At 41.7% G+C, this 70,913-nt stretch overlaps 2 protein-coding genes across 9 annotated transcripts; both read left to right on the forward strand.

The window, feature by feature from the left end:
• The first annotated feature begins 4,235 nt into the window (after nt 1–4,235).
• On the forward strand, nt 4,236–43,081 carry ICE1 (interactor of little elongation complex ELL subunit 1). Of its 6 annotated transcripts, XM_074575668.1 has the most exons (21): nt 4,237–4,709; nt 5,547–5,605; nt 7,164–7,198; nt 7,642–7,660; nt 8,439–8,550; nt 9,562–9,638; nt 13,560–13,597; nt 16,414–16,496; nt 16,765–16,804; nt 16,894–16,950; nt 18,696–18,785; nt 18,870–18,923; nt 24,653–25,005; nt 25,608–30,344; nt 34,452–34,620; nt 37,747–37,907; nt 38,942–39,132; nt 40,289–40,395; nt 41,155–41,253; nt 42,167–42,235; nt 42,670–43,081. In XM_074575668.1, exons 1-21 carry the CDS (start codon nt 4,632–4,634, stop codon nt 42,717–42,719), a joined length of 6,678 nt encoding a protein of 2,225 aa, XP_074431769.1. In that variant the 5' UTR covers nt 4,237–4,631; the 3' UTR covers nt 42,720–43,081. The 6 variants fall into 6 exon arrangements, with proteins under 6 accessions (XP_074431772.1, XP_074431769.1, XP_074431768.1 ...); XM_074575667.1 differs by having other exon boundaries at nt 4,239–4,709; nt 42,167–43,081; XM_074575669.1 differs by lacking the exon at nt 4,237–4,709 and adding an exon at nt 4,875–4,984 and having other exon boundaries at nt 5,566–5,605; nt 42,167–43,081.
• Nucleotides 43,082–55,471: 12,390 nt separating this feature from the next.
• Nucleotides 55,472–64,537, forward strand: HUS1 (HUS1 checkpoint clamp component). 3 transcript variants are annotated; one of them, XM_074575673.1, is made up of 8 exons: nt 55,472–55,696; nt 56,022–56,149; nt 56,645–56,821; nt 57,470–57,577; nt 58,561–58,635; nt 61,260–61,359; nt 61,702–61,833; nt 62,664–64,537. In XM_074575673.1, the coding sequence occupies exons 1-8, from the start codon at nt 55,645–55,647 to the stop codon at nt 62,744–62,746; spliced, it is 855 nt and encodes a 284-aa protein (XP_074431774.1). In that variant the 5' UTR covers nt 55,472–55,644; the 3' UTR covers nt 62,747–64,537. The 3 variants fall into 3 exon arrangements, with proteins under 3 accessions (XP_074431774.1, XP_074431775.1, XP_074431777.1); XM_074575674.1 differs by having other exon boundaries at nt 61,702–61,808; XM_074575676.1 differs by lacking the exon at nt 56,645–56,821 and having other exon boundaries at nt 55,479–55,696.
• The last annotated feature ends 6,376 nt before the right edge of the window (nt 64,538–70,913 follow it).

Here is a 70,913-nt window from a genome sequence, read left to right on the forward strand (position 1 = left end):
GTTCAGCCAGGCCCATCTTTTTCCCCAACATCTCACTTTTAGGCACATGGGGACAGCCTGCTTCTGTGCCTTTACAACTTCCTTCTTGAAAAACATTCAGCCTTCTTGGACTCCTTTGCCCTTCAGGACTGCTTCCCAAGGGACCCTGTCAACCAGGCTCCTGAATAAACCAAAGTCTAACACGCAGATTTTTTGGTTTTGATTTGCTCATAATGTGATGTTCTAACCTCTGACTGCTATTTCTGGCTAGCAGCTGCTTCATTATGCTGCTTCATTATGCTAGTTCACATCATGATTTTATGTAAATGGTAGTAGTACTTCACTGCTTTCTTTCAGCACCTATGCATTTTTTTAATGAAATAGACCTTCATACTCAAAGTTCTTCACCAACGTAAAGAAAAAATAAAGTAGTATTATGCATGAGTAATGACAGTCACTAATAATTTCTCCAATTAATAAACTAATGAAAATCAGCCTTAAGTTTGTCCCAAGTGGGACAAAGCATTAGGATGCTTCAAACACTATGTCCATCCAATGACATCTCAAACATCATCCAGTCACACAGAATCACAGAATCACAAGATGATATGGGTTGGAAGGGACCTCTGGAGATCATCTAGTCCAACCCCCCTGCCAGAGCAGGGTCACCTACAGCAGGTTGCACAGGAACGCGTCCAGGCAGGTTTTGAATGTCTCCAGAGAGGGAGACTCCACCACCTCCCTGGGCAGCCTCTTCCAGTGCTCTGCCATCCTCAAAGTAAAGAAGCTCCTCCTTATGTTTAGGTGGAACTTCCTGTGCTCAAGTTTGTGCCTGTTACCTCTTGTCCTGTCACTGGGCACCACTGAAAAGAGCCTGGCCCCATCCTCCTCCTGACACCCACCCTTTAAGTATTTACAAGCATTGATAAGATCCCCCCCTCAGTTGTCTTTTTTCCAGATGAAAAAGACCCAAATCCCTCAGACATTCTTCATAAGAGAGATGTTCTAGTCCCCTAATCATCTTCATAGCCCTTTGCTGTACCCTCTCCGGCGGTTCCCTGTCCTTCTTCAACCGGGGAGCCCAGAACCGGACATGCTACTCCAGATGCAGCCTCACCAGGGCAGAGTAGAGGGGGAGGATGACCTCCCTCGACCTGCTGGCCACGCTATTCTGGATGCACCCCAGGATGCCATTGGCCTTCTTGGCCACAAGGGCACATTGCTGGCTCATGGTCATCCTGTTGTCCACCAGGACTCCCAGGTCTCTTTCCACTGAGCTGCTCTCCAGCAGCTCAGCCCCTAACCTCTACTGGTACGTGGGCTTATCCCTCTCCAGGTGCAGCACCCTACACTTGCCTTTATTGAATGTATAAGATTTCTCTCTGCCCAACTCTCCAGCCTGTCCAGGTCTCGCTGGATGGCGCCACAGCCTTCTGCTCTGTCACACACCCCTCCCACTTTTGGATCATCAGCAAACTTGCTGAGGCTGCACTCTATCCCCTCATCCAGATCATTGAGGAAGAGATTGAACAGGACTGGGCCCACTACTGACCCCTGGGGAACACCACTTCTCACTGACCTCCAACTAGACTCTGTGCCCTAATCATGACCCTCTGAGCTCTAATCTTTCAACCAGTTTTCAATCCACCCCACTGTCCATTCGTCTAACCCACACTTCCTAAGGTTCCCTATGAGGATGCTGTGGGAGACCATGGCGAAAGCCTTGCTGAACTCAAGGCAGACAACATCCACCTCATCTATGCATCCACTCATGCCATCACAGAAGGCTACCAGATTTCCCCTCAGTGAATCCATGTTGACTACTTCCAATAGCTTTCTTTTCCTCCACATGCTTTAAGTCTTTTAAGTCTCCACAGTCCTTTAAGTCTTTGTTTATGGAAGAGCTCAGTGGGGAGTACGTGGAAGTAAAACTACGGTGCTGGATTAATACGACTTTCTTTCACACTTAACTATAGTTAATAAACTTTTCTGTTATAAAGCTGAGACTGACAGAGACTATGGTGCTGTCACACTGACAAGATGTGAAGATGGTTAGGCATCTTCATTTCCTCTGCAGAGCCTCTCTAATTGCACCTGTGATCAATATTGCCTTCAGTTCCTGGTGATGAGAGGATGACACTTTTGTGCTATGAATGACCACTTGAGTGTTTGTGCAGAACCTCTTTGGGAACATCAGCGTCTGATTCTTTCTGTTCTACATTCACAAGAAACAGGAAGGACAATTTATGTTGTCTCTATGAGCAACAGTAAAGAAGTTATGTTTAGGTGCTGCTGGATATTTCAGTTCTGCTAAACAAACACAGTAACACTGCAGGCATTGTTTCCTTCTTTTCAAATGGCCCCATTCAGCAATGAGGAGATTCACAGCTATCAACAGTGGCCAATTTTCTGTTTCATCATCAACAAAAGAGATCAAAGTCTCTGTGACTCAGACCTCATGGTATACACAGCTTAGCCCTGTATAAACCTACTGTTGAACTCACGGGGCTTTTTAAATGTCAGATCTAGAATCCTCCTCTTTGAGCTCCTGTCTGCCCTTCCTAGTGCCCTCCCATCCCCATGTATTTTCTCTGAATTCTGATGTGCTCATCACTTGTGATATAATGAAGCAGAAGTTCAGAACTCCAAGACCTCCAACTCAAGTTAAGTGCAATTAAAAAAAAAAAAAAAAGCATATAGTTTACCTTACTTTTTCATACTGTTTGTTTTAAATCTCTTAATTTTTTGAAGGAAATGCTTCTAATAACTAGTTTTTGTAGGGTGTGTTAAAACAGAGTTTTAAAATATTTTCTTCTTGTCAAGGAGTGGGAACTTCACATAAAAAATAAAACGGCAATACTGAATTTTCATACGTTTCCTTGCCTAGGTCTGCATGTATTCAGAGTCTGAAGCATTGAAACTTATGCGCTTTTACAGAAGTATAAACAGCTAGACAATTTGGGCATCTTCAATGTTAAAACATAATTTTGAGAGTAAGATTTTCACTTAAGCATGAATGGTTGTAAGAAACACCGAACTCTTCAGAGAACATCTTATCTATTCACTTATTTCTGATAGAGCATAGTTTCTTTCTGCAGAACCCTGGCCTTAACTATCTCATCTAACAAAGTGCCTTGATACCTGACCCAACCTCTCAAATCAAAACCAAGCAGCACTCAGCTCCATTCCCTAGGAAGGGCACTTCACATGGGAAATTCACTCCAGAGGGAGTGATTCATTTCACTGACAGTGTTCCTTAAACTCTACTCCTGCTCTAACAAGTACTTTATTATCTTGTTATAAACTTATGCAGGAGTTACAAGTTTCGTCATCTCAATCAAGGTCCAGTTAACCATGCAGCTGTGTGCACTGTTGTTAGTGAGAAGGAAGATTTAATTTGGCTCTGGAGATCTAGAGATGAATAGTGACTCCTCTGAGGACTATGTACAAACTACCAGGAAGACAAGAGAGAAAAAGCCTTTTGAAGTACCTGGATAAACCATGAGCCAGAGAAAGTTTCAGGTAGACTAAAACAGGAGCAACATCGCAAAGAGCATTCAGTAAATAAAAGTCCAACACCATGAGCTGAACAGAAAAACCCACAAACTAAGTGACACTGTGTGCAACTATCTACCCTGCGTACTGGATACTGAATGACTGCTATGGAAATAATGCGATGGGACAGTACCTCGGGAGTGGAACAACACAGTCAGCAGTTATTATCTTCTTTTTCTCTAAACAAACGATAGCATGGCCTGCAACACATGAAGTTTTCTCCTAGCTTACTCTCTATAAAAGACGTTGTGTAAGCGATAGGTGCAGCCAGCCGTGATGATGACGAGATGCTGAATATGGCCCTTAAAAAATCTGTTTATGAATGCTTGGACGAAATGAAAAGCTTGATCCCTTGCCACGAATACCATGCTTGCACAAGATGCTGTCGGGGAGAGATGAACTGGTATGCTCCCATTTTAAGAACGGGTTCTCTGTGTGTCCCGGGAGTAGCAGCGGCCAAGCACGGCCGCGTCTACACAGCAGCTCCAGCTCGTCACCGGCCAGCGGCGGAGCAGAGGGCGTGCGGCCCAGCGCGCCGCGCTCCACCGGGGCCCGAGCGCCGACGCTCCCGGCTCCAGCGGCCCCGCCCCCGCCCGTGAGGGGAGACGGCTGCGCGGTCGCCGTCGCGCGCGCAGGCCCCGCCCCTGCCCCCGTCCCCTCCGGCCTCTCGAGCCAGGCGAGAAAAACTCCCCCAGCCCGCTCTTGCGGCGGGACTGCGGCAGCGCCCCTCAGAAGTGCCCGTGCTTTTTTTTTTTTTAAAAAAAAAAAAAAAAAAAAAAGTATTCGTAGGAGGCCGTGGCAGATGCGGGAGCAGTCGTTCCTTCTCCTTCAGTGGGACAAGACGGTGTTCACCGGGCGCTTTCAACGCTTGGCGTGTGGGGAGACCGCCGTCTTTTCCGCGGCCACTAGTCAGGCAGCGGTAGCGTCACCCTCGAGGAGGCGCGGGCGAGCTGGGTCCTTCCTGAGGCGGAGGCGCGGCGTGTGACGCAGCTTGGGCCGTGGCCCCGCGCCGCTGTCGGGGCTGGGCGGCGGGGCGCGTGTGGCTGCGCCGCGCGCTGCCGGGGGCAGTGGGGCCGGCCTGGGGCGCGGCGGTCACTATGATGCCCGGAGAGACGCCGCCGCCGCCGGCCGGGACCGCAGCCGCGGCCTGCGCGAACTGCGGTGTTCTCCAGCAGGTAGCAACGGGCCGCCGTCCCTGTGGCGCTAGAGCGCCTGGGGGGGAGTTTTTGCTTAAGGACGCGACCGTAGGGCTACGCCGGGCTGCTGGCGGGTGGGCAGCGCTGGGTGCCGTAGTCACCGTTCCCGGTGCAGCGGGAACTTGGATAGCGAGTGTGTCAAACGGGCTGTGTAAAAGGAGCAGCAATGGCAAGCTTTAGCCAGGCGAAATGCGGAAAAGCGGCTCCGGTCTCTGCAGTGTGCCTAGCGGGATCTGCTTAGTGAATTTCTTTGTGTATCCTTTTGAGTTTGCTTCGATGCGGTGGAAGGAGTGTCATCATTCACCTCCTTTCTTGAGCGCTCGTAGGCGCTTTGAGCAATGTTTATTTCACCTTTAAACGAGGGGAAGGCCCTGCTTGAGAGTTCAAAGGGTGGAGGAGGTCTTGGGACACACTTGGAATGAATATGCATTGGGAATCTGGGATATCTAGGCTCAAATGAGCTAGATGGCGTTTGTTGGTAATGTTCTGCCAGAGCTTAATTCGATTTTGAGACGAAAAAGTTACGGGATTTGTGGTATATAATGCTATGTAGTACTGTAAAGGCAGAGTTTGAAGAGCATTTGTAGTAAAGCCTCATCTAAGTATGCATACTTGTGGAGCCTGCATTCTTTATATGTATTTGTATGAATATATTTTTGGTGAATTGCTAACTTGTCACTAAGAGAACTGAAAAAAAGACGACAGATTACTGGATTGTGTAGAACATGAGCAGTCAGATTAGGAGTTATTTACACTGTATATTACTGTTTTTTTGGGGGTGAAACTTCTTTACCAACTTCAGATTCTTCCTTACAGAATATAAATGAATATGTAGCGGCACTAATTTCACTGAAGCAAAAAATGATTGATGGAGAGTAAGTACAATTGCACAAGTGGTTGTTGGGTTGGTTTTTTTGCTTTGGTTTGGTTTTTGTTGTTCTTAAAGCAATGCATCAGATGCATCTTGTGGAATGTAGGTATTTGTTAATGCACAAAACTAAATCCTCCTCAGAATGAAAGTAACTCTTCACGAACAGGTCCTAAATCTAGACTGTAAGACTTTAATTTATGCCCTAAAACATCTATGTGTAATGGTAGTAGAACAAGTAGGATGGTATAACAGGGCTATTTTGTGTAGCTGTAATAGCTTATATATTATTACAAATACTAGCAGAAGCAGCTCTTTGAAGAGACTTATTCTATTTTATCTGCTGTGAAGAATATAGTGCGAGAATAAAAGTCAAGCACAGGTGCATACGAGCCTTTTCAACAGAATTTAGTCCGAGCATTAAGGTGTGAAATGCTGTTTGGATTAAATATCAGAACATGAAAAGTGAGGCTGAACATTGGTCAGAATGTTCTAAAATGCTTCCCATAGTTTGCTTTCTCTTCTGTGATTGCTTCCCCCTTTCAATATCCATCAACGTATGATTGTATGGAATAATGTACCGAGATATGTTATGTATACCTCCATACTATGGCCTAATATCCTTGCTAAGTCTCCCAGTTGCTAACGGTTTATTTCTCATGTGCCCCTTCCCAGATACATGTCAATCTGGCTTTAGGGAATCTAAATTCCAGTCCTGCATTCTGGTTTCCAAAAAGTGTTTAAGAGAGCCCTTGCTGTCTTAACTGGGACCCTTTTCTTCAAAGCTCCTTTACTCTGCGTCCATAGATACCTTATCCTACCTCCAAACTTTCTGTCCCTCTGCCAGTGCATACATTTCTTGTGGGAATTACCTCTCCTTCAGCTACTTGCACCTCACCCCCTTTCTTTTTTGCCTTACTTGTTTGCTCCTAACTGTTGCAAGAGAAAGTAGTGCAGCCCTCTCTGTATTGGAGTAACTGCCATGGTATTTCTCTTTCATGTCCTTTCTTCTCTTCATTCTTAATAACCATAACGTTTGAGGAAAGGAGAGAATAGCTTTCCTTGGTGGTGTCCTATGGCCCACTGCAGACCTTGTATCAGAGTAAGTGTTACCCTTTATGGCTGCTAGGAGAACAGTGTAAAGATTAAAGCCTTTTAGGATCTTTGAACTGTTTTTCTCACATTTCTGTGTTCTTTCCTAGGAAAACATCCTTTTAAATTTGGGAACTAGGATATGATTTTGTGATTAAATGTATATTGTGTTCTTTACCTAAGTAGTGGGTTTTTTGTGTGTGTTTTTTTTTTTTAAGCTGCAAATAGTTAATCATTACAAATTCATGTAACAGCTAGTTGTTTATTTTCCTCTGTTTTAAAGCAGTCTAATTTGAGGTTTGAATGGCTTAATGAAACAAAAGGGTTATATTGACTACTATTAGAAAACACAAACCAATCATACACTTTCTGCATTTATCTATAAAGCAAAAGGAAAGGGGTATCCTAAGACGTGATTGTTAAAATCGGGTGAGAAAATGAGTAAGTCTTTCTTTGTTTTTTTTTCTTTGCAGTCGTTTGCTGACAGAGTATCAACAGAAATGCACTGATATCCTTTATTTTTCTATTAGTGTTGTTACAGAATTAGCGTATCAACATTTGTTATAAGAGGGCTTGAGGTTTTTTACTTTAAGTTAAGAGCTAAAGCCTCTGGTAACGAACAGACTGGGTAGGCTTTGTAAAGCAAAAAGGGTTTGGAATTAAAACTACTCACTTAAAATCAGGCTGTGTCTAATATATGGCTTAATATGGACTATTTGAAATCTGCGTTGCTGAGAATGAGTCAAGTTTTTTCATGCGACAGAAGAAGCTCTGTTTATTCACAACAAACATGTTGAAATGTTTCAATTAAATACTTAGTTCTGCAAGTCCTGGGGTTTTTTTGGGTGGAAGTCTTTATTGGATGTTTCTTTGCAAGTGGTAATTGGATTGAAAATATACTTGAGGACGTTTGATAAACCGTTTTTAATTTCTACCTTAACAAGAGATTACAGCTTCAGTTTGCTGAGCGGTAAGTTTGATTTAAACTCTTTACTAAAGATGCTACGTTCTTGGTGTCTTGGACAGTTTTAGGAGTCTGACGTTGTAACAGCAACAGCCCTGAGCCTTTAATGTGGTCCTTTCTTTTGCCATGCTTTCTAAGCTATAATTAGCAAAGATACCCTTGATGAAGAGAGAAATCTGTCCTTCTGCAATACCTGTGTGAAATTCTTTCCTGGTCTTGTGTTATATAAAAGTCTAAAGTGACCAAGTGGAGATGCAGAGCTCATCGTTTGGTGTTGGTTGAATGTAATCATATTTAGGGTGACCCTGTTTGTACGAAGCATTTTGTCTTAGAGTTGTGGATGTGTGCCCTTGCTTACTCTACTTGATTATAGAGGAACAGGCAGCATGTAATCTTCACACACTCCATCCTGCCTGCTGAAAAATCCTGCAATTGGACTGTTCTCTTATTTCACAGCACTACCTATGTAGAGACACTTATTCCTGGCACTTCAGTGTAGGCAGCTGGGCAGTACTCTTGTGTGGCACATGCCTTCTGCTTGCATCTAGCTTTAGGCTCACTTTAAAGTTTTTAAATCAGATCTTGGATTTTCTTTGAATGTAAAATGTTGGAAGGAAAAATGAGAACACTTAGACTCTTAAAAGTCTTTCGGTATCTCACAGCAGTTTTCTATGGGGGAGAGCAAAATACTCTGACACTTGCCTGAAGAATCAAAGTATTGAGTTTGAAAGCACCCATATTTTTTGGAAACTTTTTTTTTTTAAAATTACACTTTCTGTTTCAGAGAGATCTTGGCTCTTCGTTGTCAAGTGGAGCAGATGCTACAGAAAATCCTGCCTCTGGAAAAGTGTCAGGAGGAGCTGGGTTCCTTGAAAGCAGAGTTGGAAGAGAAAAAGGTGTGCTTGTAAGGTTTAAATAACTTGCACTTTTTCTGTTGAAGGAAATGCATATATTTAGTGCACATCTTAATGAAGCAGGCTTTAATAAGCCCAGTTGTTATTTCTGGCACATTGGGTCAGGCAGCTCTGGTTTTAGGTGAAATGCATTAAATGGCAGCAAGTTTCAGATGGGCAAAAAGTTCAGGCTCTTTTAGTTACTATGATTTTTGATCACATTCTTTGGATTTTATTTGCTTATTTCAGAAGGAAGGAGATATATTCAAATTCCGTTGGTTTTCTGTTCTGATCTTATTAGATTACTGTACTCTATCTGTACTACTAAAAAGGTGCGAAGAGGCTCTGTGCAGAATGGGATTTGCTCCTGTTACTGTTAATGCTTTTATGTTATTAGCTATTTGAGTTTATTCCTAATTTCTCTCCCATCCCTTAGCTGAGATTCAGCCTACAGAAGAAGAGCTTTCGACTGTTCAAATTACCTAAATATATGTATTTTCTAGACATTAACTATTATTTCTGCAAAAAATACCCCACCCTCTTCCTTGTAGTTTTTTCATACTGGTACAAGGTAGGATATTAACATTTGTCTTGTCACTGTACCTAGTTTTTCTCTATGTTAGGACTGTTTTTTTTCAAATCCTCTTCCCTCAGCAGGCATTAGTAGCTGGTGTCCTGATGACACTTTTTCAGAAAAAGCAGGATTATATGTATGGTGTATAACAGTTGTGCTCTTGACTTCAACTTCAGGATCCTATCCAGATAAGTGAATCTTGGAGGCACATACTCAAAAGATACATAGATAAAGATTTATTTGTTTGTTTGATTGTTTGATTATTGTAAGTTTTGCCTTTAAAGAAGAAGAATAACCTGACTTTTCAACTCCCTTGTTTTCTTATTGAATATACTTTTTTGGCTCTGCACTCTTTTCATTAGAATAGGTAAATTGTCTGCTGTCTATTTTATTTTGGTCTCAGTAAGGACATATTTTAACTGTGCTTTCTTTCTCCACAGAGTTCTCTCAAGATTTATCGGGAGAGTCAGCTGGAATATGTTAAAATTAAAGAAGAAATATTAAACAGTGATGCTGTGTGAGTGACGCTTCTTTTTTTCCACAACCTTTCTTCCCCCCTCTTCTAGAATTTGGTCTTGTACATTACCTAGTTATGCTTTCCATTTTGCTAAAATTTTTATGCTTATGGGTTCTTAGAACAGGGAGTTGATGGAAGAATAGTCTTAAATTTTGTAGCAATCACTCTGGAAGGTAGTACTAGTTTAATTATTATCCTGTCCTGAAGTGGCTTTTGGTGGTTGTTAGCAAAGGTTTTTAAGTAGAGCATAAGATTGGAGAAGAAGCTGTAGTTGCTCCAGTTTTAAGTGGTTCTTAGTCTTAGCTTTTTGTTATTGCTATCTGTTTCCATTGTGCTGATAAGTCTCTGAGGCCAAGACATAAATGATATTGCCAAAGTGATCTGCATTTAAAATCAGTCCTTAAAATAATTGTTTTTGAAGAAACAGCTCAGCAGACTCTGAACTGTCCACCATGTTTGAAAATGGGCAGGAGGGATTTGGCACCAAAAATAAAAATGCAGAAGCCATTTTTGCTGCCATAGTACAGGATATTGTGAAGCTGTGCCTTGATAATTCCCAAAGCTTGTTCTTCCACTGTTCAGTTACTCAAAGGCTTCCTTGCCTGGAGCGTATCTGTGTGTTACCATGTCTTAGAGCTCTTGATGGACTGTCTAATGAATTTGTCTCATTGCTTTTTAACCCTGTTATACTCCTAGTCTCTAAATCACCTGTATCAGCAATGTGACTTCTCACTATTGTATGGAAGGGTACTTACGCTCTCAAAAGAGAGCCAGCTAATATGCAGCTGGGTGTTGTGAGTTAGTAGTCGTGGTTATTTTTCTCCATGTGCATCACTTTGCATTTACCAACACCAGTGACTGCTCTCTAGTCCCTTGGGATTCTAAGACCCTTCTGCTGTTATTTTCATAGTCAGCTTTTATTTCTGATTTGTTCCAGCACCCATCCCAATGGGGTTCCCACTGGTGACTCCTTCCTTTCTTCCTTGTAAACTGGCTATTGTTTTTAAACTTTGTTGTTCCTAAGCTATTTTCTTAATAGTGACAGATCAAGGGAGGTGATCATTCCCCTCTACTCAGCACTGGTAATGCCACACCTGGAGTACTGTGTCAAGTTCTGGGCTCCTCTATACAAGAGAGATATGGGCATACTGGAGAGAGTCCAACTAAGGGCCATGTAGATGATCAAGGGACTGAAGCATCTCTCAGATGAGATGCTCTTTACATGGCTGGTGAAATGTACGGTACTCACAAGCACAGCAGCAAGTCACTATCATCCAAAATACTGTACAAGCAGATTAGCATTGTTGCCACTAGCTATTGTCATTTCTTCTGCCAGACTGCACCTATTTTGCGTATAGATACTCTGTCCTGTGAGTTTAAAGGAATCTTTAGCACATCATCCTATCTAAGAGCAGCAGAGAGCAGCTACCCCATTGCTGACTGCATCTTAGAAGGGAACTGATCCCCCCCTAATGTGCTGCCAATAGATATATCACCCATCTCCTGTCTGTCACTCATATCTTCAAGAAGGAGGAGCTAAGGAACTACAAGTTGGTGAGCCTCACCTTGATCCCTGGGAAGGTGATGGAGCAGCTCATCCTGGAACCCATTGCCAGGCACACGAAGGACAAGAAACTCTGCAGGAGCAGTCAGCATGGCTTCAACAAGGGGAAGTCACGCTTGACCAACTTGGTAGACTTCTATGATAAACTGACATGCCTGGTAGATGAGGGGAGAGCAGTGGCTAGTGTCTCCCAGGCCTTCAGTAAGGTCTCTGACACTGTCTCCCATTAGCCTCATAGCCAGTCAGGCTGTTGCTGTAGGGGCTGGCTGAGCAGACAGCGAGGTGGATTCAAAATTGGCTGAATGGCTGGGCCCTAAGGGTGGTGATGAGCGGCACAAAGTCTAGTTGGAGGCCTGTAACCAGCATCTTCATGTTAGTATCCTGGTGGGAGAGGAGGGAGACCACATACTCAGTCCAGTCCTGTTTAAGGTCTTTGTTAGTGATCTTCATGATGGGGCAGAGTGTACCCTCAGCAAGTTTGCTCATGATACAAAATGGGAGGATTGGCTGATATAGGCCAGAGGGGCGTGCTGCCATCCAGCATGAGCTTGACAGGGTGGAGAAGTGGCCTGACAGAAATCTCATGAAGTTCAGCAAGGAGAGGTGCAAAGTCCTGAACCTGGTGAGGAACAACCACACACACCAGTATATGCTGGATGCCACCCAGTTGGAAGACAACTCAGCAGAAAAGGACCTGGGGGTCCTGGTGGAAACCAAGTTGAACATGAGCCAGTGATGTACCCATGTGGCAGAGGCGGCTAACGGTATCCTGGTCTGCATTAGGCATTGCCAACACGCCAAGGGAGGTGCTCCTTCCCTTCTACTCAGCACTGGTGAGGCCACACCTGGAGTACTGTGTCCAATTCTGAGTTCCCCAGTACAAGACAAGCATGGACATACTGGAGAGAGTCCAGTGAAGGGCCACAAAGTTGCTTAAAGGACTGGAGCATCTCTCCATTGAGGAAAGGCTGAGAGAGTTGGGACTGTTCAGCCTGGAGAAGAGAATGCTCAGGGGCGATCCTATCAATGTGTATAATTACATGAAGGGAGGGTGTAAAGAAGATGGAGCCAAGCTCTTTTCCATGGTGCCCAGTAGCAGGACCAGACGCAAGGGGCACAAACTGAAACCCAGGAGGTCCTCTCTAAACATCAGGAAACACTTTTTTTACTGTGAGGATGACTGAGCACTGGCACTGGTTGCCCAGGGAGGTTGTGCCCTCTCCATCCTTGAAGGTATTCAGAAACCATCTGGACATGGTCCTGGGCAGCGAGCTCTAGATGGCCGTGCTTGAGCAGGGTGGATTGTACATGATGACTTCCAGAGGTCCCTTCCAACCTCACCTGTGATGCTATAGCTACTTTATATACCTTTGACGTTGAGGGCATTTTAAGCAGTAGGTCACATGAGTTCAGTAATTTTGAGAGCTGAGTTTCTTCAGAAGCAGAATTCTAGTGAATTGTTCATAAAATGAATGTTAATCTACAGTTACTGTGAAATAATTTAGGTCAAAAATTACCTCTCAAATCCTTTGTCCCGATCTGCCATTCAGAGCCAGCGTCAAAGTTAGGTTGCTCAGGACCTTGTCTAGTTGAGTTTTGAATATTTGCAAGGATGGCAATTCCCCAATTCTGAGCTTATAACAAGTCTGATAACTTGAGACAAATATACATGTCCACTGTGAGGAAGGTTTTGGGTAGGAAGTCCCTCCTACAGGCAAGTTTGAAAGAATTACTCAAAATGTTAGACTGTTCCAGAAGTAAGGTTGCTGAATTAAATTAAAAGATCACATTCTTTCTAAGGAGGAAATATATATGACAGACACAGTTGTTCTTTGTATTTATATTTTTCAGCTTTTGAGTATTACATGTCAAAGGTGGTCAGTCATCCTGTTTCTAAGTGGGGTTCTGAATGTATTCCAGTTAATGTCTGAAATGATGATTAAAGCTTATACATCCAGAAAGGCTTAGACTGTCCATTATACAAGTTTTAATATGGGGAATGGATGAACTGTGGTGTTCTTCATGAAAGTGATCAGTGATCAAGCATTGGTAGCTTGTGTTTGTCAGGACAAAGTCCTCTTCTTACCACAAGTAGCTGAAAGTGTATTTACGTATCTGGATTAGTGGGCTGACTCCCTTAAAAGCAAACTCTGTACCAGATACAGCTATTTGTGTGAGAACGTCAGCAACATGCCACTGATTTAAGTTTTTAACTTCATGGACACGTTGGTCTCACAGGTCCCGGATCTAGGAAGTGTGTTTTCTCTGAAATGGCTAGATTTTGGGGTTTTTTTCCTGGCTTTTCATGCAACATAATTTTATACAAAAATCATGTATTATTGCCTTCTTTTTAACAGGAGAAAGAAACTGGAAACAAAAGTGAAGAAACTTGAAGGTAACTTTCTACATTGTGTTACTGTGCTGTTGTCCTACTCCATCTCTTGATTCCTTTTTGTCGTGGTTTGGCCTGGCCTGGCCACTGAATACTGAAATTGGATACTTCTTAGTCAAAGAAGTAATTGCAGCTTTATAACTCTGAGGCCCCGAGGAGCAAGGCAGGGCAGTACTGCGTGTGGTGCTTAGTCTCTGAATTACATCAGCCCTCCCGCAAAATGTTTTCTGTTGAGTATCTTAGGCACATGGTGTAAATGAAGTTGGAAGGGAACTTCTGGTCGTGAAACGCTCAAAGGATGGAGTCTGCCCAGCCTGTCCAGGCAACTCACAGCATGGCTGTCTTCATGGTGAAAAAGCTTTTCCTTATAGCCAGTTGGAAACCCTCTTGTTTCAACTTACGCCTGATGTCTCTCCTCCTCCCACCATGCACCACTGAATAGTCTTGTTCCATCTTCTCGATACCTCCTTGTAGGTACAGGAAAGCTGCTCTTGGGTCCCTTTAAGGGTTTTTTTGTGGTGATTTTTTTTTTTTTCCCTCTCAAGTTAATTAAGTCTAGTTCAGTGAGCGTGTTTTCATAGGGCATGTGCCCCAGCATTCTGGTTATCTTGGCAGGATTCTTCTAGTCATGTTTATAATCCTATTTAAATGTGTAGTGATCCTGGCATATGTTTTCTGATTTTTAAATATTCTGGCAGTTGTTTTTTTGTTTGCTTGGTTTGTTTTTAAGTAGAGATAAAGCACATGCCTTGTGGCACTGATTTTTTCTTGTTTTGCTAGTAGAGGGTGGATATGCATAAAGCATTCTGATACTTAACTTGCTGTACTGTTAGTTGGCAAGGCAAATGTTTTTCATTCATCACACACTTACAGCTGTGTTTAATTTTTTTTTTTACACAGTTTAAACAGTGAACTGAGTGACTTGTATCTTAGTGTTAGAAACCCCCGAATGCCAGCCTCCTGAAGTTCAACCAGGCGAAGTGCAAGGTACTGCACATGTGTCGCGGTAATCCCAAGCACAAATGCAGGCTGGGCAGAGATTGAATTGAGAGCAGCCCTGAGGAGAAGGACTTGGGGGTGTTATTTGATAAGAAGCTCAACATGAGCTGGCAATGGGCACTCACAGCCCAGAAGGCCAACCGCATCCTGGGCTGCATCAAAAGAAGCATGGCCAGCAGGTCAAGGGAGGTGATTCTACCCCTCTACTCTGCTCTCCTGAGACTCCACCTGGAGTACTGTGTCCAGCTCTGGAGTCCTCAGCATAAGAAGGATGTGGACCTCTTGGAGCAGGCCATGAAGATGATCCGAGGGCTGGAGCACCTCTCCTATGAGGACAGGCTGAGAGAGTTGGGGTTGTTCAGCCTGGAGAAGAGAATGCTCTGGAGAGACCTTATGGCAGCCTGCCAGTACCTGAAGGGGACCTATAAAAAAGCTGGGGAGGCACTTTCTTACAGCGGCATGTGTCCTATCCTTGTGATAGGACAAGGGGCAATGATTATAAACTAGAACAGGGTAGGTTTAGGTTAGACATTAGGAAGAAGCTCTTTACAACGAGGTTGGTGAGACACTGGAACAGGTTGCCCAGAGAGGTGATGGATGCCCCATCCCTGGAAGTGTTCAGGACCAACCTGGATGGGCCTTTGAGCAGCCTGGTCTAGTGGGAGGTTTCCCTCCCCATGGCAGAGGGGTTGGAACTAGATGATCTTTAAGGTCTCTTCTAACCTAAACCAATCTATGATTCTATAAATCCTACTGTGAAATACAGGTACAGGGTGTTTATTTTGATGAGCATTTTGGAGTTCCGTTATGTGGCAGCAAGTTTTTTTTGCCAACATTTTTTGCCTCTTACCCCCGAAAACTCAAATTCTGTCAGAACTAGAATGAAATACTGTGAGATAGTTTGGATTAAGTTCAATTTGAGTGACTAGTTTACCTGTTTTGTTCTTTTCTCTGTTCATTAAGTATCCCACAGCCCGTGTTTTAGCCTGGTTTCTTTTGTCAGTCTGAAATTTTCCCATTACTGTTTTTTGTCAACCTACCACCTGAGCTGCCTTTTTAATGCTCTTTCTTTTGATATGCTCTTTTCTGTGACCTGATCTGATCAGCAGGCAACTTCCATCTGTCTTTTTTCTGCTATCCAAGTATTCCAAGTATAAGCCACCAAGCTCATCTCTCAGGAGTTCTCTCAAATAACTCTTTTGCTTGAGAATTTCCCTAGGAACCTCACATTCAGTCATCACTTATCTGCCCTGTACGTTTTATTCCCACTCTTCTCTATTAGTTGTGAGTGCTATCTACATCTTTCTAATGCAGTTGGCTATGGTGTTTTTGTCTTTAAAAAAGAACCCCCTTTTAAATAAGAGAATAAAACACATGAAAAAAACATTGCACCTCACTCTTAATTTTATTCCCTTATTTCACTTGTTGTATATTGTTCAGTACAGTATATAATGATACAGTACAGTATATAATGGTTCAGTACAGTATATAATGATACAGTACAGTATATAATGATACAGTACAGTATATAATGATACAGTACAGTATCATTACAGTATGACCCAGTCTTCACTCTTGCATATAAGTGAGAAAAGTAATAAATGTATTCAGAACAGTAATTATGCAGTGGAAGACAACATACTTGTATGCATAAGTTGTTGTCTTCATGAGCCAAAATATCACTTCAATAAATTTGTATTTCATGCTATCTACTTCTTTTTTCTGGTAATTTGATTTGCAGGCTGGTGACCAATACTACTTAAATTAATTGTCTCTTATATTGTAGTTTCTAACTTGTGTTTTCGTCCTCTTTCTTGAAGAGGCTGCATCAAAGCATACACAGGACTTCAGACGACTGAAAACTGAAAAGAAAAGGCTTGAAAAGGAGCTAAAGAGGGCACAAGTAAGACTTTCCTGGTCTTTTGGATGAAGCTTCTTTTAGTATTTCGGGGGTGTGGGGAAGGAAGCTACTAGTAATAGAGATACTGAAATAGTAAAATTACATTTGTTGGGGATATTGAGTAACTAAACATAGCAGTTCGCCTTGAGAGAGAAATTTTCCAACTGAAGCATGACCTTTGAAATGTTGATTTAGATTTCATGCTAATTAAGAGTAGATGCTCTACAACCTATGTATGGCATGAAAAATTAGTGTTTTTTAATTTTAACAGGGAAAACTTGACGGTGTATGTAAAGAGAAGTGCAGAAAAGGTAAGTGTTCACCTTTGATTGTGGTCAGATTTATTTGTGGTATTGTTCTGTTTGAACATTTCCTTTCCCTCCTCTCCTCTCTTGAATAGTTAAGCATGCGGAGACCCAGAGTTCAAGTGAAGATCTCACAACCAACATAGACAAAGGTAAGATCTTTTGCAAGACCATTCTCTGTACAGAACCAACCATTATGAATTTATTGCATCTCTTCTGGAGCTGCATTTTTGGAAACAGGATACTGACAGAAATGCTGTAGGAGCAAAGGTTGATACAAATGTGTTACACTGATGGAGGACTAATGTAATAGATGACTATTTTCAGTTTTGCAGTAGGGAAAATATTTGATGCATTAAAATGACTACTCTACCCCATGTGTGTATGGCCAATTGGCGTGCAATTATAAAACAGAATGCAAACACTGAGAAAAATACAAACAATCCCATTGTCTTTGAAGCTCATTGAAATTGTAAAGGAAGCATGCAAAACAAAAGACACGAGATAGGAGTGTGATCTGCTACAATTTCTATGTGAGGCTTTATAAACCAAGTGGAAATCCAGAATGTATAGTTGTTTCTTATCCTGTTGACTTTTTCCCCCTAATGATCTAAAATATCTGCTAAAAATTATCTGAATCTAACTGTATAATGGAACAAACTCATTCTAAACTTCCTCTTAAGTACTGATGCCAAACTTTAAACAAATGTCTCTTTTGCGTTTTTGCAGTCTTCTAAAATACTGGTATTGCTTTTGAATTGTTTAGAAATTATGAAGGCAATTTTCAGGCAAAAGAATAACTTCCCTGTTCTATTTCTTGCTTTGCAATATTTGTATATAAAATTTGTTGCTAAAATTAAATTTTTCTGGAAAAGGTAGACCTTGTCATTTCTTGTATGCCTTGGCATATTTTTGCTGCCTTTTGAATTGTACTAAATTGGCACCCAGTTTCATTTGTGAACTTGTAATTAATGGCAAAATGGGAAAATGAAGATCTGAGCTCTAATTTGAGCTTCAAATAGCAGCAAGGCTTTATTACTAATGAGAAATTTTTAGTACTGTTAATACCTGTCAGGCAAAATTTGTCAGGTTTTCCTCTTTTGCATTGAGGTTTTTTAATATGTCCCTTCATAAAATAGCAGTTTGCTGTGGTCTTTGACTTACAGAATGGGCACAAAATCAATAGTCTTGGTTCCTGATTGTTGGATATGATGATAGTTTTGGCATAAGTAGGTGGGGCGCTTGTGCATTTTGTTGAGTTTTTGGTCTGTTTCTCCCTCTCCACCTGCCCTTCTGGTTCTGGAACTAGGTTGTTTGGCATTACCTAGCAATGGTGCTGTTAGGACTCCAGACAATGTCTGCTAATGTTGTGGCTTGATAATAATTCAGACACATTTAATGTGCTGTTACTCCATGGTAAGACTAAGATGAGTTACTACTGAGTGGGCATAAAGAAAGAATATGATACAAATACTTCATTTCTAAAAGATTTCCTTCCCCATTTATGTTCATGTCACCTGAGTTGTTTTAAAAAGCTGTTTAATTTCACTAATGCTACATTCACATCTGCTTTTACATTTTACTCTGGGGGCTGCTACAACTTTTTGCCACCCACCCTCACCATAGAAAGGAAAAGCTAAAGCATTCTGCAGCTGTTCCTTCAGTCTGTTGTGTGGCTATAGCCAATACAGGATTCATTCCCTCAATAATAGCGTCTAGCATTTATCTTTCTCTGAAGGTAAAATGCCCCTATATCCCTTGTCTTAATTTTTGTTGTGGTTGTTTTTTATTTTGTTGTAGACATATCTGTGTTGGAGTGAAAATAAAGAAACATAAGTTTTTAGCTCTCTGAACAACTGAGGTTTTCCTTGATTTATAAAAATATTTATTTTTACAGAAAAAATAAAGCTCTTGTTAGAAGAACTCTGGATGTGCATTGACAGGGCAACAGGAAAAAGAGAGAATCAGGAAAATGATCCTGCCTTGGGTGAGATGGAATGCAAAGTCTTGAAATTTTCTTGACGCTGTCTCTCTTTCTGACCAAAAAATAAACATTGGTACATTTTTTCAGCTTCTGTTCAGGATAAGGCATGGCCTGAAAAAAGAAGACTGACTGTTAGAGAAGGTAGGTTCCAGTAAATGTGAATTTGTTAATATGCAAGTGCATTAATTCAGTGTTACTGGGATATCATCAGGTTGGTTATTGTTTGCATAACTTTTTTGACAGACTTGAATGCTTCCCTTGATGATTGTCTCATCAAGTACATGTGTGATTAGAATATTTGAAAAATACTTGCAAATACTAATTTGAACAGCCAAATAAACTGGAATGCTCTTCTAAATAAAAGCTGTTGTAATCTGCTGTTGCAGTTGAGAAATCAGATTCTTTTACTATCAGCTGCTTTGACTATTTCTAAGTAGTCAAAACTCACCCCTCATGTTTTTATCTTAATTATTATATCACTATAAACTCTGCAGTATATAATGTGAATTACAGGATGCCAGTGCTCTTTTTAGTCTGAAACAAACACATGATAACATAGTTGGATTGTAAAATTGAAGAACCTGTTACTACAATTTTCTTCATTCATACCTGCCTGAATAATAATAGATAACAGTGCATTAATTTTCATATTGATGATGCAGAGAAACAAAATGTGTATTGTATGTGATATTCAGTAGAATAAAAATAATCTGAGTAGTTATACACATGCATGTTCACAGCAAACTTGAACTGCTTTAACTTCAGATAACAGATGTTATTTTCCTTCTGCCCTCAAGAGTAATAGGTGCCTTGAAACTGCATTCGTATTTCTGTAGTTGTCTCTCCAGTGTGTGCTTATTCATCTTTCATTTTTCTTTTCTTTTCTGTACTACTTTAGTTTTCTGTAACTCAGGCTGTAGAGATACTGTCTGGGATAAGCACCTTGCGTTATTTAGAGCTTTGAAGGTAAACTGTTATCCTGTTAAGTCTGAAATTTTTCAACCAGTGTAGATCCCAATGAACCTAGTTTCAGATTGTATTCCAGTGGAATCCATTTTAGAGGTGCCAAAATATAAGGACTGACTCATAAGCCAGTTTATCAGCCTCACTCCCACCAGTTTAATGCAGCAGATCTGCAGCTCCAAAACTGAGCTAGTCCATTGTCCCCTGAGATTCTGAATTTGATGTCTTAATCAAGGGTCAATCAAATAACAAGAACAAGCACAAGAAACTGAAGTTTGAAATGTGGGTGATTTCAGGGGTGTTGGGTTTGAGTATTATCCCCTTCCCATTCACCACAAGGGGAACTTTAGATTTCAGGAGTCTTGTCCCATCTTTCCTATTCACATCTCAAGGAAGCTACAGTACTTTCACAAAAGGAAACAATTGTCCACTACAGTCCCTTCTAGTCATCCCTCTTTTGCTCTTGTTGGAGTGGCTAGATGCTTTGGGTTTGGTTTTTTTTTTTCCCCCCTCTTTAAGCCTTGGACAGCCATCTTCTTCTTCTGCCTCTCATGAAAGTGATTATTACCTTGGATTCATAACAGCAAAATGCTTGTTTTTACAGATGCAATGTTCTAACAAAAAAAAAGGATCTTAAAGAGTTTGCCTTAATTTCTTATCCCGTATTAAAATGGGTTTCATCTTAGAGAGCAAATCAGCTTGATGATAGTATTACTGAAGTATCTTTTCCAGAGACTGTCAGTTCATCTGTCTGCCTGGATCTAGTCTTTCAGAAAGATACTTATTTGGCTCAACTATGCTGTAAAATATCCAAAGCTTTGCATTACAATCAGTGCCTTCTCTGTTCCACCGAGGTTTACGACTTTAAATGGCATTTTCGGAGAACATATTAATGTATGAAAACTGGAAGACTCATCAGGCTTTCCATTCATGTGCCATTGTGAAAGCCTCATAGGACAAAGAGGTTTTGCCCAACTTAATTTAAAATCTTTTTTGCTTGGTCTTGGTAGTATTATTATAAATCTGCCAGTAATAAAGTTGACTGTACCTGCAGTTGACCATCAAACCAATAACCTTAAGCAATAATCTAAGGTTAAAAAGATATTGCTGGTTTTTCAGACTTCAGAAAACTGTTTCTCATGTAATTTGAGCATAAAGTCACTTACATTGTGATTGGGCATGTGAAGAAGCATTTGAAGAATCTTGCAGCCCAGTGCTGAAGATTTTGGTAATTTGGATTCTCCAAGATGCACTGTTCGTATGCAGGGTTATGGCGAGAGGAGATGAGGGAAGATGGGAAGACCATGTCTGGGAGGAGCTCAGACTTTCAAGTAGCATGTATAATGGGCTTCTGAGGTAAATCTGGCCTACTGCAGAGCTATACCCATTTTAGCTAATCTTCTCATTTGAGGCTCCAAGATAGGGGAGAAGCTGCATATTGATGTTAAGAGCAAGGATGGAAAGGAGTACACTGGAGGTACCTTAGCGTCTGCTTTAATACCAGATAAAAGGACATACAAGACAGTGACACTATATGTAAAATACAAAGATAAGACCGAATCCCTGAGGACCTGTGTACGTTTTATGGTCCTGAGATCAAAGTCCGTAGAATGCAAGTGATTTAAGAAGCAGAACTGTTTTCTATCTTTAAAACCATATGAAAATCTCTCAAGATAACATCTTTTTAGGTAGTGGAGCATTGTGCGTTTAGTTTCAGGTATGAAATGTTCGCCCTCATTATTTGTTTCATATGATGGGATATGTGAATTTGCTGTCTCAAAAACCAGAATAATATCTGTAGCTCTAAAAAATAGCTAGCGTATAAAACATCCTGAAATTCACACAACTGAAACAGGTTGAAAAATGGAGCGTTGTCGGCAGGGCATTAGAAACTTATCGTGAAGAGATTTTTCCTCAGAGAAACATTGCTGTTTGGCCTCGAAGTGTGCAGTTGGTAGTCAGGCATTTGCAGTCACTGTGATGATAGTGTTGAGTTTTTGCTGTAAACCAAAAGAGATTCTATGGCTAGATGAACTATTTTGATAAAACATCCAGCATCTTAATCTGGTCCTTCTTTTTGAGAGCAAAAAAACAGGACTTGTTTCAGAAAGTTGCTTGTTGTTTAGGGTGAGGTGAGAAGAGGACATTGTTTAGTAATAGTGAATTGCCCTGTAATGTGGACAATCAGGAGCAAAGATTTGAGTTGTAAAATTCAATTTGTTTAACACCAAAGCAACCAATTTTAGCACTGGATTGCTTATTCCACCTTTGCTCTCCTCTCTCCGTTTTTCATCAAGGAAGTATCAGAGTGATCTTAACCTTCTCTAAGAAGTGGGAGAAGGCATCGGTGTAAGGGTTTGAAGCTATGTGGACTAGATTACAGGTTGTAGATTTGAGGACAAAACGTAATCATTTTGGTAAGTGACATAATGAAAAGAGTGCAATTCCCTAGATAAAGTAAAATTTGTCTGTGAAGTATGATCTTTGAGAGGATCCTTCTGATGAGAAGGGCTTGATATCAGTAGGGCTTTTCCTGGACCTGAAGTTCAAGCCAAGGTGCTAAAGAGTTGGCTGTTTCCTGTAGAGAAGTTTACTATAACCTGAACCTTTGAAAATTGCTTTGACAGCTCTTCGTACAGACAAGGGGGTAACCATGAGAAAAGCATCTCATTCCTAAAGAAATTCAAACAAAGTTATCAGGGTCTGGGCTGGCAAAGGATGAGGAGAGAAGATTGGAGAATCTCTTAGTTATTCAGATATTGATTGTATCTCTGATCATTTCTCAGAGGGAACTTTGTAGGGGATGGTGTGTATCAATATTCTTGGGCTTATGACTGATCTTGAGTGAGTAGATAAGATGTAAAGTTCCTGATAACTTAGTACTATTGTGTAGTTCACTGTGCAAAGTAAACTTCCCAATTGTCTAATGGAAGTTCTTCTAGGGGCAAAATAGGGAATGATGTGTTTCTGCCTGTTTTAGTGTGAAGAAAGTTCTGAGCTTAAAACTGGTTGGCATAAAGCCGCATGAAAGAAGTCTAAGATTATATCCTGGAGAGAACCACCTTCTTTCTTTCCTTCTTTCCTTTGTTCCTGCTTGTGAAGGATCTCCTTTTCCCTTGAATGATCGAATGGGACTTTGACTGTGAAAGGAATGTAGGTTTTTCATGACAAGATGTAGAACGTCCTGGAAGCTCTATGTGACTGTAGTTTCTAAATAGTTTTATAAAACAGTGTGTGATCTTAAAGCCTGTAAGATGCTTTTTTGATCAAAGGAGATATCAGATCTTACTTATCTTTGGGGAAAATGAGGTGGTAAGGCCCTCTTACGCTGAACAGTTTCTCCCTCCTCCTACTGTCTGTTGCAGCAATTGAGATTTTGACATGGAGCTGCTACATGAAGTGACTGAGATGGATCTTGGAAATAGGGTGTTTGATCAGTTTTCCTACTGACTCCTTAGTGGACCCAACATAGCAGAATGTGCTTAAAGATTATTTGGAGAGAGATTTCTGGGAGGTCATGTTCATCTATTGAATTAAATTAGTATTTTTGATTCTGATACTGCCATTGATGCTGCTTCAGGATTATCTTTGCAAGTTCTAACAATGGATAAACACTGACAGCAATAATTAATTACACTATTTTTTTTATTTTTCCAACAGAATGCAAGTTGTGCCAATTAAATCAATACATCCTCTGTTCAAAATCATTTTGTGCATGTCCAGTTCTTTATACTGTGGGATGGTACTTGGATGTACGCAAAATAGGCTTGATCTCTTCCTTGAGTACTGCTGGTTCTGTGTCCAGTAGTGTTTGTGAGCACTGTAAACAAGATCCCATATACAAGTGTTGTATAAGAACTGCAAATATTACAGAGTAGGTTCTAGTTTTGTGTGGCACACTGGGGTTTTGGGATTGTTGTTTTCTAGTGTTTTATTTGAGGTCATCTTTTCTTTTTATAAAATCATAGAATTTAAATTTCAGAAAACTGGGCCATCTTTTCACTGTTAAAAGTATCTAGCACAATTATAATTAATATTTAAATTCTTTGTCTCTACTGTTTAGACTTTCCTGGGGCAATGTGTTTTGTCTGCATGTAATAATACAGTATAATAACAAAAAGTGTGATTTGAAAAGGATCAAAACAAATGTACAATGCGAAGAATCACACCGAGCATTTGGACATGCTTTCTTGCTGCTAGATGAACTGTGTAAAACTGCTATAACTGACCTTCTCTTGGAAGGGCTGTCAAATGCTTAGTATCTTTCATTGTCTTAGTGGTTCAAACCCCTTTGTGCATAGGTATGTTTTGGGGGAAACCTCACTTCTAAGAAAGTTTGGTTTTGTGGTTTTTTTAAGGGTTCAGCTTTAACCGAGTCATATCATAAAAGACAAAATCTTGTACAATTAGACTCAATATTGAAATTTAAAGAACAAACACTTTAAAAGCATATGCACATTAAATCATAAAACTAGGAATATAGCTAAGAACTCCCTTACTGTGTTTATGGCAGGGTCAAAGCTGCAGGATGCTTTAAGTTGAGAATGACAGCCTGAGTGGTGAACGTCACTGCATGCTTCTCCTGCTTTTCCTGAACATGAGTTACTGGGCTACAACTGAAATAAATCATTGAGCTGTATGGACCTACCTAGTATGGACCTTCCTGATAAGAAAAATTAGGAAGAATAGTCTTAATGATCCAAGTCAGAAGGTGGTTTGGGTGGGAGCTCTTTGCACATATATATACACCTTTCTCATGAAAAAAGAATTGATTGTGAATAACATCTGATCTCTGTAAGGAAAATATTTCTGAAAGTGACAGTAAGTGCTTCTTATTATGATGTATCATCTCTATAAAGAAAAATGTGAGGGGGAAAAAAACTCTTAACAATATTTTTGTGTCTTAGAAACTGTACAAATCCATCAAAAGATCAGGAAGTGTGATGCCAAAACGCTACCTTGGTATTCTTCGCTAGAAAGTGCTGGAAAGCAAAATTCTCTAACAGCCATGCAACTTCAGACAAGTACTGAGCCTTTTGAAGGTGACTGTGTTGAGAACAGGACTACTGAAGAATGTCTGCATGGCAGTGAGGATAAAACTGTAGAAGTGATAGAACAGACACATCGGGCACACAGTGGTTTAGACTTCTCCGATCAGGAGCAAAAGGGCCCAGGTAGAAATGTGATGGATATATTGAATTGGGCCAGACCTCTCCCTGCTCTGCTTTCTCCAGTACAGCTTTCACCACTAACTACACAGGTGAGTTCCAGGGTGTGTCTGACTTGGCACTAACTTGGTTGTATAATTACTGCAAAAATAATGATGTGATATTCCTGGGTTTTTATATTTTTTTTAGTATCAGTATTAGTTATTTTCTGAAAGGGTCTCTGTGTGAGCATTTAGATCCATATGAATACTTTTTTACCATCTGGCATACTGCCTATGGAAGAGGGCAAAACATAATTTTCAGAAGTATATTTAAAACAAAGTCACCCATGTCTCAACTGCTGTCATAATTTCTTTTCCCAGTGTTGCAGATTTACAGGCCCAACTCCTGTTGGGAATAAGCATGGCTTTCATAGCAAAATTCCACAGCTTGAAAGTCAAGGGGCACCTACTGAAATGTTGTTTTCCAGTAATCTTAGAATGCAAATAAGTAGGTAAAGGAGTTTCTTGACTTTTCACAGAGGTACTTTCCATTTCCTCTGAAGAACAATAATGAAGAAGGATGTAATTCTGTTGATCAGCCTTGATCTCTCAAAACGACTGCATGTCAGGGCCACCAGTGTATTTGTTTAGAGAAATAGCTCTTAAAACTTGTACTAAGCTTTGGAATATTAACTTTGTATTTTTCATTAAAGGATATACTGTTTGGAGAAGTCACAGGTTCCAGTGATGAAGAAGTTGATTGTAGTGCTGCTGCAGTGGAGGGTATTTTACAAGATGACCAAGTTCAGCCTCAGGGTTGCAATGTATTCAGCCGCACTGAGGAGTGTAACAGACAGAGCAAATCATTTGAGCGTGGTCCTGATGCAGAAATCTCAAGTAACCTGAGTTGGAATGAAAAGAATGTTCATATTGGTCCAAAGATGTCAAGCAAGGAGGAGAGAGATGATGAAACAAAGCAAGCTGAAGCTGCTACTTTAATTACAAACATGGAAACTAACAAAGATTGTTTGGAGGAAAATTCTGAGAAGAGAGAAGTAACTGAAGCAAGAGCACGTGAATTGGAAGCCATTGAACAGAAAGCAGATAGTGAGGACATGCACGGTGTAGAGGGAAGTTCTCCAGCTGATTTTATGTTACGCAGTTTCAAGCCTCAGAATCAGATGGAAAAATGTAGTGAGGTAGAGCAAACAGAAGAGAATGTAATCTTAATCAGAGGTGTTGATTATGAGGGTACACAGGAAAAGCATGGTAAATTAATGAAAGCAGAAAGAGATGAATTATCAGGAGAGACAGAAACTCCTAGGGCAGTATCTGTTACCCAAAATGTTACTCATTTGCCACCTGAAGAATGCATTGTGCTTCAAAGTGAAGATTCTGAGGAGAAATCTGATGTGTTGGCACAGAATGAAGTGGTTGAAAAGGAATCAAAAAATGTAGTCGAAGTAACTAATATGGCAAGTGATGTAGGCAGAAACATAAAACAAGTGGTAATTGGAGAGGACATAACAGCTGCAATACAGATGAAAGGACTCTATGCAGAAGCAAATAATGAGAGAGAGCTCTCTGAAAATGTATTGTCAAAAGCCTTCTGTGAAGTGGAGTGTCCTAAAGACCTAATGATACAGCGTGATGGTGAGGGAATAATTACGGAGACTGAGGCAGACAGTGGAGCTATTGTGATCTCTGCATACTCTCAGTGCTCTGAAATAAAACATGGCGCTGAAGAGATACTAGAGAAACAGTGTGTGCAAAAAATAAAAGATGAAGTGGACAAAGAATGTGAACCAGAGACTGTCCAAGTCTCTAGACACTACTTACCTGTACCTGCTATTGAAGGAATCAGAAATTCATTGTCTATGGATGACATAGGCAAAAATGTAGGTATGGAGGCTTTGTCAGCCTTTCCAAAAGATGCTGAACGGCTCACAATTGAAGACGTGAATATAACCAGACCTGAGACTATTGAATTAGCCATGAAATTTAATAGAAAGTGTGTTCTAGAAATAGCTGAATCGTCAGAGCTACTGCATAGTGCAGAAAATGGAAAATTAGTAGATATAAAGGAGGGGGCATATTTGAAAGGCAATCCACACCAGGAAGAAAATGGTAGTAATTTATCACAAGGGAAGTCAGACTTGGAAAGTATATTTGCACTAACAAAGACGGCATGTATTATTGATGCAGAAAGCAGTGTAGCTAAGTGCGAATCCTCTATGTTAGATTTCACAAAAATAAAAGGTGAAATAAAGCAACCTGAAAATCCGTGCAGTACAGTAGAACATGGGTTGTCCAAAGCTCAAAACTTTAGAGTGTTTGAATCTCAAGAAACTGAATTCAAAGTTAATCCAGAAGAGTTAGGAGAGGAAAGCAGTGAGCTGTTAGCAGGAGTGGATACCATCGAATCTGTCTTAGTAGAAAGTAATCTTACTTCTCAGGCACAGTTTGCAAAACCTCTGAATCGGTTCTCAGTAACTGAAAATGTTAAATGTGATGAAATAAAAGGGGAATTAAATAATCAAAGCAAGGAATTGGTGACTGAGACTTGTTACAGTTCATTTAACTGGGAAGAGAATGTTGTGAAGAAAAATAGTATTTCAGAGAACATCTGCCAGCCTACTTCAGAAATGGATTTTAATAGTGGCTTGGCTTTTTCTACTCAAGAGGACTCGGAGTTGGGCTGTATAAGTACTGAAGAAACAGATTCTCTTGTGCAAGTGAGAATGGGCTTGGAATCCACAACGCCTCCTGACCTAACTTCAAGTCTTCAGAAAGTTGTCAGTTTTGTTGAAACTAATTTCACAGAAGAGAGTGCTTTTTCCCATACATGGGACAACAAAGGAGATAGAAAATGTGTTATGGGTAGCACATTTAACTCTCCTTCAGAAAGCTTGGAAGATGGTGCTGAGATCCTATCTGCTGAAAAAGACAACATGTGCAAAGAAATGGACTGCCCTGAGAAGGAATACTTACCCCAAAATGAAGTGAAAATTCCAGATGAGAAGGAACAGCCAGTAGATAAAGAACTTCAGACATCTGTTAAATCACAGATCCTGGATGCAAACTCTTCTGATGAGAATACTTTTCTTCTCCAAAAGCTTGATTGTCAAGAATCAGGATGCAGAACCTCTACATGGGAGGTTAGAACAGATCCTTCTAGACCTGGTTCACTAACAGCTGGGGGAGAAAGCAAAGAATTGAATAGTTTTGAGGCATCTGGGGAAAATGCCATAAAAAGGTCTAAAAATGATTTTGATCTGCCAGAACAGAGCAATGAATCAGAAGAGAAAGACTGTTCTATACAAAAAGTTAGGTATGTTAAACATTCTGAATGTGTTCCCATGTTCGGAAAGGAACTGAGAGCTTCCAGGAGAATTGCACTGGGTGCTCTGGAAACTGGTGCAATTGTTCATGCTGATTACCAGGTATGTGAACTTCATTCAACAATGCAGCAAGGAAATACTTCAAAAGTTAGTCATCTAAAAGCAGACACCATGGTGGATACGGATACACGCTGTGAAACAAACACCTCACCAGATACTGCAAATGAGTTGTCAAGTGTGGTTGGGGAGGGTTATTCTAAAGACTTAGCCCCTTGGAAAAGCGAGTGTATATTAGCAATGTCTGAAAATACTGAGGGTGCTAATGAATGCATTGTAGATCTTAAGAGAGCTGGATGCATCAATGACAGCGAGGGAAATCTGTTAGAAACCGGGGCATCAAAAGAAAGCCCTGTGATACCAAATGCTTCAAAAAACGGATTACCACTATGCCAGATGTTAACTGGATTCTCAGAAACTTGCAGACTGGCTGTAAAAACCACTAAATTAGATGCAAGAACGTTAGCACTTGGCAATTTCCTTGGAGAAAATGATTCTGAAAAATTTCAGTCAAATGTGGAGCACAGTCTGCCACATGGTGTTCATATGGGGGTCTCAGTGTTTGAAGAATATAATCATAATCAAACTTGCACTTCTTGCAACATAGGAGAAAACAACACTGATGTTATTCTAGATGATAGCAACAGGAAAAAAAAAAAAGTCAAGCATCTTCCAAATCCAGCCCTGTCTGATGTAGAGTGCGGTTGTCAGGCAGTTAGGCCGGTTTCTGAGCCACAAAAACCAGTATTTGAGAAGCTGTGTACGTTGGAGTCAGAGGCTTGTGTGGATGTTGCTACCAAAAAGAGCGATAAATTGAAGTGCAACGACCAAGAACCATCTGAAATCTTGACTGTTTCAGCCAAGGCAGCCGCCCAAGTAATGCATGCCAAGCTATCAAAGAGGCTATTTCAAGGTAGAAGAAAAACAAAGACTCTCAAACTAACTCAGCCAGTTCTTGCAAATGCTGATACTTCTATGCCAACAAAATGCTCATCTGAGACTATAAATAAAATCAGGAAAGAGATGGGCCCCCCTCTGCCCCCCTTGTTACTGCCTTTGATTGCTACACCTCCAAAAGCTGCATGTACCGTGTCCCCAGTAATGTCTTCTAAGGGTCAATCCTTTTTGCTTTCTCCTCTTGATGACCTGATATCCCCGCTACGTGAAACTCCTGTTCCTCCTCTCATGTCTCCATTAACAGATAGTCCAGCGGTAAAATCTGCTCTCTTATTTACTCCTCCCTCACCCTCAGAAGTGGCAGTAGGTAGAAGAATTTGCTCCTCCCCTTTGAAATTTTGTACTTCCATTCCAAAGCACGCACTTCCGGTCCCAGGAAGGTTTCCTCTGTTTGCAGCTGATAGTGCTGCTCCAGGTGCTCCTCAGGAGAACTCTGTAAAAATATTGGACACTATGTATCCGGAACTGTCTGCAAGGGCAAGGACACTAAACATCCTGAAAGGCAATATTCAGCTTAACCGATGTGCTTTTTCAGACAGCCAAAGTTTGCCAGGACCTGTGGCGCAAATAGGTGGGTTCAAAGCAATTGCATCGACGTCAACTGCTTTTGTTAAAACTGGGAGCAATTTGAAATCTGATAGTAGCAAAGATCAAGACAAAGATGTGCAAAATCAGCAATTGTTTTCAAGCTTATCAAGTCATCTTGAAAAACGGACGCTACTGCCAGTATCTATGCCAAGAAGCGCAAAGAGATTGAGGCTGGATGGTGAACCACCAAAGCGGGAGCCCAGTGATACTGCTGCGATCAGAAATACTGAAAACAGAGTCTCTGAAACGCAGGAGGCTTTCCGTGACAAAAGCTGTGAAATCAGTGATTCGGCACACAGTTCCAGTTTAGAAGCATCGTTGCCAGAAAAAAAAGTTATTGATCCTGACTGCCAGAAAGTTTCTTTGGCGTTGAAGAAAATTGCCGAGTCCTGTTTTGACTTGTTACCAGTTGTTCACGGTCATGTGTATGTTGGCAGTATCTCAAAGATTCCAATAATGAGAGATGAAGAGAAAGAAGTTGTCTATGAATTTGGTATAAAAAACAAGGTAAGTAGCATAGTTCTTAATTTTGTGTTTTAATAATGACTTCTGTGCAAATGAAAGGAGTTTTAAGTGTGTAGTACTTGAATTCTCAATTGTTCAGGCAATCTGCAGTGACAAAGTGTAGTATTGGAAGGTTATTGGACATCTAAACTTGTATAACTTAAGAAAATACAGAACTTCACAAGAAATTACTGTTCAGTGGTGCAAAACTGCATTTGTAAATATGTTCGCTTTCCTTATGTTGTTCTGATAGTAAAGCGCTTTATTTTTGCAGCATTTTTTTGTAGTGGGCAGCACTAATAATTCTAGGAGTTCCTCTAAAAGTGTGAGGTTTCATTATATTTTTTTTCAATTAAATAAGATAAACTGCACTGTATATACAATGACATATCCTTTCATTCCATGTTTACCTTTATTATTCTGCATGAGGTTGTTCAAATTAATTTTATTGCAAAAAAAATCTTTCCTTCGTTGGTTTCTCAGAACTTGCTTAGCATCGGTGTTGAAAAAATTCCCTTTAATTGCTGTCTTTCCCACAGATAATCCATAGTTCACAGCAGCATAATTCACTAGTTGATGCACCGCAGCATTTTGCCCTGTTTCAATTCTTGAATGTAATTAAGTTCTCCACAGATATTGCTACCAAGTTCCCAGGTCATCTTTGTTAGGAGTTGCCAAATTTGGTAACTTCATAGAAGCAATATTGTGGCAGCTTTATGTTTCCGATCCGGCCAGTAGCAAGACTGAATTAACTGAAGGGGATAACTTCCTGACACAGCTAGTGAGAGAGCCAACTAGGGAAGGTGCCCTGCTGGATCTGTTGTTTGTAAATAGGGAAGGTCTTGTGGGGGATGTGAAGGTTGGAGGCTGTCTTGGGAACAGTGACCATGAAATGATAGAGTTTTCAATTCTGCGAGAAGCAAGGAGAGGGGTCAGCAGAACTGCTACCTTGGACTTCCGGAGGGCGGACTTTGGGCTTTTCAGGAGCCTGGTTGACAAAGTCCCCTGGGAGGCAGTCCTCCAGGGCAAAGGAGCCCAGGAAGCCTGGATGATTTTCAAGAAGGAAGTCTTAAAGGCGCAGGAGCAGGCTGTCCCCATGTGCCAGAAGACAAGCCGTCGGGGAAAAAGGCCGGCCTGGCTAAACAGGGAGCTAGTGTTACAACTTAGGGAAAAAAAGAGGATCTATGGCCTCTGGAAGGAAGGGCAGGCCACTCAAGAGGACTACAAAGAGGTAGTTAAGCTATGTAGGGAAAAAATCAGGAGGGCCAAAGCCCAGCTGGAGCTAAACCTGGCGTCTGTTGTCAAGGACAACAAAAAAAGCTTCTATAAATATATTAGCAATAGGAAGAGGACTAAGGATTATCTCTGTCCTCTAGTAGATGGGGCCGGCAACATAGTGACCAAGGATGAGGAAAAGGCTGAGGTACTTAATGAAGTCTTTGCCTCAGTCTTCAGCAGTAGGACCAGTTGTTCCCTGAGCACCCAGACCCCTGAACTAGAAGACAGGGATGGGGAGCAGAATGAAGCCCCTCTAATCCAAAGGGAAATGGTGAGGGACCTGCTTCAGCACCTGGATGTGCACAAATCTATGGGGCCGGATGGGATCCACCCAAGGGTATTGAAAGAGCTGGCGGAGGTGCTCGCCAGGCCACTTGGTATCATTTATGAGCAGTCCTGGACAACCGGGGAGGTCCCAGCTGACTGGAGGTTAGCAAATGTGACACCCATCCACAAGAAGGGCCGGAAGGAGGATCCAGGGAACTACAGGCCAGTCAGTCTGACCTCGGTGCCTGGGAAGGTCATGGAACAGATCCTCCTCAGTGCCATTACATGGCACATGCAGGAGAACAGGGTGATCAGGCCCAGTCAGCATGGGTTTGTGAAGGGCAGGTCATGCCTATCAAACCTAATATCCTTCTATGATAAGGTGACCCACTTAGTGGATGAGGGAAAAGCTGCGGATGTTATCTACTTGGATTTTTGCAAAGCTTTTGACACCGTTTCCCACAGCATTCTCCTGGAGAAACTGGCTGCTCATGGGCTGGACAGGTGTACTCTTTGCTGGGTAAAAAACTGGCTGGATGGCCGTGCCCAGAGAGTGGTGGTAAATGGAGTTAAATCCAGTTGGTGTCCAGTCACAAGTGGTGTCCCCCAGGGTTCGGTGCTGGGGCCGGTTCTCTTTAATATCTTTATCAATGATCTGGATGAAGGGATTGAATGCACCCTCAGTAAGTTCGCAGATGACACTAAACTGGGCGGGCGTGTTGATCTGCTTGAGGGTAGGTTGGCTCTGCAGAGGGATCTGGACAGGCTGGACCGATGGGCTGTGACCAATGGTATGAGGTTCAACAAGGCCAAGTGCCGGGTCCTGCACTTGGGTCACAACAACCCCATGCAGTGCTACAGGATTTGGGGCAGAATGGCTTGAAAGCAGCTCGACAGAAAAGGACTTGGGAGTGTTGGTTGACAGCCGGCTGAATATGAGCCAGCAGTGTGCCCAGGTGGCCAAGAAGGCCAACAGCATCCTGGCCTGTATCAGGAATAGTGTGGTGAGCCGGACTAGGGAAGTGATCATCCCCCTGTACTCGGCACTGGTGAGGCCCCACCTCGAGTACTGCGTTCAGTTTTGGGCCCCTCGCTACAAGAGGGACATTGAGGTGTTGGAGCGTGTCCAGAGAAGGGCTACAAAGCTGGTGAGGGGCCTGGAGGACAAACCTTATGAGGAACGACTGAGGGAGCTGGGGTTGTTTAGCCTGGAGAAGAGGAGGCTGAGGGGAGACCTTATCACCCTCTATAACTACCTGAAAGGAGGTTGTAGAGAGATGGGGGCTGACCTCTTCTCCCTGGTGACAAGTGATAGGACGAGGGGAAACGGGTTCAAGTTACGTCAGGGGAGGTTTAGATTAGATATTAGGAGACATTTTTTCACTGAAAGGGTTATTAAACATTGGAATAGGCTGCCCAGGGAGGTGGTGGATTCACCATCCCTGGAGGTGTTTAAAAAAAGGGTAGATGGGGCACTGAGGGACATGGTTTAGAAGTGGCTCTTGTCAGGGTAGGCTAAAGGTTGGACTCGATGATCTTAAAGGTCCCTTCCAACCTCAACAATTCTATGATTCTATGATTCTATGAATACATACTCCTAATAGGCACAAAGGCACACAGTATGTGCCTGCTCTTGTTCCCTTCTCTGGCTGATCAGGGTGAAAGCCTGGTAGTGAAAAATACATACATACATACATATGCAGACAGTATGGATCCCTCCAGTAGCTAACATTAGACCACTCAGTATATCCAGTAGGTGACTCCTGTTCTCTCCACTTGTCTCATGCACTGACAGAGGCATGGAAGCGCACACACCTTCCTCCAGTAGCTGGTCCAGACGTATGGCCTTATGTGCAGCTGAACTTCAGACCCCCAGTCTTTCAGATAGCTGGTTTGGACCTTCTGGTTCCCCACAAAGCCAACATTCAGGCTCCCTGGTGTCTGCAGGTACCCAGTCTAAACCTGTGGCCTCTCCAGCACCTGGGTCCTAAGCCTTTCATTCTACTCCCCACTTTTAGCCCTCCCTCTAAACCTCCTATAGTAAATCTTGTACAATCCCAATATTCTCTTTCTTTGCATCTCATATTGAGTCCCATGTTACTGTAGACAGTAACACCCCCTCCCCACCTCTTGCAGTGTGTAAGGTCATCTGGGGAGTGACTGCTGTTGACTAGTAAGTCTCATGCCTGGACAGTGGGCTGTTTGTCCACCTCTGGAAGTAGTCAAGACATTGCTCCATTTGCTCTGATTAGGTTATTTGGGTTCCTCTCCTCACTTTTTCTTTAAGGAAGATACTTTTTAATCGCGTATCTAAACAGTTTATATTTAAAGAATGGTGGTCCTAGTCTGCATCTGTTTAAGGCATATTTATTCTGAGAAGTTGCTCCTCGCTCTTTTTTTTGTCTTTTGCTGGTTGCCTCTCATTTACTTTTCTGCATTTTTAGATGTATGCAAACAGTATTCTTGCAAATAAGATAGTAGTTCTTTTTACTTGTCATACTACTATAACGTTATCAAATATTCTTATGTATATCATAGTCTAACTGTATTTTTTGTGCCTTATAGCATTTAGCAGAGCCCTTGTTGGATGTTATTCTCAATAAACTCAAGACTCAGAAGAATGCCACAGATTACAATTTCAATCAGGCTCTATGTCGAGTCTATACAGGAATTTGTCGACAGTTGGGAGATTTGGAAAGAGCCCGCCTTTTCTGCTATAGCCTACTTAAAGAAGGTATAGTATGGCTTAGTGGTCTTGGATCTTAAAGATGCTGTTTGCCTTTGCTGTAGTGTTCCAGAATGATTATGTTTGTAAAAACAAAGAAAAATCCTGTGAAAGGGATGTTTTCCTTAGAACTTTTTTCTGTAGTGCAGAAGTATAGACTGTTCTTGAAGAAATTTCCTTTCTAACAGTTCCTCCATATCTGTGTTTCAGTTCGGTGATGACCTGGGCTTTTAGTAGTCTACTCGTTTTTCCAAAGAAATATTTTATTTAGGATCCTCTGTGCTTTCATCTTTGCCCCAAAATGATAATGTGTTTCCAGGGAATTTTGTACTTTTTGCTTATTAGTATTTTCTTTTTATTTTAACTGAGTAAGCACTGATTCATAAAGCAAGTGTGATTTAAAAACATGTATTGGATTAAAATAGTGTCAGGAGTTGAACAATACCATGGTCAAAACTGATGTATTTGTACAACATGTCCTCCTTAAAGTTTTATTACTTCCCATTATCCAAAGTCTTGCTTTGTTGAGAGGTTTTTTCATTTTGGTTCCCTTCCTCTCCCCCCTCCCTTTTGTTCCCGGTGACAAAGGTAATAAATACATACATACATACTGTCATTGTAAACTAAGAGTCTGTCTTAGTTCTAGAAGGACTTCACTTAGTTTGAAAATACTGAGCCATCCAGAGCTCAGAACAGTATAGTGGTATCTGTGTTTCAAATTAAATATAAAATAAAACTTGAGAGCAATGAGGAGCGAAATCCTACCGCTTTTGATTGCTTCAGTTAGTGGTTATCTTCCATATAACATCCCTGTCTTTTTTTTAATCTTATTAAGGACTGCGATTTTATTTTGGTCTTAATTATCTTTTTTGTTGTTGAGTTGGAGTATTTTTGTTTGGGGTTTTTTGCTTGGGTTCTTTTTGGAATTCCTGTTTTCTTATCTGTTTTTCTGTCCTTTGTGTAGTCCATCATAACTCTCCTTTCACTTATTTCATGTTAATAGTTTTAATACTGCACCATGTCAGAAACTATTACTTGTCAGATCCCTTTTCTTAGTCTAAATTAACAATTAAGCCTTTTGTTTTGCAGTACCTTGGTACTTTGTCTTTCTGTGGGCTCTTGCAAATATTAAACATCCCCCCCTTTTTTTTTTTCCTTTCTCTTTCTGGGTAAGATCCAAAAGATCAGTAGCTATATGCAGATTTTTGTGGAATGTTTTTTCTGTTCTATACATTGAATTGCATAAATTTCTGTTGAGGTTGTTCTGTGGTTTTTATTGTTGTCTTTTGAGTGTGAACGGCTGTAAACACATCTTAAGGGTTGTTTGGGTTTTTTTAAATTTGGTTATTTTGATCTGATTACGATGCATTTATTTTTAGGGTTTTCTCTTTCATGTAGCTTCACATGTTAGTTCCCATCAGAACGATGGCAACACAGCTGTGAGCTATGTGCCAGCTACACAATTGCCAAATTGACTACAAACAGTCAGTACTACCATCATCTGTTTTATTGACTTCTTGTCCATCCTTTTTTGTTCTCTTCTCCTGTCAGGTGTTCTACCTTAAATGACTATAAATTAAATGTTACCATTCTTTGGGTTTTTTTTCCTTTTACCCCTCCTCTGTTCCTCTGGGGTTTTTTTTTTTTTCTTTTCTTCTTTTGATGCCCCTTTAACTCGTACTCATCACTGAAGTGAGTCTTTTAAGTGTTCCAAATTCATGGGCAGGCAATTCAAGTTGCAGCATGTAGATAATTCTAGTTTAGCAATAGTCCTTGTTCTGACAAAAAAAAAAGTTCATTCTTATGTGATGAGGGTCCTCAGAATAGAGAAGACCCACCCAAGACATTGGATGGAACTCCGTAAATTCCTTATGCTTGGTGAATCCATTAAAGCTTCTTCATTTGGTGTATTTTCATATGCTCTCTGGTTCTTAAGATCTTTCTGAAAATGTGGAAGTTATGCTGAAGTGAAGAGGGAAGACACATTTAGCTTTCTATAGTGACAGTATTGTTTCAGGCATATGTATTGCAGTATTTCATTTCATGCATGAAAGTAATATCTACCTCTTGCTTATTCCAGTGTACTTCTTATTGCTTGCAGTCCACCCACTCATGTTTTGTCCTAATATTTTGCCTTGAAGGTCTCTGCTTTGGTGTTCAGAAGGGTCTGTTAGCTTCCCTTTGATGGCCTGGAACTCTGTCCTCTCTTATTCATATAGTTCTGGATATATAGTTGTCAGATACTTGTTCTGAATGAATTTAATGAATGAGTTGTATTCAATTATATCAGTAGCACACAGTAGTGTCTATGGAAATACAAATTTTGACATGCATCATTCATATACGCTCACTTACAACTTGTATGATTTCCTTGACGGAGTCTGGGAAAATGCTGAGCAATATCAGATTTCATATTTGAATTGTATGAAAGTTCTTTGCAAAGTTGTGGGGGTTTTTTGGTTTTTTTTTTTTGTTTGTTTGTTTTTTTCCACGTGGATTTCATAGGTGTATGGGTGCAGGGTGTTAGCAAGTACTGTGGATTTGTACTGAAGACCTGATTTTCACATTATTACGAATCTCAAGACTATTTTTTTTCTTTTGGACTAGATCTAGTTTGATCCAGTAATCAGACCGATCATTTGTGACTGGAGTGTATTAAGCAGGATTCTAGAGCACATCTTCCAGTTTAATTTCATTCTAAAAGAATCCAGTTTCAGTGCTCCAAGACCATTCTTCTCAGTGAACTACAGTGCAGTAAGAAGGATGAAGGGATACTAACCTCAAAATGCAAAAGGAAAGGTCCTTTTGCAGTGTCATAACACAGCAAAGTCCAGTGAAGCCTTTTTTTTTTTTTTTACTTAAAAAAAAGTGACATTACAGTGGAGGAGGTGGCTTGGTGGTGTGTGTGTTTTGTTTCTTTTCTTGGGTCTTCTTTTTTCTTCATCTTGGGACTGAGATGTGCTAGTACGACTCCCCTTCCCTGGGCTGCAGTTGTTACGTGACTTCTGTGCCTTCTTTCCTAGTTATCTTGCTGAAGAGCGTACTAGCTTTTAATGCCTGAGTGTGTATATATATTTTTTTGTGTGTGTTTTTAAACGTTAAAAACTTAATCTGTTCTCTCTTTTTTTTCCTTAGACTTTCCAGACTCAGAAAAATTGATTTTATTTATCACAAATATATGGTCTGATATATTTGTCTTCCAAGGTGCAGTTAACAAAGCTATGCAATTAGTTGTCAGGCAGAGTGCAAGCAATGAGACACTGGCCTGTTTGAGTGCTTATCTCAACTGGGAACAGGTAACGTCTTCTTTCATTGTCAGTATCAGCTTTTGTCTGCATTGGTTGCTTTGGCTGAATCAAGTCAAGCGGCTTAATTCTGATGAAGGGTGTGAAGACACCCGTTGAATCTCTCAAAGAATGCGTACAATTGCACAACTCATGCTGCTTCGGGCCTTTTTCCTGTGGATGTCTAGACCCTTACTCGAACCCATGACTTTTCTTGTTTTTCCTATTAAATACTAATCCCTCTATTTAACATTAAAAGTAAATGTTGCTTTTAAACTTTGACTGGAGTGTTCTTGGACTAGAGAATTCTGTCCCTCAGTGGAACTGTGACTTTGATGTTCTTTGAGGTCTGTTTTTTGTTTTGTTGGGATTTTCTTAGTATGTGTTGGGCTTGTCTGTCTTTCATAGTTCTCTGTGTAATAGGCAATTATTTATCACAGTTAATTTTAAGATGAGCCTGTCTCTTCTTACTTATGATCTTTCTGTGAAGTAGACTGTAAATACCCATTTATCACCAAAAAAATAAAAGATGAATTAATATCAGAAATTAATCAGAAATTAATTTCATAAGCAGTTGGCATGATCAGTAAAAAACGGCAGTGATGGCAGAAGGATTACCAATGTTAAGGACCTAAGGACTTTGGAGATTTGACTTTGAGGCGTTGGGAGAGTCATTTAATTTCTGTCCGTTTTCAGCAGGCACATATTACCATACTGAAAGGGATGTTGCGAAAAGGAAAAATTGAGACACACTTGATATCAATAGCAGCAAATTTATATCATGCAGATGCAGCCCCAAGGCAGTTGTGGAGCAGCGTGTTAGGTTAGGGAATAGGCAAGCTATGAATCAAGATGATTTTGTTCACTTGGTATTTACAGAACTATAGTACTTCCAACAAGCATGCCTGGTATTAATAGTGGGTTTCAAAACTATCAGGGCCCTTGCCTTCAAGCAGACACACAGTCGGAATCAAATATATGTAAAGAGTTTGGTTCTGGGTTGGTAATTTTTCGTGCATTAAGATAATCACCTTCTAAAATTCCAGAGTTCCTCTTTAGATGCTGGTGTTATGGTCTCAAACCTGCTTTTAGAAATGCAGTTGTGTCCAAAAGTAGAATTTCAACTGAGTGAGCAGTATGGAGAAGATCTGAGTGAAGATGCTTGGCAGTACATATTTGCTGTTGAGCTACTCTGCTCTCGCCTGAAGTGGGACTGGACACATGACAATGTTGTAAGGTAATTAACTCTGTGAACCTTTATAATAAAGAAATAATTGCTTTTAAAATGGCTGTGTGTGGACAACTGTGAGTGATTTGAGATGGATTGTTTGTCAACAAAACAAGTTCCGAGGAACAATCAATCATATTGTTTTGTTGAATTCCCTTCTCCCCCATCACTAGAAAGTGAGAGTGGAACTGTTGATGTGTAACTAGCACTCCTTCAGTGTTGAAAGTGAAATGTAACCATACTCATGAGTGTATTATCCTGATTTCAGTCTGATTTTAATTCTAAAACCATTATAATACTTGGATTCAATGTCTTAAATTTTCTTTGAACCCTATAATCCAATGCATGGACTGCTACCATACTTAACTTGGTGTAAAAAATGTCATTTTGGTACCTACCTTAATCTGACAGCTCCTATTTTCTATGTAGAATTTACATAACTTAGTGGAATCTCCAAAAATATGGTGTTTGTTTGACTACAACAATGCAATCATTGAGTATAAAGTAAATAACTTGAAATCATTGTCAAGTATCTTATACAAGTTCCATGCTTTCAAATAGTAAAGAAGTTATTTTTAGTGAAATACTTTTAAGATGGATATAAATTAGCTTCAGTGGAAGGTATGTCATTTTAACTAAAGCCATAGAGTTGATTGCCTGTGTGGGGTTGTGCTGGTAACAAGTAACTAGGTCTATTAGCATCATTTTAAGGATGAAAAAGGTCTTATCTCAGGTCCTTTCAGATTTAAAAACAAGCATCAGATGCTACTTGTAGCGTGCAAACTCTGAATTTTCAGTCATAAGAGAAGCTTGCATGACATTTGAAAGTAACTGGATTTCATATACATCTGTGAAGTCAGTGGGGCAAGTTCTTGACTTAAGGCAGAGATGCAGAATCTTGCAGGGAAATGAACGGAAGATGAACAGCAATACTGTTCTGAACAGAGGTGATTCCTCCAGAAAGTTAGCTGTGATTGTTTGGGTTTAAAACATTCTTTACATGACTCAGATTTGTGGATGCTTGGATTATTATGAGTTTCCCTGGAAGGTGAATTAAATATATAAGTGGAGCTATGAAAATACATGGTAAACAGAGGGAAACATCATTGTATAAATACTGTACCACTTCTTCATGCAGATTTTCAAACTAATTTGTCTTTCACAGCAAAGTGCTTTGGCCTTCTATGGATAAATGGGTAAAGAAGAGAAAGGGGCATGAAACTGCTCAATCCATTCCTGATAGCGTTATAGCATTGACACTCAGGCTAATTGGTAAGTGATGTAAATTCTTGGTTGAACTGCTTTGTGTAATTATGTCCTTGGAAAGCGTCAGCCTGCCTGGAAAGGGAATTGAAGTATTTTTGCCTTTTTTTACATCTTGGTTGTTTTGTTGGTTTTTTTCTTTTCCCACTTTCTTCAAAAACTTTCACCTTAAAAGCCAAACTTTTGTAAATCCTATGCAGATATTTTCTGTTCGTCAGCCTGTGGAAAGCATGTGCTTAAGTTTTGAGAGATGTTACTCTGATTTTGCGATAGCAAATACTAGCATGTTTTATGTATTTAAAATTAAATCATCTGTAGATACACACTTTTCTATAAAGCGTATGTAAAATAAGGTTTTATATGCAACATAATACCTCTTCCTGCAATTTTAAGTTAGATTAATTTATTTGGGATCTAGGTGGTATTTAAGGCAAATAGATAAACTTTGAGTTTCAACAGATGTTTTCAGTATGTAGGCTATATAATATTGTTTGTTAAACAGAAATTACATTCTTTGAGAGTTTTGCAGTTACAAATTGTAAACCTGTGGGAGGTTGGAACAGTCTGACGTAAAATGTCTTGGGGTCCTTAGTCACAAAAGGAATAGGACAACTGTTGTTCATGAGACAGCATGGTAACAAGGACGACTAATTTTTTTAACTGAAATTTTTATTTTCTGTTGATACTTCAACAGACAATCAGTAAGTCTAAAAATTAGGAAGTTGAGTGTCTAAAATGTCAGATACGTAGTAACCTTTTTTCTTTCAGGTCGATTGGGCCGAATAGGTTTGAAGGAAGGATATCTTGCTGCAGTGAAGAATATTTGTTCTGTAATTGGACTGTTTGTACAGCATGCAAAAGAGGAAGGTAATGTTTATTTAGGGGAACTTTAGTGTAACATCTGCAATGTGAAGTCTTGCCAGTATAAGCAGAACACACACGAATAGAAGAAACACATGCCAAAACAGCTTGTGCAGGTTTATGTTAGTGTGTAACAGTACAAACAGTTTTCAGTTTCAGTCCCTTTGTCTTCCAAAGTTAATAAAGCATATGTATTACCTTCTGTTTGAGACAAAGAACACTCTCTGAGATAGTTTCAGCCACCCTGGAATTACACTGCTTCATGGAACAGCGTGTCAGCTGCCTCAGAGAACTTAAAGGGTGATCTTAACTTGAGCAGTAACAGCTAATTTGTTACCTGAGCAGCTCATGCTGAAGTTTGCTACTAGCAAGATTGTTGTATTGGAAGAGGCCTGCAAGACACTCCAAACTCCCGACTGAGACAAAGCAAGGCAATTAGGGCAGTAGAGATCTATATTGCTAAGTTATTCTGGATGTTAAGTCCATTTTGCAGTGAAGCGTTGATTGATGTTAGGGAGCCTTTTTGAACCACTTGTATTGCTTGTCTTCCTTGCTGTCACGCATTCTTACAAGTAAATGGTATATGGCTGTGTCTGTTTCAGACTCTGTGTAAAATTAACTGTTTTTATAAAAGTCTCATCACCGTTAACTAGAGTAAAATCACTAGATGTTCAGATCTCTTATGACCTTTGAATACTACAAACCTGTTGAATTCAGAAAACTGGAAAGTGTAGTATAAAATGAGTTGTTACGGAATTTGTGTGCAGGTTGTCATCTTGCTACTTTCGGGTTTTAGGCATCCCAATTGATGTGTTTTAATTCCCATTCTTGAACTAATCGTTTCTTTAGATTCGGGTTTCCCAAAAACATTACTGCATACCAAACTTTCTATAAGCTGATTTGTGTTAACTTTTTGCAGGTGTTCCCTGGGGTGTGCAGCTGGCAGCCATATATTCACTCTGTGACTTGGGCTCTTGCAACCCAGAAGGTATTGTTGAGGCCATCCATGCTTGGAGAGCAACAGTTCTTAACAGCATCCCTTTTGCTGTCACAAGTGGCATAGCTGAAATCAGTTCTCTGTGTAAAATGGAGCTAAACTAAAATCTAGCTAAGTGGACTGATCAAAAGGAAGAAGTGCCTTATTTTACTAAGCAGTAATTGGTTACAGTTAAAAAAATTACAAAGTGGTGTGTCCTCTTGTATTTTATTTTTTTTAACAGAATGTCTTATCACACAAAGCAAGCTCAAGTATTTTATTTGTCTTTTCTGTTTGAGGGAAGGGTTTTAAATAAATAAAAACGAAGACTTGCTTTTCCTAATAACTGATCGGTGATCTGAAAACCAGTGTGTCTTTGACTCCTGAAATATTTCTGGTTTGATGTCGATAAAAACCAGTAATAGTTTCCATTATTTTACTTCCAGCAATTTGGAGCATGGGCTATTTGACACAACAGAAGATTGAGCCTAGCTGAAAACCCAGCTCTATTTCTTTTATACTGTATTTATAAAGTAACTGTTCAGATAGCAGAACTTTGTCCAGATTCTGCTTTATTTTGCTTGAGTAGTCTCATAAGCTTAACTTAAAATACTTGTGTAAGACAAGTAGAAATTGACTTTTTGTGCAACAATCATGTATAGAGCAACAGAGATGCAAAATCTCTGAACTTGTATATATGGTATATTCTGATAATGTGTCTCACATTTGATATTGTTCCACTTGGGGAATTTTGTGTATGTAAATAGAAAGTTGGTTCAAAAAAAGTCCACGTTTCTAATGATAGCTTCACTACACTCTGTGTTTTTGTACCTTTCATAATAAAAGAATCAAACACCATTGTGTCATTGGTATTTTTAAGTAACGCAGAATGAACTGTTGTTTCTAGCCTTCTATAAATACTACTATGGTGGACAGGAGGAAATTACCTATGAGGTCATTTCACTGAATGAACTGCCCCTAACACTGCAGTTCTGCCTACTGGAAAGAGGGTATATTGCATCTCTCCAGAATTTTCTGGTATTCCCTCGGGGCTGGGGAGGTAGTTTTAAAAATCCATTGAAAACTTATGTTTTCACCCCCTGATTATAACCATATGAAGGGATGAGCTTTGCTAATGCAGATACTCATTGTAGTGGGACCTAGACTCTGCCAGAGCCTTGATGTGGTGTCATTCTTTTTCGCTTTTTCTTTTGGTCATAAAAAGATCAGAAGGCTTTTAGCTGCTGAAGCCAGCTGTGAACTTGCATAATGAAATCTTTAACTCAGAGCAAATTGGACAACATACAGTTCACACCTTATTCTTTTTCCACGTTGCATCCTTGCAGGCACATCTATGCTTTTGGGTTTGTCTTCAATCAGTTCGGTATCTTTGAATTGCAGCAAGCACTTTACGGTTTCTTCTGGTTCTCGTAAACCTTTTTGGCACCTGAGGAGCAAGTTACATTTCTTGGTCCATGAGTTGCTGCATGAGCTGCAGGCTCTCAGCTCTTGTTCACGGATTTTGTGTTTCCTGGAGGTTCCGCTCTGCAGTATGCTGAGCTGCTTAAAAGAAATAAGTGTCATCCCCTTCCTGCAGTTGTGTTGCTTCCAGCCACGTGGGAGGCAAAACCTTATGACGCTGATTTCTGCCAGCACCAGTGAGGTGATGGCTTTGGTTGCATTAGTGTTGATTTTCTTTGTTGCTGCCTTGGCCCTTAGCCATTTTCCAGCTTTGTGCTAGTACTGTAGTCTGGGACATTCAACTCTCTCTTCATTTTGGCTGCCAGCGCTGCTGGCATGGTCAGCTGTGGTGCAAAGAGCTGGTGTTGATATGCGTTGTGATTTTTGTGCCTTTTCAGAGCCTGACTACCACTGCCATCTCCTAGCCCTCTGAGAGGTCCTTTCCTCTGCAGTGAAGCCATGCAGAGCAAAATGTCCATGGATTTCAGTTGCAGATATAGCTGCTGGCATTCTGGACATCAGACTGACTTAAGTGAGCTTAACATAGCCAACTAGGTCAATGAAAAATGTCCGTAGTATCAGTGTAATACCTGTGCAGAACAAGCACTGCTATAGATGCCTATCCTGAAGGCTTGCAATAAGGATCTGTAGAAATTAATCTGCCTCGGGTTGAAGCTGTGTGATGTCTGGGACACTGGGCATTTTGGTGACGGTGAGGACGATGGGGATTTCATTTTAATAGCCTTTACATATCTTTCTTGCATTAGAATGAGCACAGAGTATCTGGAGTGGAAAACGGACAAAAGTAAGCAAAGGCTGACAAAGTATTGATAAATCTGGTAAAGAAAATTAATCGGAAATAGATCAAATAGAAGAAAACAAAGGTGAGAAAAGGATCGCAGATGTTTCAATGCAAAAAATCTTGACAGCAAACAGAAAAAATCCTCTTGTTCTTAGAACTTTTATAAAACACTGACATTTGAAGTGTATGAGATCTGCAGGGGAATTATCAGAGTTCTCCGAGACCGAAAATCTACAGCTATGCTAATTTGGAAACAGAATAAAAAAAAAAAAGAAAGAAAGAAAACCCCACAACTTCATTTACATGAAAAATCTTCTGTTCTGCTAATATGACCGTCAGAATAATTTTTTCATGTGCCAGAGGTGAGCCTGATATTAATTCTGTTGTTACTGTCTACTGTCCAAGCAAACTGTATTTGAATAAAGAAAACACCTGAAAGTATGTGCTTCTGTTAAATACTAATCACTCATATAAAAATAATACTTGTACCTCCCCCACACAGTGTCAAATTTACAGTATTTAAGGAACTGTAAAATGACAATGGCCATAAATAGGTGAAGAAAGTATAGCGATTTCACCATATGGAAAACTTTAGCTGTATGATTCTCATTAATCAGAAACTGCGTAAGTAAATTTCTCATCCAGATATGTGTCCCAAATACTAAAATCCTGTTTTGTGTAAAATGCTTAGTCCATTAAAACAGGGATTTTCTATCATCATTTGCAGATTTTTGCTTTCTTGTATTCTCACACGAATGTTGACTATGTGGCCTATCTCAAACAGCGTATCAGAGAATGTCCAAGTTTTGACTTCCTCCATGCCTTCTCATATTCCTAAGACACGAAAAACTGCCTCAATTGCTAAAAAATTGAAGTCAGCGGTGTAGGAGGCAGTAAGCGTGTGCAGTCATTTATTATTAGGACAATTTTGTACTACGGGCTTCTGACTTCACAGCTGTATTTTCAGGTATTTGACAAATCCCTGACAGACAGGTATTTACTCCAGGAAAAGAAACCAGTCATAAATATTGGGGAGCAGTTTACCTTTATGTCTGTTTGTGTGTAGATGAACAGGATGCTGGAATAAGTTATTCTAGGAAAAAGAATATTTATTTTACTGGAATAGCTGCCTTTATACTAAAAGTTACTTTCTGAGTGTCTGTATCCTAGCCTATTGGCAGAAGTATTCCACTGTGTGCTCAGTCATACAGTTATCCCTTGCTGGAATACTAATTTTGAACATACATACTTTTTTAAAACTATTTTTCTGCGAAAAGCAGCATCTTTGATCTATGCTGCCATTTTTTGTTGGTGTGTTACACCATTAGGGTATTTTCTGGGATGATTCTACCTGTCTAGGTATAGTGGCAAATCTTTTCTGCTGTGAATTAGTTCTTGGTTTGTCTTCATAAAAAAGAAAGGTCTGGACTCTAGATTGTTTAAGCTCTAGTTATTTTATCAAACCCTCTAAAACTGATTGTCCTGGTTTGAGGTAAAACAGAACCAACTTTCTGTTCAGTAATTTTAGTTCTTAGCTAGGCCTCTTCTAACTCTCTGAAATTAACAGCAGATTGTGTCTAAAGCGGTTCGTTCAGAGTGATAAGACAGTTTGTGCCAAGGAATGGTATGCAGAGAGGCTCTTGCTTCTACTTATTGCTATAACAACCACGCTCAGCTAATTGTGTTATATTTGCCCCGTTAGAGGGTCAGAAGTGGAAAAGCGTAGAGGGGTCCCACCTGCGGGGAGGAGCGGACAGGACAGGTGACCCAAAATTGACCAACAGGGGTATTTCATCCCATCTGCCCCATGCTCAGTATAAAAGCTGAGGGATCAAAGGGTCAGCTCTCTTCCTTCAATGGCTGACGTCCGAGGAGGACCCTGCCTGTTCATCTGCCTTTGGTCCCGATCCGTGTGTTCCTGACTCCAACTCTGGAACCTGGTCCCCACCCGTCGCTGAGTCCAGCCTGGGACTTGCCCAGTGCCTGCTGGTGACATCATCCTGGGAGCTTAATACAGTTTTGTACATACTGTATCTATTTCATTATTTTCCTTTTTATTTTATTCTTAATATTTTATTAAAGTTGTTTAGTTTCTTCTAAACTCGTAAATCTCTCTCTCTCCCCTTCCTCCCCGTGCACGAGAGGCTGGAGGGGAGCATCTGTCGCTGGCCATTGGCCAATTTGGCCAAAACCACGACACTGATGTATTGTCTTTCTTAGCAACTGCTTTCACCTGCCTGTTTTCAACAAAAAGGATTGCTAAAACAGACACTTTAAAATGGTCAAAACAGTTTTAAAGTTTTCCAGTTTGAAATGACTAATGAAATTACATGCTCGACCCTCAGTTTTAATTGATGAAATTGCACGTATGAATTGAAACCCATCAGAGAGCATGACGGTTTGTTATCAAGGGGCAGAAATTAGGTGGTTTTATCAGCTTGGAATAACACCATACAGCTTCACATTCTTCCCATCCTGCCAAACTTTTCAAGAGAAGTCAGAGACTACTATGAAAAGACTGTCAAATTAGAGAGAAAGGGTTTCTTCAGACAGGCTTTGTAATGACACTGTTATTGGACTGAATAGGCTGAGGTCTCCATTTGGAAAATTATAAACCTTGTTTAATTGTACAAGCTTTTATAGCTCCATGAAATGTTAATGCTTTTGGGTGTTCTGAGACCATCTATTGCACTCAACTTAATAAAGGAGATATTTACGCAAGTGATCTGTTTCTTGGTTATTTTAAATTTTAGTCTTAGATGGCTCAAATTCCTTGAGCTGCCGCATCACCCTGGAGATGTCTAGATGTTTGCTGCTGAAAAATTTCTGGGCTTTCTAAATAAAACCTGCATTTTGTGGCATGCTTTGATGAGGACAAAATGAATTCTGACATGGTTTAAACATCAAGTAGGAGACAGCTCAGTACTTGGTGCAACCTGTCTCCTTGGGCTTCACGTACAGCCGTGAGCCTGCCTCCAGAGAGCTGTTGATGATGCTGGATTCTCTACTAATTGCACAGGCCATAACCTGTTTGTTTTGGTTTTGTTTTTTTAAATCTCAGCATGATCGGGGCAAATGTATAGTGTTCATTTAGGGCTCTTCTGAGATTTTGTTACTGCTCACTGCTTCAATGCTAGTGTGAGATTAGTAGTCAGCTTCATAATACGTCTGGAATATTGGCCCAACAGCAAATCTCTGCCTGAAGATCCCTATGTATGTTAAAAAAGGTCTGAGTCCCTTTGGAGCTCCATATACCCCTTCTTTATAACAAATATGAGAACAAATATGGAGACAGATGCCTCTCGGGTTATCAGCCTGCCCGTAGATCTGGCATATTATTTACTGATTTGGCAGGTTTTTTTTCTGGAAGCTGGTAGGATTTCCCAAGAGAGGTTTTACATGATTCACTCGACATTAAAGCCCAAAAGTAAAACAGTATGTAGGCAGCGTATAGAAAAGGTCCATGAATTGAAAATGAATGGAAATGACTTGGCCATGAAGATACAAAGAGGAGTAAGCACTGCCTCCCTGAGAATTCTGAAGGTAATGCTATTTTAATAAAATGCGCACAACTTGTTTTAGACAAAATTATTTAATTTAACTCAAACCAGCTTCTTGTGATTGTCCATATATTCAAAACTACTTCGATTTCAGTTTTGTGTAGAAGATGATAGAAAATAAACCTTGAAGTTCTCTTACTTCATCAATAAGAAACTGGATGTTGTGATTTATTCTTCATTCCATGTTTAAATTACTATCTTTTTCTTTTAAATTTGTGATGCATCACAATGGATCCATTAACCATATCATAAAAATGTGCTAAAGACTGTATTTGGAATCTGAGCATTAGTTTGTGGCCTGTGTAGGCTTATGTTGTACTTCTTAATTTCTTGCTCAAAGGACCACTTGAGACAGGAGTTTTCAGTATTAAAACAAAGTGTATGAGAAAGGTGTGTTTCATTCAGTGTCCAGTTTCAAATTGGACACACTGATTAACCTTAACATCTAGATAAAAACAGTGTTCAGTTTCAACTCATTTATGCAAAAAAAAAACTACTGAAGTTTTCCATAACAGCCAAAAAAAACCTTAAAGCTGTCTTACCACCTCCTGGGTCCAGTGATATCCACGTGTTCAGAGCTGAGCTTCAGCAGACTGGGATCAGATCTCACAGACTTTTCAAGCCAAGCAATTGCCTGTTTATGGAAGCTGTAGGGGGAATGCCTGGTAAATTAAAGCTCTCTGTTCCCCTTTCTGTTACACTCAAACTCCTGTTGGAACAAAGGGATGTATATGGAACTAAGAATGGGCTGTTAGTTTAGTCTAGTTAGGGTTATTAGATCAATTACAATAATACCCACTCGTAGTTCAAATTAATGTGGAAAGGAAAACTGATAGACAAAGAGCCTTTCCTAGTATCTATCCCTTTTCTGTAGTGTTATGCTCACCCTTCCAGTGTCCCTCTGGTTCTCAGGGTTGACATTCTCAGATTTTTCTTTCACTTTCTTTGTCTCTCCATCGAGCAACCTAAGTCAGATTCCCACAGTTAGGCAGTATGAATGCCTTCTTCCCTGAATGAGTATACTTTAAGTTATTTAGATGGGCAGAAAAACACAGAGCTTGTGATTTCATGTGCATGTAGAATTAATTTATTACGTAAATAAATAAGAAAAAAAAAGTGAAAAACACATTAACCAAGCTAACACTGTGGGAGAAAGTGTTTTCAATCACAACAGGTAACTCTGTCACAGCAGAACTCACTAGGCCTAAGAGTTGGACAAGGACACAACAGTGTCACAAGCAAGAAGGGGATGGGCTGAGGAGATGCATGGGTGGTGCTGCAGGTTCTGAGTTATCAAAGAGCAGAGGGGTACATGTGCTGTGACAAAGCTTCCTGCTGCGCAGACCCTTGTCTGCTGTATCAGGCTCTTGCACAAAGCTGTTTATACCTGCTGTAAAGGTGTATATGCCCTAGTACTTATGTTTTAAGCCAAGTGCATCTAGGTATGGGCAATCCCCAACATAAATACAGACTGGAGGATGAATGGATTGAGAGCAGCCCTGTGGAGAAGGCCTCAAGGATACTAGTGGGTGACAAATTGGGTATGAGCTGGGAATGGGCGCTTGCAGCCCAGAAAGCCAATCATATCCTGGGCTGCATTAAAGAAGCATGGCCAGCAGGTCGAGGGAGGTGATTCTGCCCCTCTATTCTGTTCGCTTAAGACCCCACCCAGAGTTCTGCACCCAGCTCTGCGATCCTCAGTACAACAAAGACATGGACCTGTTTGAGCAGGTCCAGAGGAGGGCCATGAAGATGATCAGATGGCTGGAGCACCTCTCCTGTGAAGAAAGGCTGAGAGAGCTGAGGCTGTTCAGCCTGGAGAAGGAAAGGTTCTGGGGAGACCTTACTGCAGCCTTTCAATATATGAAGGGGGCTTAAAGAAAGATGAAGAGGGACTTTTTGCTAGGACCTGTAGTAACAGGCCAAGGGCCAATGGTTTTCAACTGAAAGAGGGTAGATCTAGATTGGACATAAGGAAGACATTTTTTATAAGGGTGGTGAGACACTGGAACAGGTTGCCCAGGGAAGTTGTGGATGCCCCATCCCTGGAGGTGTTCAAGGCCAGGTTGGATGGGGCTTTGAGCAACCTGGTCTAGTGGAAGGTGTCCCTGACCATGGCAGAGGTGTTGGAGTAGGTGATCTTTAAAGGTCCCTCCAAATGCAAACCATTCTATGATTCTATAATACTCTTCTATGGTTTGAGTTAATAATCCAAGGGGAAATGGTTAGCGAGCTGCTACGCTACTTAGACGCACACAAGTCTATGGGGCCAGATGGGATCCACCCGAGGGTAATGAGAGAGCTGGCAGAAATGCTCACCAAGCCAGTTTCCATCATTTATCAGCAGTCCTGGCTAACTGGCGAGGTCGTCGTTGACCAGAAGATAGCAAATGTGATGCCCATCCACAAGAAAGGCTGGAAGGAGGATACAGGGAACTACAGGCCTGCCAGTCTGACCTCGGTGATGGGGAAGGTTATGGAGCAGATCATCTTGAGTGCCATCATGTGGCACATACAGAACAACCAGGTGACCAGGCCCATCAGCATGGCTTTGTGAAAGGCAGGTCCTGCTTAACTAAACTTATCTTCTATGACAAGGTGACCTGCTTAGTGGATGAGGGTAAGGCTGTGGATGTTGTCTACCTAGACCTTAGTAAAGAATGTGACACCTTTTCACACAGCGTTCTCCTGGAGAAACTGGCTGCTCATGGCTTGGATGGGTGTATGCTTCGCTGGGTAAAAAAACTGGCCGGATGGCCAGGCCCAAAGAGTGGTGGTGAATGGAGTTAAATCCAGTTGGCGATCAGTCACAAGTGGTGTTCCCCAGGGCTCAATATTGGGCCCAGTTCTGCTTAATATCTTTATCAATGATCTGGACGAGGGGACTGAGTGCACCCTCAGTAAGTTTGTAGATGACACCAAATTGGGCAGGAGTGTTAATCTGCTTGAGGGTAGGATGGGTCTACAGAGGGATCTGGACAGGCTGAATGGAGAGGCCAAGGCCAATGGTATGAGATTCAACAAGGCCAAGTGCCGGGTCCTCCACTTGGGTCACAACAACCCCATGCTGTGTTACAGGCTTGGGGAAGAGTGGCTGGAAAGCTGCCTGGCAGAAAAGGACCTGGAGGTATTGGTAGACAGCTGGCTGAATATGAGACAGCAGTGTGCCCAGGTCAATAGCAAGAAAGCCAACAGCATCCTGGCCTGTATCAGGAACAGTGTGGCTAGCAGGACTAGGGAAGTGATCGTCCCTCTGATTGTTCCCGTGTACTCAGCACTGGTAGGGCTGCACCTTGAGTACCGTGTTCAGTTTTGGGCCCCTCACTACAAGAAAGACATTGAGGTTCTGGAGCATGTCCAGAGAACAACAACAAAGCTGGTGAGGGGTCTGGGGAACAAGTCTTACGAGGAGCGGCTGAGGGAACTGGGGTTCTTTAGCCAGGAGAAAAGGAGGCTGAGGGGAGACCTTATCACTCTGTACAACTACCTGGTGGGGGTTGGTGTCTTCTTCCAAGTAACAGGCAACAGGACAAGAGGAAATAGCCTCAAGTTGTGCCAGGGGATGTTTAGATTAGATATTAGGAAAAAATTTTACACTGAAAGGGTTATCAAGCATTGGAACAGGTTACCCTGGGAAGTGGTGGAATCGTCATCCCTGGAGGTATTTAAAAGATGTGTAGATATAGTGCTTAGGGACGTGGTTTAGTTGTAACTTGACAGTGCTAGGTTAACAGTTGGACTTGATGATCTTAAAGGTCTCTTGCAACCATAACGATTCTGTGATTCTATGAGTTTGGGTTAGGAGTTAGAGTTAGAAGGGTAAGGGTTTAGCTGAGGAATAGGGGTTAGGGTTAGTGCTGTGTTACAATTATGGGAAAACATATAAAATCATTGCCTTTGAAACACAGAAACAAGGGTTGTGGTTATTTGACCTAATTGGGAATTGCCCATTCCCAGTGGGGAAAAAAAAAAAAAAAAGATTCAGAGAGGAAATGACTGATCAGAGTTCATTATATCAGTCTAGAAGGAGCTATATAGGTAATAGCAAATATATAAAACGTTCAGTAATGAGAGGTCTGAGAAGAGGGACTAACCTTGAACATTCAAATAGAAATGAAACATTTGAAAATTCACTAGAAATGCCACATCACTGAGGTACTTTCCATTTATTTTCTTATCTTGTTTTAATGTTATAGCAAGTTCATAATGTGTAGCTTGACTTATTTTTTATTTTGTAATTGTCTGTATATAAATGACTCGCTGGAATATGAAGCATGAACAGAGTGTAGATATTACGTGAACATATATGTTCCTTTGCCTGCTTCCAATACATTACTTAAGTAAACTCTTAAAAGTACATTTACAGAAAATCTTGTACTGTGTCTCTTCCCTGATTACCTAGTCCTTTTTAATTAGGTATGTATAGTATGCATTCTCTGCCACAGTGCTTAAGCCTGAAACAGCTCTTTCTAAATGGATGACAAATATAGGTAATATTATTCAGCAGATTAATTTCTTAGAAGCTATAAGACATTCTAAAAAAGTTGCATTATCAAATACAACGAAGATCTACAGCATAACTAACTAGGCAAATCTAAAACAAAGGTTTGCAGTGTTAACTTCTACCCCTCTGACTGGGAACAGAGCTGGAAACAGATCTCATTCTATTCTCCTTTTTCTGAAGCCATCAGTACTCTAGGCTTGGCTGCTTTAAAAATACTTCCTAGCTTGATGGCTAAAGACTAAGCTGGTGGAGTTAGGCAAACATCCTACATCTTCTTCCTACTCTACGCACTCCAGAAAGCAAATGCTCACCATTCCAAAAAAAGTATTCTGTTGACAGCCATCTGGTAGAACCCAGAGGGACTGACATGCAGGCAAGCCTCAACCATGACTGTTTTGCAAGTATTTGTGACACATTTCTGTTAAAAATGAATTCATCTAAAAAGGTGGGGAAAAAGCTAAGAAGTCACCTTGATCTCAAGCAACAGCTTTGAGCACTGGAATGCCATGGTTGGATTCTGAAATAACATGTAGAAGTTTTTGTAGAGTATTTATAAATAAAGGGAGAAGTAGTATTTGCACAGAACTTGGAAACTATTTAGTTCCCAAAGTTATGTGTGCTCTTATAAGAGCTGACATAACAAAGAAACACCAGCAAAAGTCATTAAGTTGCTTTCACTGGCTCTCAGATGGTGGAGACTGCTGCGTGAAATGTTGGGATACACCACTAGCAGAAATGATAGTGGACCGTTGAGTAGAAATAATTGTCAGGCAAGGAGAGGAGAGAAAGGAACAGTCTCTTAGCTTTGAAGACCTCAACTTGGCTTAAACTGGACCTTGAGACCCTGAACGAAATCAAGATGTTAAATGTGAATGAAAGTTAATGAAGGAAGGGGTTAACCTACTAGGTGACTTATCTCTCAAGATGAAGACTATAAAATTGTTGCTGTTACAGTTCTTCCTAGGTATTCTTGCAATCTGGGCAAGTAAAACTCCACTGGGCTGACCATCTAGTTCCTCCTTATTCATCCCTGACTTATTAAGAATTTCCAAGTCACCCCTCTAGGAATAATTTTTTTCCGCCTTTGCAGTTGCTACTTTCCCACTTTACCTGCCCTTTTCCTGCTATACCTATCAGGGATCCCCCATTCTCCAAATGTAGTCACCTCACCCAGGGGTCTACCGATTAAAGTAGAGCCTGGAGTGATAAAGAATTGTTTCTGTCATCCTGGGGCCCAATGGGCCCCATGACGCCTCTGTCCTGGTTTCAGCTGGGATAGAGTTAATTTTCTTCCTAGTTGCTGCTGCGTTTTGGATTTAGTATGAGAATAATTTTGATAACACATACTGTTTTACTTGTTGCTAAGTAATGTTTACAGTAAATCAAGGACTTTTTTCAGCTTCCCATAGAAGCTGAGAGGGAGCACAGACAGAACAAGCTGGCCAAAGGACTATTCCATACCACAGATGTCATGCTCAGTATATAAATGGGGGTTGGCTGGGAGGGCAAGGGTCCATGATCCCTGCTCGGGATAGACTGTGCAATAGATCATCGGGTGGTGAGAGCAATTTGTGTTGCATCACTTTATTTTGTATTTTTTTATCATTATTTTTATTATTATTATTCTCTTCAGTTACTGTTCCATTAAACTGTCTTTATCTCAGCCCACAAGGTTTTTTTTTCTCCTTCTTCTCCCTACCCTACCAGTGAGTGGGAGGTGAGCAAACAGCTGTGTGGTCCTAATTGCCAGCTGGGGTTAAACCATGACCAATGCAACAACAGCAGCCAACAGAAATGGGAACTCATAAAAGATGAGGGTGTAGTATATTCACAGATACTGTGTAAGAGATTTCACAGTGAACTACCATCTTGTTAGAATGACTTTTATCAGGGAAATGCTATTCTGAAAAATACAGTGAATATCAAACCACCGTGCTGAGTTGATTGGTTGAAGATTTGAATTGGGATTGATTCTGCCAAACCCTGCTGCACTGGACTGATTTCTCTAAGAAAATCTTCAGCTGATTTCTGCAAAGTGCACAGGGCCTGGGAGCAACACAGCCAGAGAATAACCTCTCCCAAACCCATTGCTCTTTCTCTAAGTATGTAGATCCACGATTGCTTCTTTTGGTCTTTAGTTTTTTTCCATAATGACTGTATCAAAAGACAGCATCAAGGTGCTGTGAGCAGCATCCCAACAGCATTTCAAAATCAAATGTGAGAAAGGTGATTTAGCTGACCTGAGGAACTTGCAGTGTGACAACAGCACACCAGACAATCTTGAGGAACCTAAGAGGACAGCACTAGAAAACCATCTCTGCAAATGCTGCAGTTTTCAAGGACTACAAGGAACCAAGAATATCATAGAGGCAAAGGACCAAATCTCCTGTACGAAACAGGCATGCCGCACACAGGGACAGGTATAGCACGGTTTTCCTTCACTTTGTACGTCCTTCAACTATTCCGGTCTCTTCATAAACCCCTGCACACCATGCACTAAGCTCCAGTAGCCCTGGGCAAAAGGAGCCTGTCTTACCTGAGGTGCCTGGTCTGACAAAGAGATGCTTTCTCAAAACACTTTTGGTTGCCCAGCCCTTTCTGGATGGCCTGGCTAGCGATGGGGCAATGGCAAGGCCCATTAAGAGAGCTCTGCTTTCTTACATGACTGTTGCTTTCCTCCCTCCCTACTGCTTCATGTTGTGCATAGCACTTCACCCAGGGCCAGAGTCTGGGCCTGGCCCCTGCCAGGGGCTGATGATTTCCCCTTGAAAATTCCTTGCAACATTGGGGCAGGGATCCATACAGATATTTGGATTTATACGTATATCCTGGGGGTGCCGAGAAATTCTACTCCGAGGCGAGCTCTGCGGCTCCGGCGACCGCCAGTGCTGCCGAGGGAGGCCACCCGCGGCGACAGAGCCCGCCTCCGCGCAGCAAGGAAACTGGCTGCAATGGCTGCTCCCTGCCTGGCGTCCTCTGCCCAGAGGCCGCGCTTTCCCTGACTGACTCCTGCCCGGGCCCGCCCTGGGCCGTACCTCTAGCGGCGGGCGGTGCTGCGGCGGCGGGCGGGGCCGGCTGCAGGCTGGGCGCCGCCATGCGATTTCGGGCTAAGATCGTGGATCTCGCCTGCCTCAACCACTTCAGCCGTGAGTTTGCCAGGGCGGGGAGGCACCGGGGCGGAGGACGGCAGTGCTTCGGAGAGTGGCCGGGGCCGCCTTTCCTGGGGAAAGGGAAGAGGAAGGGCGTGCGCGCGGGCGGACTCCGTCCCGTGGCGGGCCCCGTGAGGCCTAGGCCGCGCGCCCACAGGCCTTTCCCGGGGGAGGCAGCGTGAGGCGTTTTCCTTCGCCCCGAGCGCTTGGGAGTTTCCGCAGCAGCACGAGCTGCGTTTTTGGACAACGAATATTTCTCCCCTGCCCCTGGGATGAGATGTGTGAAGTGCTTCTTGCTGTAACGTCCCTCTCTCTCCTCCAGGTGTAATTAACACAATCGCCAAGTTAGCCAAGACCTGCACCCTGTGCCTTACTGACAGCAAGCTGTATTTCATTCTCTCTGATAAAGTAGCAAATGGAGGTGTCAGTATGTGGTGTGAGCTGTGCCAGGTAAGCCCGGGGAAGTTCAATAACCATGTGTCATTGAAAACAAAGAGTGTGCAGTTGTGTCTGGCATATGAGGTGTTTCTTGTACACTTAGCCCTCTCCTGAGATGCGCCAGGTCTCTCAAGGCTTGTCTGGTCACTGAAGTCACTCTTTTTGCAGGACTGCCTTTGAGTTGCACAGGCCTGGTGTTTCTGGCTAGACATCCCCTTTACCTTGGTTGTCACTTCAAGTGTGTGCCGGCCCACAAAGGTCTGCCCAAAACTGGAAACAGCAAAGCATAACTCATGTGTCACACCCTTGTTTTGAGGACTCATAGGTGTTAGGGGAGGATCTTAAATGAATGGGCCTTCATGCTTATGCAGCCTGTCCTCGTTCCTGCAGGTGATGCCAGGCAGAAAAAAGCTTCCCATTGCATGCACGCAGTTCTAAACTTACCCCTCTATTTGATTGTTTTTTTTCATTTGCTCTGTTTTATTTCCCAATTTTCAAAAATTGTAGGGGAATTTCTTCGATGAATTTCAGATGGAAGGAGTAGCTGCAGAGCACAACGAAATCTATTTAGAGTTGGTGCCTGAGAACCTGTCACGAGCCTTAAAAACTGCCCAGAATGCTAAGGCAGTGAAAATCAAGTTGACTAACAAACACTGTCCCTGTCTCCGAGTTGCTGTGGAGTTAGTAAGTGCAACCATGCCTTTACCTTCATTATTAAGAAAAAGCTCTTAAGTGCTTTTCTTAAGATCAAATAGATGCTTTAGTAGTCTTTGGTGTAATTCTAGAAAACAAAATAAAAGTCATGCCATTTTTCTAGCCTTTCCATTTCACTAGTCTTTCCAGCCATCATGATTGGTAGCACACAGAAACAGCTTTGTATTTTCCAAAAGGCAAGGAAGAATGAAAGCTATGTGGTTGAAGCACCTCTTTCTAATGTCTACTTTTCTCCATTCCTTCATTCTCTAAATCTTCTCATTGAAGCCATAAAGTGAAGGAGCTTTCAGTGTAGTGTTTGGCTCTTTGTTTTGCTTTTGATTGTCCTGCCGTTCCACTTCAGACTGCTGTCTTCTGAATTTTTTTTTGCAGTTAACACCTCTTGACGGATTCACCTCTTCAGCTCTAAGGATAGTTTATAGATACTAATGACTCATATCTCACCACCTCTTCCTTATTCAAAAGGCTTAATAGTGGATCGATAGACACCTGTGTAAAACTGGAACTGAGTGTCTGGGGCACTTGGATTTTAGTACTTCCCAGAGTGGGTCTGAAAAATTTGAATTCTGAATTCGAGTCCTGTTTATAACTGCAACAGCATCCTCTCTCTCCCTCAAGCCATCCTTATCAAGCAGCAGTAGGATTGTGACACATGATATTCCTGTGGGGGTTATTCCCAGAAGATTGTGGAATGACTTCAGAGAGCCCAGTGTGCCAGACTTTGATGTAAGCCTCTGTTTTTATATTCCCTACAGAAGGGGGAGGTTGCAAGTGGAATGGTATTACTGTGGAGTATACTACTGGTGGGTTTTGCAGAGGAAGTGAAAGGAAAGAGGGAAGACCTCTAGCTTCCACTAGAGGTTTGGACAGCAATGGGTCATGGCTTCCATCTTGACAAGAGACTCCAGAACCTGTACAGACAGAGCAGGTGATTACCAGTTGTTGCTGTGATATTCAGGGCGGAGGAAGGGAGGCACAAGGAATTGCGTGGCTTTAGGCTGGAGCCCCTCGAAACCACACAGATTTAGACTGTTACAGCTGTATAGGTACCAAGTGGCCCAAATAATCTGTTCTTTGTGAAATTCATGGCCTGCCTGGCCGAGTTAGGTATAGATGTGTAGATGTGTTTCCTCTTGATTTTTATATATCTTCTCCTTTTTGACTTTTAGCAGAGTTGCAAGGAGAGGTCTTTGTGCAAACATGCTCCTATTTGAGGTTATGGATGTCTGTTACCTCTATAGCAAAGAGTGTTTAAACTCTGAAGGCATATGACTCAGTAGAAACTTGATGTATTTTGTTCTGTTATTTCAGATTTACACTGATGCAGTTCCAGAAATAATTATAGTACTATGGGAATCACGTTCTTTCCTTTTTGGCTGTAGTATTATACCATACTATATAGTGTAGTATTATACTATTGACTGCTCAGTAACCCAGATGTGGGTTCATGTGAGAATCTGGTCTGCAAAAACCTGTCTCTTTTGAACGCAGACTTGGGATAGCATGTCTGAAGCAATTGCTAGAGCAATGGCCTGTTGGTATAATGGAAAAGTCTTTCTCTATTTCTGAGGTATTTGCTGGTTTCAGGTAAATATTGTGCTCCCTGCACTCAAGTCTAAAATAAGATGGAATTGAAGGGAGAAATAAATGCATCACATCCGAGTCACACATGAAATATTTGTGCAAATGCAGTTCTTATGTCTTTCTAGGTCAGTATTTACTTACCAGTGCTGAAAACAATGAAGAGTGTTGTGGAGAGAATGAAGAATCTCAGCAATTCCATTGTAAGTTAAGGCACTTCAGGTGTGTGTCCTACAGACCTTATTTTATCTTGGACATAGCATGTTTCCCTGGTGCCCTCATGTTACATTTTATTTTGGGATGGGTCAGACATTGAACTAAAGGCACTTAAAGACTGTGTAAGGGCTGAAGAAACTGATGGGATTTATTTTAGGATTTACACAGAAGAACTCATACTGGGCTTCCCAGAAAGTGGTGCTCTTTGTACTGAATCCTTGAAAGAACAAGAACATTGTGTTGCTACAAGCCACTCTTCATAGCTGGCGAGAAATTGCAGTCTGTCAGGAAGCTAGCTGGAGGCATTCCAGGTGATTTCATTAAAGAAATGCCTATTAAGTGAGTCTTCTGTTAGGTGTCTGTGTGAATGAACTTTAGGTAAACTTGAGGTAGGATTTAAAGGAAATCCTACTAATAGCTGGATGTCATCCTGTGCTTTAGACTCTGACGTGGTGTCGTGGTTTAAATACAGTCAGCAACTGAGCACCACGCAGCCCCGGTCAGATGGGGGAGAGAACCAGAAGAGTAAAAGTGAGAAAACCCGTGGCTTGGGATAAAGAAAGTTTAATAAGTAAAGCAAAAGCCGTGTATGCGAGCAAAGCAAAACAAGGAATTCATTCACTGCTTCCCATTGGCAGGCGGGTATTGAGCCATTTCCAGGAAAGCAGGGCTCCATCGCATGTAATGGTTACTTGGGAAGACAAGCGCCATCACTCCAAACGTTCCTCCCTTCCTTTTTCTTCCCCCAGCTTTATATGCTGAGCATGATGTCATACGATATGGAATATCCCTTTGGTTAGTTGTGCCGGCTATGTCCTCTCCCAACTTTTTGTGCACCTCGAGCCTGCTCACTAGTGAGGTGATGTGAGAAGCAAAGGCCTTGGCTATATGTAAGCACTGTTCATCAATAAATAAAACATCCCTGTCATTATCAACACTGTTCCCAGCACAAATCCAAAACATAGCCCCATACTAGCTACTATGAAGAAAATTAACTCTATCCCAGACAAAACCAGCACATGTGGTGGGTTTCCAGTTCACTCTGGGTTTCTGGAGTGCTGGTGGGCCTTCCATTGAAAGAAGCCCTCTGCAGTTGGCTGGAATAAGGGTTTGGTTTTTCTAAGTTGTTGCTCGCAATCACTGGAATTGACTGACATGAAAGTTAGCAAGTAAGCATAGAGCTTTGGAATATTTTGGGTTTGGGGCTGTTCATACCAATTTTTATAAATGGGAAATTTTCTGTAAACTGAGAATCTTGAAATTGGCACAGTCTCAGTCTTCCAAGGCTTGGAAGAGTTGAGAGATTACCCTGGGCTTCTGGCAATTTTGCAAACGGCGGTCATCCTGTAAATGCAACTCTTATCCTTTGTCAGTCTTTTGGGAGGTTTATTTTTATTCTCTCCTTCCTTCCCCCGTGTCCTCAGTGGAAGTGCTTACACACAACTAAGCATGGTGTATAACTGCTTTGTTTACAGAGTTGAGGATCTCTTCTCACACAGGATGGCTGTATGATGGGATTGAACTTTGATGTTTAGCAACACTCAGAAGAGGTAGCATATCAACACTTGGCATACCCACCTTCCTAATTTCCTTACCTCCAGGCAGGAAATTTCCTTACCTCCTTTCAAGCAGGAAAATAAACAAATCTCTGTGAAATAGCTTTGATAGCTCTAAGGGAGGAGGCAGACTACATGCGTCTTCTACACGCTTTCCTGTTATTAAAGAACAAAAATGTCAAGTGTCACAATTAAATACTTGTGCTAGATGCATCTTGGTGATAAAACTGGTCAGGATGAGTGCTGCAAAAAGGGCTTAGAAGCTCTTTCAAATAGTACTTGGCCATTGTTTGGGAGGATTCAGTTGTGGGCATCTCCCATTCTATGGGAGATTCTGTTTGTGATATTTGCCTCTTAAAATTATTGAGAATTCTTCTAATCACAGAGATTAAGTGCTTAGATGTGATTTAGGAATCCTCTGATCTGCTTGGGATTTGTGTAAGATCTTATATGGTCTCCTCTTGGTGGTGACTTTGTCAGGATGGGATTTGAAAACTTTTCAGCACTTCTGCAGGATTTCTAGCAGTTCAGAGTTGTGCTTGGAGTTACTGCTGTGGTGCAGCTGTTTGCTTTTAAGTCTTGGAAAGCAACACTGCAACTGCAGGTCAACTATTGGTGCATCCTGTTTCCTGTCTGTGGACTGGGTAGGTTTCTTTCTGTTTGTTGAAAAGCTGGACGGAAATGCAGGAAAACTTGCATTTCTCCAGCTTCAGTCTCTCATTTCTAAAGCCTTTTTCTCAGCACGTGAACTTCCCAAAGCCAGTACTTTTTCTAAAAGTACTGGAGAGCAATTGAATTTCTTTTTTTTTTTTTTTTTTTTTTTTTTTTTTATAATTTCAGGGACGTTGGTCTAAGATAATTCATACAGGAATGATGAGAAATGCATTTTTACGTGAACATTCAAATGTTCAAACCATGTTCAAAAAGTACAGTTAAGCTGTGAAGGCACCAAAGTGCTCCTGGAAGCTTGTATTTGAACAAAGATGCACTTTATTCTTCTATATTTCTGCAGTGTGAGAGTGGCTTGCCTAAAATTGTGATTGATTGTATTGCAGGTGATTGAAGCAAATTTGAGTGGAGAAATGAACTTGAAAATAGAAACTGACTTAGTATCTGTAACAACACATTTTAAAGACTTGGGAAATCCGCCCTGGGGTAAGTTTCCCTGTTTGTTGCCTCTTGTGTCTCTCATCGCTTAAGTCTGATGCTGATAACAGTACTTACCTTCTGTTAGTCCTTACAAATAGCATCAAGTACTTTGAAGTCTTCAAAAGAAACTTAAAAAGAAAAGTGGCCAATGGCTGTTTCGTGTTTATGGGGGTAGTCTCTTCCAGTATCCTCGACAACTGCAGGAAAACTGGGCTTTGTCTTCCTTGCACTGCTGTTTCTGAAAAACACATTTGAGTTCCAGCTGTTCGGTGATTATCACGTGTGTTCTTATAGGTGTCGAAACTCCTTCTGATGTTTTGACTAAGTGTGGCGTTCTTATGCTTTTAGCATCAGAGGATGGATGTCAAAGTTCTGCTCAAGGCAGAGATCTGGAAAGCATGGCTGAGGCACGCATAGACATCAAGAAACTGCAGCAGCTGCTTGCCGGACAGCAGGTCAATCCCACAAAAGCATTGTGCAGTAAGTTCAACAGCTCTGCTTGCAGACTCCAGTTAAGGAGGGATGTTTGCCATGCTTGTAATCTTAGCAAACAGCATATCTTCTGTTTTGTCTGTTTGAAACATTTTTACTGTACCTGAGGACTTCTAATATTTCTCTTTGTAGGCAGTAAGCTTCAGGCCTTAGGCCTGAAAAAAACATGAAAGAAAAATGAAGCCAGGCCCTTTTATAAGTATGAAGTTGAATACTCAGATTGGCTAATCATGAGTGTCGTCTTCTTGTTTTTGTTTTAACGTTACTATTTTTTATTATATTGAGGTGTTATTTTTTTGAAAGACTTAAAACAAAGCCCCTAATTTCTAGCAGAGAAGCTGGGATTTACTGACATGTTTGCTTTGGTTTTGTTTCTCATATGCTTTCCTACATTCGTCACCAAATTGATTGTAATACCAAAATGCTTTTTATGCAGCTCGTGTTTCTAACCATAGAAATGATATGTTCTTTCTGCAGAAGGCTATGCAGGGTTTTATATCCTATTTTGATAACTCTGTATGCTTTTCCTGGGAACATCTGTATGTTTTGATTCACAGATGCTAAGAATTTCCCAAGGGAGATTTAATGCATGGGTATAGCATTATAGGCCTATACATTACATATTTATTATTTGATATCAGCTTTCATAGACTCTTTAGTCAATGCTTCATAGACCCTCAAAGACCTAAATCAGGATGATATGTCTAGTCATCCTTCTGTTGGAAGTGGTAGAAGTATTGTATTCTTATGGTGGCATTCTGTAGAAGATTTAATTTTAAAATATTTTTCCTGCTTTAAACTGGATTTTCTCTTTACAGATATTGTAAGTAAAAGAGTTGTCCACTTCATCTTGCTTCATGAGGATGTTTCACTGCAGTATTTTATTCCAGCACTTGCCTGAATGTTTTGGAATCTCAGTCATTTTCCAACCTGAGGCCTTTTCCGTGAAGTCTGAAAACTTTCATGAGTTGCTGGAGTACTCTCATGTGATCCGCTGTTAGATGCAGCCTTCAGATGGACATTATTTCTATATTTATGAAATTATTTGAAATATCTCCTCATTCAGAAAGCAATTTTTTGTGAAGAGTTATATGCTGTGAAAGACACAGCGCTAGGGAGCTGGCATATCTGACCGTTAAGGGGAGCAAAACTGAAATTTGTATGTGCTTTTGGGATGCTTTGAGCTGTGGGGAAGGCAACATAATATTCTTTTTTTCTCGTCAACAAACATAAAGGCGGAATTGACCTCTGGAGCTGCTGCTAGGTGTTAAGCAGCTCTAAGTTAAGGGATCTCCGAGCAAGCTGTCATACCTCTACAGAGCAGGAGAGCCCTCTGGAGGGTTGACAGATTGGTATTTGCCTGGGCAGGTAAGCAGAGCCCTCCTGAAGTGGTGCTGGATTGACTTCTCTTCCAGCAGTGGTGTAAAAGGACTCGATGCTGCTGCATGTTGTGCAGCAGAAATGTGTCTGAGGCAGAGGAGCTTCCTGCAGCTGCCAGCATATAACAGGATGTAACAGATGCTAAGGAGCACCAGCAATTCAACAGCGTCTGTTTGTACCTGGTAGTATCTTTTGATCTGACTTGCTCCAGCATACCTCAGTAGTTCTGTTAGTGCTGACGTGTTTAGCTCTTGGCCTGAGAGGATGAAATAAACAGTCTGAATTACCTTGTTAATGTGGGCAGTGAAGGTCTCTGTCTGTGTATGGAATGAATATCATAGGAGGGCATGTGTGAACACAGCAATTGGTGTGAAATAAAGGGCAAGTTATCTGTGGATCCCATTTTTTTCCCCTCTGCAGGTGGAAAGCATTGTACAACCTGTGTCATCATGGCATCACACATGGTGAGATTGTATCTAAACCCTGATGCCAGGCAGCCAAGAGCATGACTAAGTCTCACTAACAGGAGTACTGCCCCTGCTTCTGCATCCTGGTTATCTTCTGAGATCTTTTCCTCTTTATTCCATGTGAGATTGTATTTGCTATTCAGCCGTGTTCTGTATAGCCTTTGATGTTCCACAGGGTTTTGAGTATCTTGTGAAACTTTTTGTTTTAGAAATAGTGAGTCTTTGCTGCCAAATAGGGCTGGGAGTTTCTGCTAGACGGTAACTCTTGTGGTCAGTAGTATTGGTTTTGGGTTGGTTTTTTTTCAAGGGGCATTGAGGTTAAGGGAGCAATTAATCTTCCTGTTCTTGCAGATTCAAATGGTCAAGAGAAGGCTGAAGGAGAGGAATGTTAGGCTTCTTTGCCTTCTTCCACCACTTCTATCAGATTAACCAGGAGGCATCTTTCAAATCCCGTTAGTTTTCACGGGCAACTGCAATTACGTAGCAATCTGTAAGATGAAAATAGCTGTGCGCCAGTTTACAGCAGTTGTATGATAAGAGGTATGTGATACGTATTCCTGGATTTTCTCCTGAGGAGAAGGGAAGAACTGTCAAGAGTACGATACAGAGTATGCGCTATAAAAGTAGGCTTTGAAATCTTTGGATTTTCTCCTTTGAAAAATGTGTTCTGTAAAACCTGATGGAAATGGCTTTTTCTGGTATAGCATAGGAACTAGTAATAGTGGCCTCTTGACTATGCTGGCTCTATGATTGCTTTTTTTAAAAAGAAGTTATCATTGCAAGAAAATTAGGCGGGTTTTTTGTAATAAAAAATAAATAAAAGTGAGAGTAATGCTGGTACAGGACAGGAGTATGCAGTGAGATGTCCATTTCGTATTCTGGAGGGGAAGAGGCTAGGCAGACCAACAGAGGTGAAGTCTCTCCAGCCTTCCCACCTAAATACAGCACAAGGATTACAGCTGAGCCTTGCCATCCCTTTGACGCGTACATGGTGATCAGAGAGAAAATAATAATTATTCGTGTTCAAACCTTCTGTCGTCTGTGAATCCAAGTGTCAGAGCCCTGAGGGCAGTGTTGGGCCTTAATGGCCCTAAGCAGCCTCACCAGGGATCCCTGCCCACCCCTGTCCATGAGCCTGCAGATCCTATTTCAGCTTGGGCTGTGGCATCCCCTGCTCTCCTAAGCTGTGTTCTAGGTGAGCCTGGGCCAAACCTATTCCTGAATTGATGTTTCAGTTTCCTAGATTGGCTTTGGATGGGAGCTGTTGTTCTCGCCACCTGGTTCTGCTTGCCTGGTTTAGGTTCTGTGAGCCTGTGCCCCAGTTGCCGGGGTGCTGCTTAGTCTGCATTATGTCCACCCTCTGCTCCTGTCTCCTTGTTGCTCCTGGAGCAGCCTTGCTCTTGCTGCTCCTTAACACCAATAGAAATATTTCTCATTAACAGCCCTAGCTGGTTCCACATGATGAACCAATGGTTCTATGCCAGAAAACTTTTCTTGTGGTTTAAGCTGCCAAGACAAAACAGTTACAAGCCACTGGTGGGACTAAAAAATTAACTGTAAGACCCTCCAGCTTCTCTCCAACACTGTGTTGTCCTAATGCACGTTTCTGTTGTGGGATGTTAGGAGTGGCCACCACCTCCAGGAGCTGTGGCCCAGGATTCCTACTGCACAGCTACTGGAGCCCAGCCTCAGGTACCTGGGTACTGGGGAAGTGTATGCCCTGGACTGAGGAATGTAGCTGCTGCTTTCCTACTTGCGGGTTCAACCAGCAGTGAAGCTGAGCTTGTGTCCCGGAGAGATGCACAGGCACACAGAGGACACTGACATGGCTGGTGACAGACTGCCACAGAGAAGCCGTGCCTTCAGCTGTATGTATCCACATACAGGACCCACGTAAAACAAGCACAGCCAGCCACGTCCTCTTCCTTCTTTTCATCCGGCAGAGACAGGTCACTGGTGCAGGCACGTACACAGTGCTCTGTAGGTTCACAAGCACATACACATTAGTAGATCCCTCAAGTACTGGCACTGTCTGCCTAGTACCCTTGTCCAGACCCTAGCCCTCTTACCTGCCCCATGGGGCCCTGTTCGCTGGCTTGTCCAGCTAGCAAACATGCAGCACTTGCTTGTGTCCTGCAGGCATCCCATACTTGCCGGTCCCTCTGGATATAAGCACAGACTCTTTGCCTGCCTAATACCCCAGCTGTGACCCAGCCCCTCGTACTCACTGGCTTATTCAGCTTCCACGTTTGACAACAAACGCACACCCGGTTTCACAAGACACTTGCCCCGCCAGGAGCTGATACCAGTTGTGTGGGCTGTGACCCTCAGTCCGGCTCTAGCATCTGGCACCAAGCCCCACACCTGCTTCACTCACGCCAGTGCCTCCCCAGTAGTTGATTTTTGGGACACGCAACTCCCACACCAGTGGCTGGGACCCTGACACTTGCTCCAGTAGCTGACGCTACAGCCCCGGGGCACCTGCAACCCTGGTCTTGCCTCCAGTAGCTGGCACTGATTGCACTCACGCTGTTCCCTGCTGTAGCTGGCACCTAGTTCTTGCAGCACGTAGATACTCGATAGGGAGGGAGGTTACACAGAGGTAGTGAAGAAAGGGCTTAATAAGAAGATAGGACGGACTGAGATGACGAGCGTACTGACTGACCTTTATATGCCTTTCTGCCCACTCCCCCTTTGTTCCTCCCTGCTCCCCATTGCCCTGCACGTTGCCTCATCAGTTGGCATATTTCCACCCACCCCCTCCAACATGCTCCTCCGTGAGGTTTGCATCTTTGTCAGTTGCAAAGTCCCGTTTTTGGCTGTGTTGTGGGCTGACCCCCATAGGCAGCTCAGGCCCACACAGCCACTTGCTCACTGTCCCCTGGTGGGATGGAGGAGAGAATTGGAACGGTAAAAGTGAGAAAAATTGTGGGTAGAGATAAAGACCATTTAATACATAAAGCAAAAGCTGTACGCGCAAGCGAAGCAAAATAGGCACTTCACTCACTACTTCCCATAGGCAGGCGAGAGTTCAGCCATCTCCAGAAAAGCAAGGCTTCATAATGCATAATGCTTACTTGGGAAGATAAACACTGTAACTCCAAATGCCCTCCCCTTCTTCTGCCCCAGCTGAGCACGACGCCATAGAGTATGGGGTGTCCCTTTGGTCAGCTGGGGTCAGCTGTCCCAGCTGTGTCCGCTCCCAACTTTTTGTGCGCCTCCAGCCTGGTGGGGTGGTATGAGAGAGAAGTCCTTGATGCTGTGTAATCACTGGTCAGCAATAACTAAAACATGGGTGTGTTATCAACACCGGTTTGGTCATAAATCCAGAACATAGCCCCATAGGAAGAAAATTTAACTATATCCCAGCCAAAAGCAATATAGCCTGCAGTTTCTTGATAGCCCAACAATTAGTGTGAATAACCAGGGGTTTTGGGTTTTTTTCCCTGGTTATCGACTTTGCTAATGCCAATTGGTCAGGTTTTATATCTGTGTTTGACTCCTTCCTTTTCCTTATCATCCCAATATAGGATGTGCTCAGTCAGATAACCTAGCTGTAATAAACATTCTTACACTCCCACATACGCTGTCTCTCTTATCATCTGTCCATCAGTTTTGTGTCCCTTTATGTTCTTGTTTATGGTTTCTTTTCTCTTCTTCTTATCCCTTTTTTGCATTGAAAAGGTCCCTGTCCAGATACCCACAAAGGAGCAGACATTCTTCTTCCACATACTCTTGCAGTTTTCAATCCTTTCATCCTTCTTATTCTGAAGACTAGCAAATGATTGTATCAAAACAAATTTGGTTATGGCTTATCATGCAATATAGAATCATAGAATGTGTTGGGTTGGAAGGGACCCTCAAAGGTCATCTAGTCCAACCCCCCTGCAGTAAGCAGGGACATCTTCAACTAGATCAGGTTGCTCAGAGCCTCATCAAGCCTGGCCTTGAATGTCTCCAGGGATGGGGCCTCTGGCATCTCTCTGGGCAACCTGTTCCAGTGCCTCACCACCCTCATTGTAAAGAACTTCATCCTAATGTCTCATCTAAACCTACCCTGCTCTAGTTTAAAACCATTGCCCCTCGTCCTATCACTACATGCCCTTGCAAACAGCCCCTACTCAGCTTTCTTGTAGGCCCCCTTCAGGTACTGCAAGGCCACTAATAAGGTCTCCCCAGAGCCTTCTCTTCTCCAGGCTGAACAACCCCAACTCTCTCAGCCTGTCTTCATAGGAGAGGTGCTACAGCCCTCTGATCATCTTTTTGGCCCTCCTCTGGACCTGCTTCAACAAGTCCATGTCCTTCTTGTGCTGAGGGCTACAGAGCTGGATGCAGTACTCCAGGTGGAGTATCAGGAGTGCAGAGTAGAGGGGCAGAATCACCTCTCGATCTGCTGGCCGTGCTTCTTTTGATGCAACCCAGGATGCGATTTGCCTTCTGGGCGGCGAGTGCACGTTGTTGGCTCATGCACAGCTTTTCATCCACCAGTACCCCCACGTCCTTTTCCACAGGGCTGCTCTCTATCACATCATCCCCCAGCCTGTATTGATAATGAGGATTGTCCCGACCCAAGTGCAGGACCTTGCACTTGGCCTTGTTGACCTTCATGAGGTTTGCATGGGCCCACCTCTCTAGCTCGTCCAGGTCCCTCTGGATGACATCCCATCACTCTGGCACATTGACTGCACCACTCAGCTTGGTGTCGTCAGCAAACGTGCAGAGGGTGCACTTGATCCCACTGTCTATGTCATTGATGAAGATGTTTAACAGCACTGGTCCCAGTACGGATCCCTGAGGGACACCACTTGTCACCCTTCTCCATCTGGACATTGAGCCATTGACCACCACCCTCTGGATGCGACCATTCAGCCAGTTCCTTATCCACCGAACAGTCCACCCATCAAATGCGTATCTCTCCAACTTAGAGAGAAGGATGTTGTGGGGGACTGTGTCAAAGGCCTTGCAGAAGTCCAGATAGGTGACATCCGTAGCTCTCCCCTTGTCTGCTGATGCAGTCACTCCATTGTAGAAAGCCACTAGGTTGGTCAGGCAGGACTTGTCCTTAGTAAAGCCATGCTGGCTGCCTCGAGTCACCTCCCTGTCCTCCATGTGCCTTAGCATAGCTTCTAGGAGGATCTGTTCCATGATCTTCCCGGGCACAGAGGTGAGGCTGACAGGGCAGTAGTTCCCAGGGTCCTCCTTTCTACCCTTTTTAAAAATGGGTGCGATGTTTCCCTTTTTCCAGTCGCCAGGGACTTCACCTGTCTGCCATGCCTTTTGAAATATCATGGAGAGTGGCTTGGCAACTACATCAGCCAATTCCCTCAGGACTCTGGGGCGCATCTCGTCGGGTCCCATTTGTGTATATTCACATTCCTCAGGTGGTCACGAACCTTGTCTTCACTTGCAGTGGGAGGGACTTTGTCCCCCAGGTCCCTGTCTTGTGGTCCTTCAACTCAGGAGGCATGAGGAGAGAGGCTGGCAGTAAAGACTGAGGCAAAAAAGTTGTTCAGAACCTCAGCCTTCTCCTTGTCTGTTGTTACCAGTGTGCCATTCTTGGTCATCAGGGAGGGCACGCTTTCTTTGACCTTCCTTTTCTGGTTGACGTACCTGTAGAAGCCCTTTAAATGATTCTAATTTTTAATTGTGGTATTCTGAAAGTGGGTATTAATGCTTGCAAGTGACTATACACAGCTGCTTTCTTGTAGCTGCCTGTGAAACTCCCTGTGAAGGTTCTTTGAGGCTGCAAGTAAGTGGGAGCAGCAGGCTAGTTCTGGCTCTTCCTTCAGTGACCTCTCTGGTGCCAACTCTCTTCTCTTGTCTCATCATGTTTACTCCTGGTGTATGCACATGGGTGTATACATGCTCTGCAACAAACCTACTTTATTTCACTACAACAGTAGGTAATTTGTGCTTAATTATCATCTACTGTCTACAGAGTACACTGGATGAAGGACATCTATGGTTAAACAAGGGGATAAGACTAAATTCTTTAATGTGTTTGGCCTAATACTACGTAAAATTTTGTCCAGAGCAATCAACTTCTTCCTTGCTGAGTCAATGGGATACCAGCTCCCAAAACTGTGCAGGCACAGATCTATGTTTTAGATAAGTGTTATTTTGTGAACACATTATTTTGCATAAATAATATACATATTGAGACCCCTGCTAAAGTCTACAGAAGAGTGTATGAAGTCACTGACTTCCTCTGTTTACTTGCTAGACCCAAAAGCCAAGGAGAAGAGGGGATTTTTCCCCTCCATTTTTAAGGGAGCTCCTTCTTTTGTGTAAGACTGTGCTGCACATCCACCATGGTAATGATAGCGAGGCTGGTGAGTGGTAGCTATTGTTGAATTTCATTTCAGAATCACATTTGTTGGATCTAAGTATACCTGTTAGTATGTGTCCTAGGCAATTCTATAAGTAGTGAGTGATCCCAGTTGGTTACTTGGTGCCTTCCTCAAAATATCTGTTAATTTTGGAGAATGTTCCTTGGAAGCATCTCTCTACAAATTAAGCATCTGTATTATGGATTGAAAATTTGACAACTTGCTGTTGGCAGGCAGTATAAAGAGTGCAAATACATTTTCACTGATGCGGACCATATACTTTTCAAGCTGTAGTCCCATTTCCGCCTTGTTATTAAATGAGACCCAAAAAAAGGAGAATTTGAGTTTCTGAGCCACATGGGTTTACTTTAATGTATAAAAGTTATTGGAGAATGGAAATGAGATAATGATGATGAGTAGAGAAGTATGCTCTAGACTTACTGATGGAATATGTGGAAGGACGTTGCTGTCTGTGTTGGAGGGCCAAGCACAGGAACTGAGCATCACACCTAAATGTATCAGGCAAATAAACCCCTCAAATTCTCTCTTGATATTAACATCTAACACCATTATTTCAAACAAGTGAGCTGCATGTCATTGATATTAAATGACATACTTCACTTTTATGTGATTGAGATATCAACAATATTGGGGAGGTAGAAAATTCTACACGTGTTACTTGTTTGGTTTATAAACAAGTTACTGATTTTTTTATTATACGCTTACTTGGCTCTTTAAGTCTTACTCTACCCCTCTGTAAGATGGGGTGGGGGAAAAGGATCACTGTTTTCATTTCATAAATTTTATGACATAATCCAACAATTCAGGAAAATGCATGCTTTACACTATTGTTTTGAGCCAATTGATACTTGGGCTGCTGAGTCACTAGGTC

The sequence above is a fragment of the Larus michahellis genome, chromosome 2 (assembly GCF_964199755.1).
Source record: "Larus michahellis chromosome 2, bLarMic1.1, whole genome shotgun sequence".
In the NCBI taxonomy this organism is placed as follows: Eukaryota; Metazoa; Chordata; class Aves; order Charadriiformes; family Laridae; genus Larus; species Larus michahellis.

Coding starts and splice junctions, on each gene's coding strand:
- HUS1 (XM_074575673.1), top strand. CDS start 55,645: ATGCGATTTCGGGCTAAGATCGTGGATCTCGCCTGCCTCAACCACTTC. Junction 55,697..56,021: donor CTGCCTCAACCACTTCAGCC/GTGAGTTTGCCA, acceptor TCTCTCCTCCAG/GTGTAATTAACACAATCGCC. Junction 58,636..61,259: donor AGAATCTCAGCAATTCCATT/GTAAGTTAAGGC, acceptor ATTGTATTGCAG/GTGATTGAAGCAAATTTGAG.
- ICE1 (XM_074575667.1), top strand. CDS start 4,632: ATGATGCCCGGAGAGACGCCGCCGCCGCCGGCCGGGACCGCAGCCGCG. Junction 18,924..24,652: donor AAGACTGACTGTTAGAGAAG/GTAGGTTCCAGT, acceptor TTTGTGTCTTAG/AAACTGTACAAATCCATCAA. Junction 39,133..40,288: donor ACACATGACAATGTTGTAAG/GTAATTAACTCT, acceptor TGTCTTTCACAG/CAAAGTGCTTTGGCCTTCTA.